Source organism: Talpa occidentalis, unplaced genomic scaffold (assembly GCF_014898055.3).
Source record: "Talpa occidentalis isolate TD23 unplaced genomic scaffold, MPIMG_talOcc4v2.1 talOcc4.7, whole genome shotgun sequence".
In the NCBI taxonomy this organism is placed as follows: Eukaryota; Metazoa; Chordata; class Mammalia; order Eulipotyphla; family Talpidae; genus Talpa; species Talpa occidentalis.
This window is the reverse complement of record NW_023605083.1, coordinates 99783445-99844497: the sequence shown is the minus strand read 5'-3', so window position 1 is coordinate 99844497 and position 61053 is coordinate 99783445. Positions and strand designations below refer to the sequence as shown.

General features: G+C 53.7%; 2 protein-coding genes across 2 annotated transcripts in view; both read left to right on the top strand.

Annotated features, from left to right (window-relative positions):
• Positions 1-4243: 4243 nt before the first annotated feature.
• Positions 4244-52570, top strand: MYO15A (myosin XVA). Its single transcript, XM_037492299.1, has 65 exons — positions 4244-7831; positions 9877-9959; positions 10561-10624; positions 11353-11462; positions 11809-11883; positions 12124-12214; positions 13711-13716; positions 14048-14151; positions 14302-14365; positions 15278-15391; positions 16186-16347; positions 17197-17310; positions 17938-17996; positions 18080-18203; positions 19183-19278; positions 19705-19836; positions 20388-20513; positions 21222-21299; positions 22176-22324; positions 22426-22471; positions 22648-22772; positions 23693-23810; positions 23923-24098; positions 24587-24671; positions 25390-25443; positions 25543-25624; positions 25707-25837; positions 26324-26419; positions 27333-27568; positions 29241-29422; positions 29731-29803; positions 29998-30189; positions 30440-30600; positions 30715-30809; positions 31449-31563; positions 31720-31787; positions 31863-31940; positions 32093-32273; positions 32374-32506; positions 32799-32904; positions 33038-33110; positions 34208-34326; positions 34535-34594; positions 35058-35133; positions 35480-35595; positions 35684-35802; positions 36706-36847; positions 37534-37645; positions 37736-37810; positions 38221-38399; positions 38989-39104; positions 39377-39449; positions 39723-39795; positions 40011-40084; positions 40285-40367; positions 41766-41896; positions 43131-43225; positions 43436-43513; positions 45543-45639; positions 47019-47179; positions 48184-48317; positions 50190-50323; positions 50694-50827; positions 52100-52240; positions 52416-52570. Exons 1-65 carry the CDS (start codon positions 4244-4246, stop codon positions 52515-52517), a joined length of 10569 nt encoding a protein of 3522 aa, XP_037348196.1. The 3' UTR covers positions 52518-52570.
• A 5126-nt stretch (positions 52571-57696) lies between these two features.
• ALKBH5 (alkB homolog 5, RNA demethylase) overlaps positions 57697-61053 on the top strand; it is a 22956-nt gene continuing 19599 nt past the window's right edge. The window contains exon 1 of the mRNA XM_037491665.2: positions 57697-58881. Within this exon, the coding sequence (XP_037347562.1) occupies positions 58112-58881 (770 nt within the window). The 5' untranslated portion in view covers positions 57697-58111. The remainder of the gene's footprint in view (positions 58882-61053) is intronic.

Genomic DNA, 61053 nt, shown 5'->3' with positions numbered 1-61053 from the left:
TTCCTTCTCCCACTGTGCATCCCCTCCCCATCCTTCTCCACATGATGGCCCCAGAGCTCTCCAGACCCCTTTCCAAGAAGCAGCGTGAGGCAGTGGTTGAGAGCATGGACACTCGAACCAGACTGCCTGGGCTCGAACCCAGTTTCAAATTGTGTGGCCTCAGGCAACTTAGGAGACCTCTCTGGGCCTGTCTTTCCATCTGTGAAGTAGGAAGAATAACCGCACCTACTACCTGAGGTTGCAGTGAAGCTTGAGCAAGTCCTATGTGGCCTATTCTCAGCACAGTCCCCAGCACTTCCCTGCCGAGTGATCTGACCTAAGACCCAGTGCTTCATCTATGTGATGGGAATGGCCGTTCTCTTCTCACCTGAGAATCTAGTGAGAGTAGAGGAAGGCATTCAGCACCCACCTGGCATAGAGTAACACTTAGCGCTGTTGGTTATTTTTATTATTTTCAAAGTGCAAAACTGGTCACAGCACTCCTGACAGCCCTGCATGTCTCCTCACTACTTTAGGGGTGGAGACCAAAGCCCACGCCCAGCCCACATGACCTCATAGGATGACCTCATGACCTCATACCATGAGGGCTGGCCTGGGAGTGGGGTGAATGAAGCTATGTGTTACCAGGAGGTCCGATGGACAGTGGCCAGGCACGGTAACTGTAGGCTAAGGCGGGTGTTGCCCACCTAAAGGGCCATCTGTCAGGTCTGTTATTTGGGCAAAGTGGGTATCTCCCTCTCATCCTTCACTTCTTGACTAACTCAGGAGAACCTTCCTGGCCGTGCCATGTGGGTCAGCTTGGCTAAGTCCCTGCTTCCACCCAGTGTCCAAATCTGGTCCCCTCCCATATGATAGCCTAAGTACCCAGGAGCCCAGCAGGCAGGAAGACCTAGCGAAGAAGGTGACTCTCAGCCATCCAGGCCCAGTTCTACCCTCCTAAGCTAGGTGAACTTCAACAGGTCTCTTCAGGTCTGAGAATCTGTTTTTTTTTTTTTTTAGAGACTGTTCTATTTTTTTCTTTTATTTTTTTTAATTCATTTTTTTAATATTTTATTTTATATAATTCTTACATCATTTTTTCATTTTTGCACAATGTATGCATTTTCATTTTGTTTATATTCCCCATACAATTGCACCCCCCTTATTTTGACCATAATCCTTCCTCTCCCCGCCACCCCCCACCCCGTAGTGTGTCTTTGGTTTATAGCTGGTTGTTGATTTTGATTTTTACTTTGTATTAATTTGTCTTTTTCTTGGTCCCTTATTTAGGTTTTCTAAATTCCTGCTATTCCTGCTGTCCGGTATTTTCCTTTTTCTTTCTGACTTATTTCGCTGAGCATGATCCCTTCTAGCTCCATCCATGTTGCTGCAAACTGTATGTTGTTTATCTTTTTGATGGCTGAGGAATATTCCATGGTGTATATGTACCACATCTTCTTGATCCAGTCATCTATTTTTGGGCATTTGGGTTGTTTCCAAAGCTTAGCTATTGTAAATAGAGCTGCTATAAACATAGGGGTGCAGGTGCCCTTTGGAATTGATGTTTCTGTGTCCTTTGGGTAAATACCTAGGAGTGGAATTGCTGGATCATATGGAAGTTCTATCTTTAGTAGGTCCAGAAATCTCCACAACAGCTCTCCATAGTGGTTGGACCAGTTTGTACTCCCACCAACAGTGCAGAAGAGTTCCTTTTTCTTTTTTTTTTTTTTTTTTTTTTTTTTAGAGGCATGTTTTATTTATTTATTTGTTTGTTTTTTTGTTTATACATGCACTGGGCACAGTCAGAAGTGCGGGAGGGTGAGAGAATTCACCAGAGCCAGAGCCGGGAGCAGAGCAGGCAGAAGGACCGAAGTACACTGCTGAGGGGAGCAGCGGGCGGCAGGAGAGGTCTGCGCGCCATGTGGGACCCTCCTCCGGTGGCCGGGGAGCAGCCGGGGATCGAACCGGCGCCTCCGAGGCCGCGGGCAGCTTCGCAACCCAGCGCTCAACCGCTGCGCCACCAGGGAGGCCCAGGAAAGTTCCTTTTTCTCCACACCCTCGCCAACATTTGTTGTTGCTAGTTTTTTTAATATGTGCCATTCTCACTGGTGTAAGATGGTATCTCATGGTAGTTTTGATTTGCATTTCCCTGATGACAAGTGTGAATCTGTTTCTTCACCCAGAGAATGGAGATGATAGTTCTTACCCCAAGACCTGTTGTGAGGATCCCATGAGATAAGAGATGCTGAGGCCTTAAATTGGAAACCAACTCCCAGAAAGGCGGGGTAGCTATCAGCATTTCAGGGCCCAGAAAGAATGCTACCCTTTGTTTTCCCTCAAGCAGCCACAGCCCAGAAAGAAAGGGGAGAGTGAGCAGCATGGAAGGGAGGGGTGGGGAGATTGATGCCCCCTCAAAACTCTGCTGGAGACCATTCCTCCTTGCCTACCTCCCTTGCCCCAGGAAGCTTGCCTGATTGCTCAGGTGTCCACTGAGTGCCCATCAAGCCTCCTGGGGGTCACCCGCAGCAGTACCTAGCATAACTGCCCCTGAATTGCTGAGCACCAGACTGATTCTTGATGAATCTTGGAAGAGGAAGAACAGAGACAAGAGGAAGAAAATGGAGGCAGAGAAAGTGAGGAGAGGAGAGACGGACCCTGCTTGCATATTCACCCTCAGCTCTTTGCTACCTGTCTGGGAATGGTCCTTCCATGTCCCCATTTCATAGCTAGCAAGCTGAGGCTCTGAAGCCACCCGAGGGCATGTCGTCAGCAAGCGACAGACCAGAGCCAGAAACTCTCTGCTGAGGAGTCGCCTGTGCAAAACCTTAAATTACCAAAGAATTGACTGCACGACCTAAAGATTAGACAAAAGTTCAGTGAGTAGAGAGCCTGACATTACTTAGAGTCTGTTTCATCCTGGGCTTCCTAGCTAGGTCATCCTGGGCTCTTGTATGTCCTGATTCTTGATCCTTGGACAGAAAGGAAGAGAAAGAGTAGGAGGGGGAAAAGGGAGAGGAGGAATAGCTTTGAGGTCTTGAGTCCCAGAGATGCTAGCCCTGAGTTCTCCCTGTCCCCTTCACCTAACTGGGCACAGTCCTTTTAGTGCACGGTCTCAAAAGTTGTTCGGACTGGTTGCTGAGCAGGCAGTGGGCACATGACCTTGGGTCAAGTGTCCACTCTAGTGTGATCAGCTGTACCCAGAGGGGGCAGGGGCCACACAGCCTCCACCTTCTCACCTAGGATAGAAACTGGGAGAAGAGGCTAGAGTCTGGCAGGGACCTAAAGTACATGGCACACATCAGGCACTTATGCTACTTAGCATCTCCATCAGCTCTTGCTTCTTCCTTGTGAAAGTGACAAGGCATGGCTTATTACCCATCCTACAGATGAGGAAACAGACCCATAAAGGGCAAGAACTTTCCTGAGTCCACACAGCCGGTCAGTAGCAAGACTGGCGATCAGAGCCAAGCCTGACACCCTCTTCATCTGTTTCTGCTACTCTGATCCCCTGCATGGGGTCTCACAAGGCCTACTGGAGTTCCACTAGACACATCCACATTGCCCTGCCTTCTGAACCAGCAGCCTAGTTCTCCCCAATGCATTATTCACAGTCCAGAGAGCTGGTCGGCTCCTGTTACACTCACTGCAGCCATGCGTGCCTGCCTTGCCCACTCCCCTCTTCCCTCACCCAGGACCTCAAGGGTCTAAAGTTCTTCTCTAGCCAGGAGACTTGGTGGGCTTTGAACATCCACCCCGGCTCAGGAGACGCACTCCACTTCCAGCCTTGCACTGGGTGGTTTAAGGCAGGCAGATTCCCCCTCTGGGGCTCAGTGTCTTCCTCTCTGAAGTGGCAGTGACCCAAGCACTCATCTTGGTGGACTGGGCTAGCTGGAACACAGGAAGGGCTTGACCCTTGTCGGCAAGGATGCCCTCAGGGCAACTCTAAGGTCATTATAGTCCTCCCAGCACAGACCTCCTCTGCTTCCAGTAAACAACACCCACACACTTTCCACCATTGCTTGCGGGTGAAACCTAAGGCGGCGCCGGGAGGAGATGAATTATGGATCCACCGTCTCCGAATGCGGGTCCGGCCAGAGCAGCCTGGCCGTCCCTCCCCAGGCCACCTGGGCCAGTCGCGGCGGCTCCAAGCTCGAGGAGGCCGCGTGTCCAGCCACAGGCAGGAGACCCAGCAGGTTGCTGCCTCTCCAAGGTTCTCAGCTTCTGACACCGGCCGCAGCCCGGTGGGGAGAAAGCAGGGGCCACCATGGCCAAGGAGGATGAGGAAGAAAAGAAAGCCAAGAAAGGGAAGAAAGCGAAGAAGGCTCCAGAGCCGGAGAAGCCCAAACGGAGCCTGAAAGGAACATCGCGCCTGTTCATGGGCTTCCGTGACCGCACGCCCAAGATCTCCAAGAAGGGGCAGTTCCGCAGCGCGTCGGCCTTCTTCTGGGGTCTCCGCGCGGGCCCGCAAAAGACCAAACGCAAGCGCAAGGCGCGCACCGCGCTCAAGTCCACCTCGAAGCTCATGACCCAGATGCGCGTGGGCAAGAAGAAGCGGGTGATGAAGGGCAAGAAGCCATCCTTCATGGTCATCCGCTTCCCTGGCCGGCGCGGCTACGGCCGCCTGCGCCCACGCGCGCGCTCGCTCAGCAAGGCGTCCACGGCCATCAACTGGCTCACCAAGAAGTTCCTCCTCAAGAAGGCCGAGGAGTCCGGCAGCGAGCAGGCCACGCTGGACGCCTGGTTCAGCCGCTCTGGCTCCCGCGTGGGCTCCAGCAAGCTGCCCTTCCCCTCGGGCGCCGAGATCTTGCGCCACGGAGGCCGCCTGCGGAGGTTTCCCCGCAGCCGCAGCATCTACGAGTCGGGCGAGCCGGTGGGCTTCCTGCCCTTCGAGGACGAGGCCCCGTTCGGGCAATCCGGCTCCCGCAGGTCGCTGTACGGGCTCGAGGGCTTCCAAGACCTGGGCGAGTACTACGACTACCACCGCGAGGGCGACGACTACTATGACCGGCGGTCGCTCTACCAGTACGAGGAGGAGCAGGCCCCCTACCTGGTCGGCGACCCCTACGACCCGTGGCTGCCCCGTGGGTACCCGCCCGAGGACCCCTACGACTACTACTACCACCCGGACTATTATGGCGGCTTCTTCTACCCCGCCTACACCTACGGCTACAGCTACGGCTACTACGATTATGAGCCCCCCTATGCGCCCCCGTCGGGGTATGCGTCTCCCTACAGCCGCTATGATGGATACGAGAGTGAGGCCTATCCTCACGGCTACTACCTGGATCCTTACGCACCCTACTATCCCTATGACCCCTCGTACGACCTCCCCTATGATATACCCTACTTGGATCCCTATGGGGCGCCCTACGGTGCCCCTTACCCGGACGGCAGGTATGGTGGAGGGCACGAGGCCATCCACGCCCCGCAAGTGCCGTATCTTTCCCCGGAGGAGTCCTCCTTCGCGTACCCGTGGGCTCCACCGCCCCTCTGGTCGCCCCACAACCCATACGCCCACCCCATGGACGACATCGCGGAGCTGGAGGAGCAGGAGGAGCCGGAGGAGGCGGCGGGGCAGCAGCCGAGCACGTCCTTCCGCCTGCCCAGCGCCGCCTTCTTCGAGCAGCAAGGCATGGACAAGCCGGCCAGGTCCAAGCTGTCCCTCATCCGGAGGTTTCGCCTTTTCCCGCGGCCCCAGGTGAAACTGTTCGGGAAGGAGAAGTTGGAGGTGCCCCTGCCCCCCTCACTGGACATCCCTCTGCCCTTGGGGGATGCAGACGACGACGAGGAAGAGGAGGACTTGCCGCCGGTGCCCGCCGTGCCCTATGCCCACCCCTTCTGGGGCGTCCTCGCGCCGCGCCAGCGTAATCTCCAGCGCGCCCTGTCAGCCTTCGGGGCGCACCGCGGCCTGGGCTTCAGCCCTGCGTCTGGCCAGCCTGCGCCCCGCCCGCCCACCTCACTGGCCCGGTTCCTCAAAAAGACTCTGTCTGAAAAGAAGCCCATCCCGCGGCTCAGGGGCAGCCAGAAGGCCCGGCTGGGAGGCCCAGCGGTTAGGGAGGCAGCCTATAAGCGCTTCGGCTACAAACTGGCCGGCATGGACCCCGACCGGCCCAGCACACCCATCATGCTGAGGAGGACCCAGGCGCGGGCTCGCAACAACAACAACTCCCACCGCCCGCCCTCCCCCGCAGCCTCTCCCGCGCCCAGGCCCGCGCGGGTGCCCAGGGCACCCTCCCACTGGAGCACGCTCATCAACCCTCCTGCGGACCGGCGGCCCCCCAGCCCTGGCCCTCCCCCGGCCCCACCCTTCTCCCCGGTCCTCTCCGGCCAGCCGCGGAGGCCAGCCTCGCCCTATGGCTCCCTCCGCTGGCATCCGCCATCCTGGGCCGCACCTGCCCACGTGCCCCTTACACCTCAGACGAGTTGGTGGGCTTTCATGGAGCACCCTCCTTTGAGGCCTGAGGTGCCCCCTGACCTGCTGGCCTTTCCAGGACCCCGACCCTCCTTCAGAGGCTCCCGCCACCGGGCTCCCTTTGGCTTTCCTGGGCCTTCCCCACAGGCATCTCGGAGGCCCAACTGGACCCCCCGGCCCTCACCCCAGCCCTCACTGAGGAGCCTGCAGGGCCTGGGTTACCGCTCACCAATGGGTCCTGCGTCCCCTCAGCCATCCATCCGCGCTGGTCCCTTCCAACCACCTTTCTCACCCCCACCCCGCCGACCCCACTCTCTGAGGGAGACCCGGTCCCTGCACAGAGCCTCTCGGCGCTTGGGCCCACCCCTCTCCCCTGTGATGGGGTCCCCTCGGCCACCGTCGCCACCCCCTCTGCTGGGCCCCAGTGCTAGGCGCCGCTCGCTCAACCTGCCCTCTCGCCTTCCTCACACGTGGCGCCGCCTCAGTGAGCCACCCACAAGGGCAGTGAAGCCGCGGGTTCGCCAGCCTTTCCACAGGCCTCCAGGGCCTGGATCCTGGCCCACAGGTGTCCCAGAGCACTTGGAAAGCCAGCAGGAGCCAGAGGACTCGGAGACACCCTGGACTCTGCCCCCACTGGCTCCCAGCTGGGATGTGGACATGCCTCCCACTCAGCGCCCACCATCACCCTGGCCAGCAGGCCCAGGCAGCCGCAGAGGCTTTTCCAGACCTCCCACTGTGCCAGAAAACCCCTTTCTCCAGCACGTGGGCCCTGTTCCACCCCCTGCTCCCCAGTCTGAGGAACTTGCCTCAGATTCTACCAGAGTCTTCCTGGATAGACATCATGACCTGGGTCCTGGACAGCTGGCTGAATCTGCCTGCCCCATCCCTGAGAAGCCTAAAGAGGAGACTGCCTCAGTGGATCCCCAGCTATCGGCAGAACACGATTCTCTAATCCCGACCTCCCCCAAGAAGCCCTCCCCAGAGCAGAAGACACTAAAGCTTAGCTTCTCGCACCCACTGGCTGAATGTGACAAAACAAGGGCCATGTGGCCACCATGGCGCCGCTGGGGGACTCTACCCAGCTCCCCAGCCCCTTTGGCACCTACTGGGGCCTCAGGGCCTCTGCCCAAGAGGGGTGAGCAGTGTCAGGCAGGCCTTGGACGTTTTGCTGTGGTCCTGCCACAGGTGCAAAAGCTGAGCTCTTTCCAGAGAGCTGGTCCTGCTGCCCTGCAGCCCCCTACCCAGCCGCCCCAGCACCCAGAGCCCAGCACCAAACCAAGAGCCTGGAATCTGCTCTGTTCCTGCCTCTGGCTACAGATGAAGGCCCACCGACCCTGGCTACACACCCATCCCTCATCCTGCCACCTAGGCCCCAGAGATGACTGCCTGCCCCATGGGGACTCTTGGGAAGAGGTTGGCCCCAAAAGCTGGTGGAACAAGGTATGGGGTTACAGATCAGAGGGAGGGCATGAGGATTCTGACCTGGGAAACAGTAGGAGATAGCCTCAGGGCCTTGGTGAGCTATTGACCACTTGGGCCTCAGTCTTCTCATCCTTAACCTAAGGGAGAGTAACCTCCCAGAGTGTCTAAAGAATTAAACAAGGAGATGGGCAAGGCACAGGACAAAGATGCCAGAAACTGCTCCCAGGTCACTTTAGGGGAAGGGATCTTGTTCCAGCTTGGGCTGTAGGAGCCCTATTCTGCTCTAGTTTGGATGGTACATCCTTCCTAACTGCCCCTCAGAGACTTTTGGCAAAATACAAGATTGCAGGCCTTGGCTGTCCACCTTGTCCCATCTCCATATCCATGTCCTCACTGTTTCTCCTGCTTCTTGCTGACCTTCTCCCAAATTGACGTTTTCTTTCTCTCTGTGGTTCCTATTTAAAGTGTGCAGGATTCTAGACACTAATGAGGGTGAGGGGCTCAAGAATCAAACTCCCAGCCTCCTCCTTGCTTGGTGAGGAAACTGAGGCCCCAAAGGTCACTTAGTGGATCTGAAGCTGAGCCAGGAGTCTCTCTGGGCCCTGTGTGGGGTGTGGGGCAGGTAGCTGAGGGGTGCCAAGCTTGCTCCTGGCTGCTATAGTCATGGTGGAAAGCGAGCCCGATGCTGGGTAGCCCTCAGCAGAGGGGGCTGGTCACCGGAGCCTCCCCCGGGACGCCTGGGGTAGGCGGGGCATTCGGGGGCAGCGGGTGTTTCTCAGCCTCTGCAGACAGTGCCCCGTGGAGCGGGCAACCAGCCGGCCCAGCAATGGCAACAGGGGCAGCGTGGCTGCTGGGGGGGCCCTGGCCCCGGCGGCGGGTACCCCGTGCTGTGTGGGCTGCAGCATTGCGGGAACGGGGCGCAGGGCGCCCGGGGGTAAGGGGCAAGGATGCCTGGGCCCTCCTCACCCTGGAATACGTGAGTGGCTGAATTATTTAGGGTTTGCGGCCACTGGTGCACATGGGCAGATGGGTGGGCCGGAGGCCAGGCCTCAGGGGTGATACTGTGCCCTACTTAGCAGCCCGGGGACAGGCATTGCAAAACGCAGGACTTCCTCTTGGTGTCGCCTTTCCTTGCCCGCTCAGAGAGGGGTGTGGGCTGATTATGAGAGGCTGAAAAGGCAGGGTGCACACATGTCCTCACAGCCATGCGGGTCAGATGCAGACCTGTGTCCCCACGGCTAAACAGTGAAAGTGTGTGTGCATGCCAAAGTGTGTGCACAGTGCCAAGGTCTGAGCACACATTGCGTCAGTAGAGTCCAATGTCTGCACATAGATGTATGCAGCGGAGTCCTGCAGCCCGAAGGTGGCATCAGGACTTTTTTCTGAAGACGCCAGCTATCCACATGCAAGAGAACGTAACAAGTGGAGTTGAGAGTGTGTGCCTGCACAAGTGTGCCTCCGGCCAGTCCCCCAGGCACACATGCATGAATATAGCCACCTTGCTCTTGGGGAGTCTAATGAGCTTAACTGTTATTGCATATGGTGGGGGGTGGGGGCAGTGGTCTACATGTTTGCCCCAGGCTGGATGCAAGGTATAGTGCTGAATGAGACAGTTTCAGCTCTCCCAGAGGCCCCATGAATTCAAGATACAGATACTTATTTACCAAGTTGTCACATAAGCAGAGATTTGTAGTACCCTGGAGGAAAGGATTCATGTGGTTGGGAGGACTTCTGGGCAGTCAGAGGGAACAGTTTGTGTGCATGTGCTCACCCGAAACCACATCCTCTCTCCCCCATCTCCATCAACCCTGTCAGGACACTTGTGAGCACATGGAAGCATCTGCTGCAGGAAGACACAGGCAGAGGCAGACATGTGTCCCTGCGAGCAAGGGTTGACTACAGGCTCTGCTGGCCATGGTGTTCCATAACCAGGAGGCCCAGGGGACCCACCTGGCCTGGCCTTGGGTTTCCTGTCTGACATTGGGAGCAGATGCCAGTCATGTCCAAGCCAGGTCGCCGGTAGGCAGCCTCCATCTGGGCTGACCACAGCCTCTCTCTCACAGATGCACTCCATCCGAAACCTGCCATCTGCACAGTCCCGCGAGCAGCGAAGGGAGGATGGTGTGGAGGACATGACACAGCTGGAGTGAGTGGGCAAGGCAGTGGGGTTGGGGGGCTGCCAGGCTCCCAACAGAGTGCCTGCTCCCACCAGGGATGCCTCTTACCTCAGAAACGTTTTCAGACCCTCACTTTCTTCATCTGCAAGTTGGAGGTGGTAAAGTGTCCAAAAGAAAATTTGTGCATGTCAAAGCTCTGTGAATCAGACGGGCCTGTGTTCCAATTCAGACCTGCCTCTAACCAGCTGGGGACCTTGGGAAAATCACTTGCCTCTCTGCACCTCAGTTTTCCTTTGATGAGATGGAGGTGGGTGTCTATTTTAAGGGTGCTGCCACATTGGAGGTGCCCAAAATGTGAGGACTCTGGCCGTCAACATTATTGTCCAGTCATGGTGACTCAGCCCTTATGTCTGCTACCTGAGAGCATCCCCAGCCCAGAGATGTGGGGACAATGATCATCATACTTGTTGGACAGATGAGGAAACTGGGGTACGGAGAGTTTGAGTAACTTGCCTGTCAGAGACAGGACTTGACCTCGGGCCTTTCTGACCAATGTCCTGCACTGAGGGGAAAGTGGATCCATACCAGCTGACACCAGGGCCCTCACTGTCCCTCTCCATGCCCTCACAGAGACCTTCAGGAGACCACCGTGCTGTCCAACCTCAAGACCAGATTTGAACGGAACCTCATCTATGTAAGTCCTGGCGTTGGCGCTACCCTGGCCTCCTAGGGCTGCAATGGAAGTACAGATTTCTCCTGTTGGGCCCAAGACCTCATTTGTGGCTTCTTGTTTGAACTCTAGGACTTCTGTCATTTGAGCATAGAATGCTAAATCCTGGCACTATAAAATCCAAAGTCCTGAAACATAGTTTGAGAATGGTGGGCGCCAGGGTCAGAGACCTGGAGAGAGGGAACCCAGAAGTATTTCCCACTCCCACTCCTGAGTCCTAGAATCCACCTGGATTCTGGGAGGAGGCTGGGCAGGGTGGGTTGGAGAGGAGCCACTGACCTCAGAATGATAGAGTGGAGGTCCAGAGTCCCAGAACCACAGGCTGAGAGGCACGGCCACCCAGAAGGGCTTTGGCCACCTCAGCAGCCCAGAGCTCCCAGCTCTCACCCTCGAGGTTTGACTCTGGGGGCAGAAGCCTAACTATAAATAAATGAAGTAGATAGCACCTAACACAGACAGAATCATGGCTATGCAGCTATGCTCACTCCAAACTCTTGCAGCCTCAGCCCAGTACAGTGCCCCAAAATTCCACTACAGAACAGATGACCCCCAAAACTGTTAGAGGGCCCTGGGTACACACACTGAGACCAGGCACCGTGGAAATGGCTCCAGACTTCAGGAGCAGGGGAAGGAGGAAGGGCCACAGAGAGCCTCGAGGAGCCATGGGCCATGGTCTATTGTCCGCCCAGCAGACATACATTGGCAGCATTCTGGTGTCGGTGAACCCGTACCGCATGTTTGGAATCTATGGGCCGGAACAGGTGCAGCAGTACAGCGGGAAAGCCCTGGGAGAGAATCCCCCGTGAGTGTCTCTGGGGTTGGGGAAGGGAGCTGCCCTGGGCTTTCTTCAGCCCCTGTCTGAGCTTGGCAGGTCCCTGGATGCCTCTCAGCCACCAATAGGAGCTAATGGTGGCAGGCAGCCCACCTGCTCAGCTCAGCAGTCTCTCCCTAGTGAGAGCGTGGCCATGGCCCTCTCTGCATCAGAGCTCTTATGACTCAGACATGGATGGGGGCAGGGAGCACTTCCCCTAAGGGTTGAGGGGTGGAGCAAGATAGGCTACTTGACTGGACAGACATGGTCCCTTGCCCACCCCCTGAGAGGTTTGGGAGGCAGAGGCCAGCCCCAGTGATGCCTGGCATCTCTTCAGGCACCTCTTTGCAATTGCAAATCTTGCCTTCGCCAAAATGCTTGATGCCAAACAGAACCAGTGCATAATCATCAGGTAAGCAGATTTCAATCAATGAGTGTGACTGGGGACCTTCGTGGGTATGCATGGGGGCATATAGAGAGAACCCCAGGCAGCCTGTCTGTATCAGGCCACCTCTGCTATGGGTCTAGGGGTAATCACTGGCATCTTTAGGTTGACCCACCCGCCTGCATCCTCCTGCTCTATGATGGGGCTGGGGGGGCCCAAGAGAGGCAGTGAATAAGGTGAAGTCATTCTGCCCCTTTGTCTGGTCAGTGGAGAGAGCGGTTCTGGAAAAACTGAGTCTACAAAGCTGATTCTGCGCTACCTGGCCGCCATGAACCAGAAACGGGGCATCATGCAACAGGTGAGTCTGTTGCATGGTCTGTCTCCCCAAGACCCTTATCTGAGTGTCCCTTATGCTCCCCAAGAGGCAAAACTTCTTGGCCCCACTTAGAGGATGAGGAGGCTGTGTCCAGGGTTGCACAGAGAGGGCCCATATGACAGTACCTGTGTGTGTGTGGGGGGGGGGGTCCCCTCCGGTCTGTTTCCCATGTCGCTCCCTGTTCCGGCCATCCTAGGCTCAGCCAAAGTAGAGGCCATGTAGGCAAGGGGAGTCACTCCCCTTCTCTTGCCAGACCTCACCCTCCTGCTTGTTCTGGGTAGTAGAAGAGACAGGACAGGCCTAGGTATGGGGAAGATGTTGGGGTCTGGGAAGTAGATGCTGGGGTGGGTGCACTGAAGATGATGGGCCAGTGTCTGCAAGACTGGAGACTTCCTGAAGAGCAGAGTGCTAACTCCTCCGAACCTGAGAATGTTAGAACCTCAATAAAGGATTCCTGGGAAGTACCTGTGGGGAAGTCTCCATTTACCGCTGGGGACACTTTAGCCTGGGAGGGGAGATGACTTGCACAAAATTCCAAATGAGTAGAGGAGAGAGGGTCCTGAGTTAACAACAGAGAGCTGCCTTGGCAGGGGTCAGGGAAGATGGTCGTCGGGACCATGGGGTGTGTATGGGTTGGAAGAGTTTCTGTGCAGGCACACAGTAGATATGGGCACAGGTCTGCAGCTGGAATGACCGTGAGCTCCCATGGGCTCATGTGTATGGCATCATCTTCAGCCTGTCTGCTCTTAGTCAGCAGGATGGTGCCACACGTTTCCACAGCCCACATCCTCCCAACATGCTGGAAAAAAATCTCAGGGTTTCCTCTCATTGAACTAGTTTTAGTCCCATGTCCTTGTTGGACCCAGTCATGCCAGTGGGTCACAGATTCCACCTCTGAGCCGGGAATTTATCAAGGGTTCCCTAGGATGGAGGAACATACAACTGGATGTCATACAACCCAAACCATAGGTACCACCCCACCTGGGGCCTGTTTTCCACTCATCCACCTCACAAGGACCTGGCCTGGCCCCTGGCGGCATGTCCTCTCCCAAGGAGATGAATGAGACCAGCCGGGGCTGTGCTGTACAGGACCTTTGAGGTCATGACAAGGACTTGGCTCTGGGCTCCAGTGAGGGGTGGGGTGGGGGGGACTATGTCCTAACCAAAGTTTTCAAATGTCCTGGAGGGAACAAGACCAGGATCAGGGTGGTGTCTCCTCTGGGAGCCCAAGTGAATAGTGGCTGGTAGGACATCTCCAGAACCTTTTGGCAGGCAGGCTCAGCAGCCTTCCGCACCCTGGGGCCACACAAAGTCTGGAGCCCTGGGGTCTCTGAGGCTCATGGGTTTGCTGTCACCTGGAAGCTTTAGGTCGGCCAGTCCCTCCATGGCCTGCTGGGGGGTGGGGAGATGGGCCGTACTTTGGGTGACCTGCTCTGTTCTTGTCCCCTTCTCTTTCTTCCTCCTGGGCGCCCCTGAAGATAAAGGTACTTGGAGTACGTGTGTGCGCTCGTGTCCTCGTACATGGCAAAATATGTGGGTGGGTGTGCATGTGTAATGGCTGGAAGAGGCATCCAAAGTCCTCTCCTGGCCAGAGGCTGGGAGGGGTAGCTGGGATCTATGGGAGGGGCTTGGGCAGCATGAGGTGGGGGTATTGGGGAACACTAGGAAGACTCTAGGGGGCCATAGAGAACCCACTCTGGTCACCCTTCATAAAAGGGGTCCTTGAGGAGGTCTGTGTCTGAGGAAACTAGGGGTGGCCCTAGCCTTGCTCCCCACCCCAGACCCCAGAACAATTCCCACATCTTCTGGGGCCAGATCCTGGAGGCTACACCCCTCCTGGAGTCCTTCGGTAACGCCAAAACCGTCAGGAATGACAACTCCAGCCGCTTCGGGAAGTTCGTGGAGATCTTTCTGGAAGGGTGAGTGGAACCGTGGAGGGGCTCCCAAAGGCTGTGCTGTAAACTCCATGTCTAGGGAAATCCCCCCAGAGCCACCATTGACACCCCCTTCCACCTGCCCCCCCCCGACCCCCCAGCATGAGCTAACTATTTCCTCTCTTCCCCCTTCAGGGGCATGATCTCTGGTGCCATAACCTCCCAGTACTTGCTCGAGAAATCCAGGATTGTGTTCCAAGTGAGTCAGGGGCTCCCAGGCCCTCCTGTGGGGACAGGGTGGGGTATGCAGAGACAAGAACCTGACAGGTGGCAGGGCTGGGTAAAGGGTAGATTTTTGAACAAATACATATGTGTGTCTGTGTGAGATGTGACCTCACCACCCTCCCCTGGCCAACACACAGTGTCACATTGGTTCTCCCTTGTCCCTGAAGCACACCAGGCACTGTCCTACCTCAGGGCCTTTGCACCTACAATTCCATCTACCTGGAGCTCTCTTTCTTCACACACCGGACGGCCAAACTCCTTCCCTCTACCAAGTCATCCCTGAACTATCACTGGCTCAGAAAAACAGCTCCATTTATACATGTAAATCCTTTCCACCCACCAGAACTTTCCACCCCCTTCACTGCTTTATTTCTCTCCAGACCACTTCTTACCATTTGACATATTTTATGCTTTGCTGAGTGCCTGTCTCCCCAGCTAGCAGGTGGGGCTTCATGAGATCAGGGGCTTCTGTCTGCCTTATTCCCCATTGTGTCCCAAGGATCTAGAACAGGGCCTGCACACCGTAAAGTGCTCAGCCACCCTGCTGAGGGAACCATCGGGAAGCCTGGTGTGTGCACCAGTGTGGACACTCTTGGACAGAAGCATGTGGGGCAATGTACATGCATGTGGGGCACACACACTTAATTCTGCAAATAAAGTAAAATCCTGCCCAGAGTCCCCTCCATACCACCATATGGACTTCTCCATCCCTGCTGCTAACCCTAGCCAGTGCTGGACTGGGGGCCCACTCTCCACTGAAGTGTCTGGTCTCACCTGCTGGCCCTTCTGTGAGTTTGAGTTTATGAGCACACCTGGACCTGTATGTGTATCTGGGAGTCACCTGGTGGGCAGCTCCCTTCTGTGCACCCTGCCCCTCACCCTACAGGCCAAAAATGAGAGGAACTACCACATCTTCTATGAGCTGCTGGCTGGGCTACCTGCCCAGCTCCGACAGGCCTTCAGCCTACAAGAGGCTGAAACCTACTACTACCTGAACCAGGTGAGAACCCGCAGGACCCCATGGCCCCCAGCTCCCCCCACCACCACCGCTGCCCCCATCACCCTGGGTGGACTGAGAGAACCAAGTTGTGGTGTCCTAATGGCCAATAAAGGTGATAGAAGCTTGGGAGGACAAGTTTGGACTCAGAGTGTCTCACTACAACAAGGGAAACAGCTGTCTGTCTTTGGGGTACAAATCAAGGGAAGAGGAGATATACTTAACTCATTTCTCTGGAGCCTAGACCAGAACTAAGCAGCCTAGAGCTACTACGCTCTCCTGATGTGCCTCAGTTTCTTCCTCTTTTACAACATGTGACACTTTTCCGGGAGGTGATGAGGATTAGGTGGACATGCATGTAAAGTGCTTAGCATAGTACCTGCTCAAATCTCCCAGACCATTGGAGTGGAGCAAAAGCTGAAGCAGGGCCTCCCCGGTGGCACAGCGAGTTGAGCGCTGCACTGTGAAGCTGTCCACAGCTTCTGCAGCACGGGTTCGATTCCCAGCTGGCCAGGGAGATTCCCACATGGTGCAGCAGACCTCTCCTATCTCACCCACTGCTCCCCTTAGCAGTGCCTTCGGTTTGTCTGCATCTTCTGCTCCCTGCTCTGTCTGTGGTGAATTCTCTCACCCTGTACTCCAGCTCTTGTATAAAAATAAATAAATCTTAAAAAAAAAAAAAAAAAGCTGAAGCAACCAACTCAAGCCACGCTGCTGGTGTGGCAGAGCAGGGACCTTGAGGGCTCCCAGCCACCACCAAAGTCCTTGACCCCCCCCCAACCCTTGTCCTCACCCAGGGTGGTAACTGTGAGATCTCAGGGAAGAGTGACAGCGATGACTTCCGCCGGCTCCTGGCCGCCATGGAGGTGCTGGGCTTCAGTGGGGAGGACCAGGACAGCATCTTCCGCATCCTAGCCTCCATTCTGCACCTGGGAAATGTTTACTTTGAGAAGTATGAGGTGAGAGAGCCCCACAGCTTGCCCTGGGGTCCTGGCACCCTCAGGACACAAGTGTCTGCTCAGAGGGCTAGGAGCCAACTTGGTTCCCTTTTGGCTTCTGGGACACACAGATCATTTGCATTCAGCCCCCACCCCCCCCACCCCCCCCACCCCCGCACCCCCCGCCTCCGCCCATGTCATTCATCTTTTTCTTATTTATATGTGAGAACTTTTAATTTATGTTAAGAAAATCAGCCCTTTGTCTCTGATATGAATCCAGATATATTTTCTGGTAGATCATTCATATTTTAACTATGTTTACAGGTTTTTGTTTATTTGCCATGCAGGTTTTTTAAAAAATTTTCAAGCATTTTATTTATCAATCTTTTAATGTATAAATTTTAGACTTCTTATTTTTAGAGAGACCTATTTCTCTAAAATTATTGCAGCCTTTTCCCTTAATATATGTAAGACCTTTAATGGTGTTTGTTTATTCTTATTTAACATTTAAATATTTATCAGGAATTTATCCTATTAAGGTTTTTTCCCCAGATGTTTACTCAATTATACTATCCCCAATTTGAGAAATACGTATTTGTCATGTTACTAAAGTCCTACATTCATTTTTTCCTAATTCTGGGCTTTCTATTGCTCATCTATGCATTATGTGTCTCTCATGCATTATCTATGTATTATGTGTCTATTGCCATACTGTTGTAATTATCATGACTTTATAATGTTTCACCATCTCATAGAGCCCCTTGCACACCTTTTCTATTTCAGAATTTTCCTGGTTACTCTAGCTCATTTATAGTTTTTATAAAAAACTTTTAATTCAGCTAATGTAGTTCCTGTTGGTATTTTACATAGACGGGTGCACAAGAGGTGGCTTCGGTGGTGAGTGCCAGGGAGATCCAGGCTGTGGCGGAGCTGCTGCAGATCTCCCCTGAGGGCCTGCAGAAGGCCATCACCTTCAAAGTGACTGTGAGTCCCTGGGCACCTGGAATTCTAGCAAAGCCTCCAGCCAGCACCCAAAGAGACCAGCTTAGTGCCCCTTCCTGTGCAGACCCCTTCTCTCCCTTTTTCCTTTCTCTCTCCTCCTGGTCCAGGTTCATCTTCTAGGTCTGGCCCAGATTGGAGTAACCTCAGACTCCAAAGGCATCAGGCTTCCAATCTCCAGAACTTTGCATAGGCAATTCTCTCTGCCTGGAATGCTCTTTCCTTTTTATACCTATTAATTCTTCAAAACCCAGCATAGGTATCTCCCCTTCCAGGGAGCCATTCTTCACTCTTGGCTGGGTTAGTACCTCTTCTGGCCTCCCACAATCCCTGGCCCTTCCTGCCTTCCCAAGGTGGATTTCACTGTGTCTGTCTTCTTATGCTTCTGTCTCCCTTATTAGATCATAGCCTCAACCCCTGCCAGCACAGCCAGGCAGCAGGAGGGACCAGCCTGTCCTATTCCACCCTTGAATGACTGTATGCCTGAAGGCAATCATACTGTCGCTCCCACCTCCCTTTCTTGTGCTCTGCCCCCTCCCGATCCCCTAAGGGCTTCCTGGGTGTGGTGGCCTTGCCAGGCTGCTGTCACTCAAATGCCATCTCCTTTCCCAGGAGACAATGAGAGAGAAAATCTTCACCCCCTTGACTGTGGAGAGTGCTGTGGATGCCAGGTGAGGCTACTCCCCTCCCTGCCTGAGCCCCCAGATTCCCAGGCCCCCACTGTGCTCCACAAACTCCACACCATCTGCTCCAGGGATGCCATCGCCAAGGTCTTATATGCACTACTGTTCAGCTGGCTCATTGCCAGAGTAAACGCTCTGGTGTCCCCACGTCAGGACACATTGTCCATCGCCATCCTGGACATCTATGGCTTTGAGGTAGGGCTGCGTGGGTGAGCGGGGGCAGCGGACATAGGCCGCATCTCCTTCGTGTCTCTATTCCTCTAATATGAAATATCTGTTCCTTACTCCCTTACTGTTATCATCTTGTCTCCTACCATTTCCTTCACCTATCCACACACTCTCCCAGAGGGTACCAGTCTCTGTGCTGGGGAATGCTAGGGTCCCTGGAAAGGACCAGACCTGGGACCTGACCTCAAGGAGCATCCACGTGGGCCTGAGTGGAAGTGGGGGACAAACTCTGGCAAGCACATGTTGTCAGAGCCACAACAGAGGCAGCCTGTTGCTTGGAGAGCCTAGAGGAGACCCTTAGCCAGGCAGGAGTGAGAGAAAACTTCCCGGAAGGGATGGGGACATCTCTGGTTCTTAAGGACAAGGTCATTACTGATCCTTAAGAACTGGTAAAGGCATTTGAGCTGGAGGGAACGCATATGCAAAGGCTGGGGAACTGAAAGTCATTTGCAGGGGAATTGCTGTACTGAGGGAAAAATTGCACACTGAGGGAAATGTTGAGAAACAAGGCAAATCGTCATAAGAATAGTGACAGCTAATACCCAGATGGCACGTATTATGTGCCAGATACGTTCTTGGCACTTTGTTTATTATTTGAATCAACTAATCTATGAGGAAGGTAATGCCACTCTCCCCATTACAGATGGGGAAACTGAGGCAGAAAGGGGTTGCCCAAGGTCCTATAGTCAAAAAGTAGCAGAGTCACTTTCTTGGAACTCAGGCAGAAGCTTCCACAGCCTGAGCCTTAACTATTAACTTTATTGCCTCTTGTGGGGACCTGCCTGGACTCTTCTCTGCACAGTGGGAGCCAAAGACGCTCCAGAGCAGGGGGTGTGTGGGCTTCAGCTTTCTGATGCTGTGGAGGGCAGTGGGCCTGAGCCTGGGCAGAGACAGATGGGCTGCTGTGTAAGGAGGGGCCAGGCCTACTCTTATACCCCATCTGCAGGACCTGAGCTTCAACAGCTTCGAGCAACTGTGCATCAACTATGCAAATGAGAACCTTCAATACCTTTTCAACAAGATCGTCTTCCAGGAAGAGCAGGTGTGCAAGGCCTCCATCAGCACCCCATTCCCATCCTAACTGGCCAGTGGGCCTCCTTGGGGACAGACACCGGTTTATTGGCTCTTTAAGGGCAAATCTGAGGTTGTCACTCCCAAATGCCAGTTCACAAAAGGCATTCTAACCAGCATACTTAACACTTGTGATCTGGAGAAAGTGCTAGGGTGCTGAACCCAGAGGTAACCCTTTCGGGAAGGTTCTCCTCACCCTCTGCAGGACTGCCCCAGGTGGAGTGAGAAACAGGGCCCAGAGTTGTTCATGTTACCCTGCTAGGGAGTAAGGTCCATCTGCTAGGAGATGTGAGCACAGAGGTGGCCTGGGTAGGCCCCCTCTGATGGATTCATTCAGCCTAGGAGGTAGGGTGGGTGGGACATGGAAAGGGCTAGGAGGCTGAGCCCCTGCCTGCAGGAGGAGTACATTCGAGAACAGATAGACTGGCGTGAGATCACCTTTGCTGACAACCAGCCTTGCATCAACCTCATCTCGCTGAAGCCCTATGGCATCCTGCGTGTCCTCGACGACCAGTGTTGCTTTCCCCAGGTAAGCCTCAGGCACTGTGAGGGCCTGATCAGTGACTCAACATCTCTGCACCTCATGAACTTATCAGAACTGAGCGCTGCATTCCTCTCTGCTCTGGCTTGGGGATTGGGTTTCAGGACCGCCCAACCTGCCATTCACAATCTGGGGTGGTTGAGACTGGATGAGGGGCTACTAGTATCCAGAGGAGGAACTGCACCAGCCTAGGAAATACAGAAGACTTCCTAGAGTAGATGATCTTGGATTTGAGTCTCAAATTCTGATTGGAAAATACAGGGGTGGGATGGGTGTTTGGGGTGGTGGGACTAGAGAGTATAAAGGCCACTGGACTGGGTGCCACTGGGCTGGAGGCCACTGGGCCATTAGCTGGGAGCTAATCATATACACCAGTCTGTAGCAGGTTCCACTTAGGCCTAAGAGCTGGGCAGCCAAGGGGAGTTCTGACTTGTTCCTCCGTGGTGCTCACTGGGAATCAGTCAGGGCTGGAGAATTTGCCACTATATCAGGAGCAGTTGCTCGGCCCCTGCTCACCCAGTGATCCTTGCCTCCCCAAGGCCACAGACCACACATTTCTGCAGAAGTGCCATTACCACCATGGCGCCAACCCACTCTACTCCAAACCTAAGATGCCACTGCCCGAGTTCACCATCAAGCACTATGCAGGGAAAGTCACCTACCAGGTGAGACCCAAGACAGCCCACATATGTCTGGTGCCACAGTTGCCCGCTGTTGGAGGCATAGAAGCAAAGTGCTTAGAAGCAAAGCCAGACACTCACACCTGGCTCCAATTCTGGTCCTGCTGATCCTTAGCTGTGTGACCTCCAGCAAATCACTCTAAGCCTCAGTTTCCTCATCTGGAAAATGGGGATAATAATAGTGCCTATCTTGTTGCTGGGGGGAGGTTGTGTGAAAAATCTGGTGTGAAGCTGGGTTTGATAAAAAATAGTGATATCGCTGTGGTTACTCTCATCACTGCTATCTGAGGTTCATTCTTGCCCTGGTAGTGCCTAAGCCTTGGTCCCCATCTGGGCCTCATGTTTCTCATCTGAAGAATGGGTACAGGACTGTGTACCCCACTGAAGCTGGACTAGTCATATGAAGCTGTGGTTAATGTATCCCTCGCCCCAGGAGTGGGGAGGAGAAAAGGGGCAGGAGGAGAGGGGACACTAGCAGGGGCAGGCCCAGATTCTCCTAGGACAGACAGAAAGACAGAGGCCTGGGGGAGCAGTGCTAAGGTCACCCAGGAACCATGAGCCCCTGTCCCACGCAAGGGAAGGAAGGAGGAGGAGAGAGCAGGCTGGCTGATGTACACTGGGGTGGATTACCCCTCTACCCTGTGGGGTGGGGTGGGCTCCAGCCTGAGCTTCCCCACTGTCCCCACTTTGCAGGTGCACAAATTCTTGGACAAGAACCATGACCAGGTGCGGCAGGATGTGCTAGACTTGTTCGTGCGGAGCCGAACACCGGTGAATAAGCCTCACCTCCTGCTGCTCTGGCTTCACCCTAAAGCATCCAGCCCACAGTCAGGCCGCGCTCCCAGTCCAGGAAATGGGGAGGCATCCCAGCCCTGGTCCTGCCTCTCACCTGCCAGTCAGGCCCTAAGCCTGCTCCTAACCTCAAACCTGACCCTGTCCCCACTCAACCCTTCTTTGCTCTATGCTCTCTCTCATCTTTGGCCTTACCCCCGATGGGCCACAATTCCAGTTACTCCCACCCTTCCCCAGCCACTCCTATCAGCCCTATCCCACTCCTCTTCCCCCCAACCACTGAGTTCTGTTTGCCCAGACTCCTCTCCAGGGCTGCCATGAGGTCCTAGGGAAGGTTTGGGGGACCAGATTTAGGTTCTCAGCCCTGCTACTGGCCAGCAAATCATCTATAACAGAGCACAGGCCTGGACCCATCACCTCCTACCTCCTCTCTCTGTTCCTCTTCCTCCTCTGCCTAATGGGCAACCTCATTCTGAGGTCGTTGCAAGAGTTCATAACCAAGACTTACATACCAGTACCTGGTATGTTCCTGGGTGTTCCCCAGACTGAAGGAAAAAAGTCAGCCAACCATGGTATGGTCCATTGGAAGATGCTGAGCCCCTGACTTGGGAGATATGCAAGCCAGGAGGATGGTGATCCCCCAGAGAGGACGGGGCTCCTGCAGAGAGGACGGGGCTCCTGCAGAGAGGACGGGGCTCCTGCAGAGAGGACAGGGTTCCAGTGGCTTCCTTTTCTGATCCCCTTAGTTCAGAGACTTGACTACTTTTGTTTACTCCCTTTCCCTCTTCCTGTTTCTCTCTGCTCTCTCTCTCTGTGCTTGACCACTGCCCCCCCCTACTCCCTGACCCTGCCCAGGTGGTGGCACACCTCTTTTCCAGCCATGCCCCACAGGCTGCCCCTCAGCGCCTGGGCAAGAGCAGCTCTATCACCCGACTCTACAAGGCGCACACAGTGGCTGCCAAGTTCCAGCAGTCGCTCCTGGATCTGGTAGAAAAGATGGAGAGGTGGGTGCCCAGCCTCCCCCCTGACCCACCCCATGACCATCAGCCGATGAGCATCTCCCTTCTCTGGGGCCTCACACTGCTCTCCTTCTGCCCCTGGCCAGGTGTAACCCCTTGTTCGTGCGTTGCCTGAAGCCCAACCACAAGAAGGTATGTGATAGCTAAAGTTCCTGGGAGAGCCAAATTTGCCCCATGTTGTAACCTTGGACAAGTGGCTTTTCCTCTAGGGACCTCCATCTGTCAGCCCACTGTGGGGACTTTTCACCATGATAGTGCCGTTTGCATGTGGGTCATGTCTAGACTCCCTGTCTGGGCATTCCTCACAGGAACCAGGTCTCTTTGAGCCAGACGTGGTAATGGCGCAGTTACGCTACTCAGGGGTGCTGGAGACTGTGCGGATCCGTAAAGAGGGATTTCCAGTGCGACTGCCCTTCCAGATGTTCATCGACAGGTATCTTAGAATGTTGTTGAGCTCCCTAGTCAGCCTCCTGTAGCCTGGGGATTTACAACCCAGGCAGAATAGGGCTTGCTATATACAATTGCTGAGCCTGTGCACTATACAGGGCCACCACATGCTAATTATCATATGGCAGATATATTTATTGTTTTATAATATTTCATAGTTGTATTATATAGGGAGGGTTGATTGCAGAGTTACTATGACAAGTTTCCAATAGATGGCAGTAGAGTGACTTATTCCACTGAAATCAACTATTTTTAATTTTTTTTTAATTTTCAGACATCATTGCTTATTTTTGTACAGTAATTGGTTTTTCCCCTCAGATGTAGTTCTCCCCCAACCATATTACTGTCACCCATGAACCATCACCATATTCCCTTGTATTCTTCCCTCTCCTATTATGACCCCCTTCTCTCCCCCCTCCTGCTGTATATGTCAGATCTATGGTCAACTTGCTAATTTTGTCTTTTTCTTGACCTTTTATTTGATTTCTCTATATTCCATATGTAAGTGAGACCATCCGATATTTATCGTCTTCCTTCTGACTTATTTCAGTTAGCATAATCCCTTCCAGTTCCATCCATGTTGCCACAAATGGCATGAGTTTGTCTTTTTTTATTGCTAAGTAGTAGTCCACTGTGTAGATATACCACAACTTTTTGATCCATTCATCTATTTGGGAGCACCTTGGGTTGTTTTCATATCTTGGTTATTGTAAATAGTGCTACTATAAACAGAGTTCTGACCGCCAGAAGAATCATGAGAATGGAGTGCCTTTTTCTGATTAAAAAACACTATAAGCAAAACCACTGCTGGGACCTGGACCTCCTGGAGATAAGGGGTTGGGAGTCATAAACTAGTGGGCAATTGGGGTAGATTCCTAGCCCCAGACTGAGTTTGGACCCCTACAGGTACCGCTGTCTAGTGGCCCTCAAGCACAACCTGCCAGCCAATGGGGACATGTGTGTATCAGTGCTGAGCCGCCTGTGCATGGTCATGCCAAATATGTATCGTGTCGGCATCAGCAAGGTGAGTCTCTCCCCACGCTTAGTCCCAGGAGGCTCCAAGTTCAGGGGCTCAGAGCCCATGAAACCAGAAAGCCATGCATTTACCTGCCTCAGTATCTGCCTTCTGTCCTCAGCTGTTTCTTAAGGAACACCTACACCAGCTGCTGGAGAGCATGCGGGAGCACGTCCTGAACCTGGCCGCCCTCACTCTGCAGCGCTGCCTCCGGGGCTTTTTCATCAAGCGGCGCTTCCGCTCTCTGCGCCGAAAGATCATCCTGCTGCAAAGCCGGGCCCGTGGCTACCTGGCCAGGTGTGGTGCAGAGAGGGCAGGGCTCCCTGGGGCATGTGGCTAGTTGTGAGAGGCCATGCCTGAGCTTGGATAGTGAGCCCCTTGTTTCTGGAGGCATTCAAGCTGAAAGTAGAGGCCTCTATGGCAAGGATCACCGAGTCTCTGTGTCTCTGCTTTGGGATATCCTTCCCACTTGCTCCCTGGATCTTGGAACTGGTGGGTGGGAATCCATCTAGTCAAGAAAGGTCCTACCTTGCATCTCTGGGATCCTGGACTCCACCCCAATGGGAAGTATATAGTCCAGGCAGTTCAGTCCAGGCCCTGTCATTTAATTTGCTGTGTGTCTTTAGCTAAGTCACTGCCCCTCTCTGAGTTCCCTTTGTGTCAAAAGACCCTGGAACAAAGTGTGGGCACCCACATGAGGCTGGTGTAAGCATCTCTGCTTCTTAGTTACCCTGTGACCCAAATTCCTGATCCTCCTCAAGACACTCCTTTCCTCCCACCTCAAGGCAGCGGTATCAACAGATGAGGAGGAACCTGGTGAAGTTCCAGTCCCTGGTGCACACATACATGAACCACCGGCGTTACCTTAAGGTGCAAACCTGCCCCTTATCCTCTCCAGGAGCCAGGCCCTGGCACGTTGGGCCCAAGGAGCAGCAGGGAGGGGGGAGGAGGCACATGGCACCCAGGAGGAGACTGTTGGCCTCAAAGGGTTTAGATTTGAATCCCCGTTCTGCCCATCACTAGCTATGTGACCTCGGTTCCTCTCTAACCTCGCTTTCCCCATGCACCCCTTAGGTCAAGGAGAAGGCCAAATGAGGTGTTGTGAGTGAAAGGGTTGGCCTGGTGCAGGGTTCACAATGAGGCTTCAGTAATTAGGCACAATTCTAATGTGGCCCCCTGAACAACACCAAATATGGTTTTGCTCTTACCTTGATGCTAGTCATGGCCCCTTGTATAAACCAACCTCCAGAAAGACAAATGAAGTCTCCAAAGCATTGAACAACTGTGTGGCTTTATGGGGCAACTCGAAGGATGGGGAGGTTCTAGCTACATCTCTTGGTTTCTTCCCAGAAACCCTGCTGTATGCCTCTCTCTTTCTCCAAAGTATTACTTCCTCCGCCCTCTGCCTCTGCTTCTTGCTCTTCTCCCTTCCCCTCTCTGTCTCTCCAGCCACTCCTCTGCCACTTCCTTCCCATCTCTGAGTTGAGATAGTAGCCTCCAGACCACAGGCAAGTTGACCCCTTTGCTTCTCTGGCCTGTTATCACCTCTGTCCACCATTCCCCTCCTTCACCATCTGCTCTCCTGCAGCTGAGGGCAGAGCGGAGGCTCCGGGTGGAGGAGGCACGGCTGCGGGAGCAGGAGGTGGGTGTGGGGCCTGGGAGGCAGGAAGGGCACAGGAAGGGAGGCTAACAGGTGGGGGTTGTCGCAGGCCTGCCCCTTCACCAGGCCTTACCCTTCCAGGAGCTGAGCAAGCGGGAGGTGATGGCTGTGGGGCACCTAGAGGTACCTGCTGAGCTGGCTGGGCTCTTGAGAGCAGCAGCAGGTATGTCAGCACTGGATAGTATCATAAGCATGGCCACGGGGGGCAAGGGAACCAGATATTGTATGCTCTCCTTTCTCCACAGGCCACAGACTGACCTGTGGGTCTCGAGTGTCCCCTGTGCGGACTCCCCGGCTCCAGGCTGAGTCCCATGTCACACTTCCCCTAGATATCAACAACTACCCCATGGCCAAGTTTATTCGATGCCACTTCAAGGTAAAGGCTGACAAGGTCTAAGTGGTCCTGGCCCATGGGCACTGACCAATTAGAATTGACACTGTTTTTAGTCTGGGACAGGCTCCTGACCATGCCCTGTGGGCATCTGCCTTGCTGGAACATGGGAAATCTGGGGGCTCTGAGGGACCTGGAGAGCAGGATAGAGTCTGTTTGTAGCCCAAGCAGTAGAGCACCCTTGGGCTTAGGAAGTGACTTTTTGCCAACCAATCTGGAAATATTTCAGAAATGTAGTAACCAGTGGAGCCTCAGCGCATCTCCTCTGCTCCAATTTCTTGCCCATGGAAAATCCCAGGTAGGGCTGAGGCCATCTCTACTAGTGACAGGCTGAGGGCCAGTATCGGTCCTAAGTCTGCTTCCCTCTCTACACATAGGGGACAGAGCCCTCGCCTCATAGGCAGAGAGCATGGATCCACATAGGCCTGTCAGTCCAGGCCCTAACCCCATGTACCTGCCCTGTGCCTCTAGGAGCCTGCCTTTGGGATGCTGACAGTGCCCCTGAGGTCACCCCTCACACAACTGCCAGTTGAGTGCCACTCGGAAGCCATGAGCATCTTCAAGCTGGTATGATTCACCTTATGATTCATGGTCACTGCCCCTGAGACCAGGGCTTGAGGCCCTTCACTCTGCCCTTCTGGACCCTCCACTAGCCCAAGCCATAAGTCCAAGCTTCCTCCTTGGAGGAGCTGCTCCTGTCAGTGGATTATGGCATCATTTCTATGCTGGGGTCTGGGGATTGGACACCTTTCTTTTTCCAGCCATCATCTTGGAGGAAAACCTGCTCAGAACCTCTCTGGTGCTTCCCAAGGACACCAAGAATAGATTCAGGTCCTATCCTTGAGGACATCCTGGTCTGAGGGTGGAGGCAGAGCAGACCTGACCAGTGACTACCAGCATGGACAGAGGGAGGCACAGAGGCTGGGAGGCCAGACGGGGCTTCTAACCCAGCTCTGATCAGGGATAGAAAAGGCTTCCTGGAGGAGGGGGCATTTGGACTAGAGTGGAAGGAGTAAGGATCTGCCAGGCAGGGAGAACAGAGAAGGCACAGAGAGGAAAGGAAGTTGATGTGGTCAGAACAGAGAAGAGAAAAAGCAAAAGGGCCCCAAGACTTGATTGACAGACCCAGGTTTGATTTCATCACAAGGGCCCTAGGGAGCCAAGGAAAGTCAAGCTTCCATGGGAGGGATGTGGTCAGAAAGAACCATTTGGGATCTGGATGGAGCAGGTGAGGGGCCAGCTGGAGACCAGAGATGTGGGGAAGAGCTAGGGCTGTGTGGGGAGGTATAGTTCATGGGCAGTGCAGATCTTTGGATTGTGACTTTTTTCCATAGTTGGGGTGAACTGGAGGGTCACTTAGGGCAAGATATGGCAATTATATTGTAATGTGACTTTCGTATGGGCAGGGGTATGTGTTGGGGGCAGGGGCCCAGCAGGAACAACTTTCTGGAAAGCCCAGGAGAGTCTGTTTGTGGCCTAGATCCTGCGGTTCATGGGTGACCCCCACCTGTATGGTGCCCAGGAGAACATCTTCGGGAACTACATTGTGCAGAAGGGGCTGGCGGTGCCCGAACTACGGGATGAGATCTTGGCACAGCTGGCCAACCAGGTGTGGCGCAACCCCAGTGCCCACAATGCTGAGAGGGGGTGGCTCTTGCTGGCCGCCTGCCTCAGTGGCTTTGCACCTTCCTCTCGCCTCAACAAATACCTGCTCAAGTGAGTGAACCAGTGGGGTGGGGGCATGATAACTCTGACACAGGGACAAGGCTTGGGGCAGAATGTTAAAAGCAGGCCCAGAAAGGGGTGGCTGTGCTTGAAGGCTCAGGTGTGGAGGCTGGCCAGGGGCTGCCCTCCATTTCTGCTGGGCTCAGAGTAGGAAAGAGGGGCAGGCCTTCACTGCAGAGAGTGGGAGTGAGGTGAAACTGCATAAAGAGCTTCCAGAACTCAGAGGGTGGCAAGCCCAGGATGTAGTAAATTTGGGAAAGAGGCTTTGACCTTCTATGTAACAGAGGTAGAGCGAGGTGATTAGGAGCTTAGGTTCTGGACTCAGACAACTTGGATTCAAATCCCAGCTCAGTAACAGTATAACCTTGGACAAGTTACTTAACCTCTTTGAACCTGCTTCTTCACCTATCAAACGAGGATAAAAGAGTATCTACTCATAGGCCGGTGTGAAAATTAAGTGCTTGGAACAGAGACTGGCATGCGGTAAGTGCTATGTGAGTACAGTCATCGTCAGCATCTTGATGATGGTGATGGTGGTGATGTCACCCTCCTGGGTGAGAAGGAAGATTTTCAAGGGAAAAAACTCAAGCAGGCCCTGGGTTTGAATCCTGGTTTGATGCCACCCCTGGGCCAGGTCTCTTCAGTTCTTTGAACCTCTTTTTCCCACCTATAAATTAGAAATGGTAACAGGACCACATTGCAGGGTGGCTCTGAGCTACTCAGAGCTACAGTGTACAAAGCTCACTGCCACCCAGTAGGTGGGCAGTTCGCTTGGCCAGTCTTGTGAATCTGGGACAGCAGCTCAGGGCCATTGCTGGCCTGTGGGCATGGCTCCAGCTGCCCTCTTGTCGCCGCTGTGGACCTGCTCCACTGCTGCTCTTTATCTGGCCAGCAGCAGATGGAAGAGGCACAGGGAGCCCCTGGCAGGCATCAAGCTTGCTGGTCCTGGGTCAAGTGGAACCCTCACAGCTACCTCTTATACAGATGAAAACTTGGAGGCAAGCTCAGAGGGCAGATAACCATGCAGGCTTGCCTGAAAGAAGGAAAGGCAGAATCCTCCAGAGTCGAGTTCTTGCCCACAGCCTGCTATATATTCCTCCCTATCAATAACATGTTGCTCCAACCGGTCTAGGTGGGCCAACCGAGAACCTCTTTGGCCTGCTCTTGGCTTGAGAAACCCTGGGGCCCTTTCAACTTAGCCCTGAAACTCTGGGCTTTCTGTGACCCCGTTAGTGTCATGCCAGAGGACCTTTTCAGCCTTGCCTTAGAGATCTGGGCTAGCTAACTTCAGCTGCCCTCAGACTAGCCTTAGAACCCCCACCCTGGACTAGCCTCAGATCCCTCTTTTTTTTTTTTTTTTTTTTTAAAGATTTATTTATTTATTTATACAAGCACTGGGTACAGTCAGAAGTGCGGGAGGGTGAGAGAATTCACCCGCTAGAGCGGGGAACAGAACAGGCAGAACAAGGAAATACACTGCTGAGGGGAGCAGCAGGTGGCAGGAGAGGTCTGTCGCGCCATGTGGGACCCTCGCTGGTGGCCGGGGATCCAACCGTGCTGCAGAGGCTGCGGGCAGCTTCACAGCCCAGCGCTTAACCGCTGCACCACCAGGGGAGGCCCAGGTCCCTCTTTATTCAAGCTCAGTTCCTCAATTCCTCATCAGGTTTGTGTCTGACTATGGGCAGAATGGGTTCCAGGCTGTGTGTCAGCACCGCCTCATGCAGGCCATGGGCCGAGCCCACCAGCAGGGCTCTGGAGCTGCCCGCACCTTCCCCCCAACACAACTCGAGTGGGTAGCAACCCAGGAGAAGGCCGGCATGGCACTGGACGTGGGCTGCTTCAATGGTGAGCTGCCTTCTCCTCTCCTTGTCCTGTCTTCCCTCCCTCCCTCCCTCAAGCACGGGCAGCTGGAGTCCCCAGGCCACAGTACACTCAGGGTCAGGAGCAGCCAGGGGAGGTTCTGGTGCTGGGGAGGAGCGCACTGGGTATGCCCTGGAAAGACATCAGCATGTGATGTTGGGGCTGGACCTGGGATGGGCCTGAGATCGGGCCAGTGAGGATGCGGGATGAGACTGGGGAAGCCGAAAAGCATGAAGCAGCAAGCCTGGACCATGAACACACTCAGGCTAAGCCAGCCTCTTCTGCCACCCCAGGTGACCAGTTCTCCTGCCCGGTGCACTCCTGGAGTACAGGGGAAGAGGTGGCTGGAGACATTTTGAGGCACAGGTTGGCTCCTGGAATGTCCCACTGAGCATACCCCCATCTACCTGGGAAACAGGGAGGGAGAGACGGGAGGCCAGATCCCCCTAAAGGTCCCATGGGCCCCCTCTGGTTGTGATAAGGGACTGACTCACATCCCAGGGCTTCCTAGGTGTCACCTGTTGGCTCCCTCATTTCATCCCTCTGCATGCTGTCACCAGGGGGCTGATAGATGGCTGGCGTGGCTGGACAGTGGCCATGAAGAACGGGATGCAGTGGGCAGAGCTGGCAGGCCATGACTACGTGCTAGACCTGGTGTCAGACCTAGAGCTGCTCAGGGACTTCCCGCGACAGAAGTCCTACTTCATTGTGGGTTCAGAAGGGCCCATGGCTGGCAGGGGAGGCCCTAAAGCGTAGGTGGCTACCTGGGCTCCCTCATACCAATTGCCTCTCCCAGTCAGACATCTCCCCCTCCCAGCTGCTGGGAGATGCTGAGTTCTGAACTTAATCTTCAAGTTCTCAAAGAGATAGAGCTCACCATAGGGCCCTACCTTTAAAAGGGGTCGCCCAATTCCAGGGCACAAAGGTGAATGGGGGGAGTGTTTCTAGGGGACATGTGGGTCTTTTTGGGGGTCAGTTGCTCCATATTCTCTTTCCCCACAGGGTGTTTGGGAACAGCTGGGACTCAGATGAGGACATGCCCACTAGGTCCCAGCCCCAGGGGCATGGGCCCAAAGTGCCTGACTCCGATGGGTACTGCAGCCACAATGAGGATGGTACAAATTTGGAGACTGAGGCCCAGAGAGGGACAGCTACCCACCAAGGTCAAACAGCAGTGGCCACTGTCTCTGGTGGGGAGGGATCTTGGGGCCCATGTGGGGCGGAGATCACTAGGAGAAAAGAACTTCACTTTTGTGTTCCCCACATTCCCCCACCAGACTTGGACAGCCTTGGAGAGCCTGCTGTGCCCCAGAAAGGACTGGACTGCTACCTGGACAGCCTCTTTGACCCTGTGCTGTCCTATGGGGATGCGGTAGGAATGGGGTGGGGCAGTAGCAGACACAGAACATCAAGTCACACCCATAGGATGATGCGGGAGCCTCTCACAGCCAGCACTGTAGGGTGGCTTGTCTCATTTGGGTCTCTGCTGGAGGCAGGGCGAAGGATGAGGGTGTCCTTATGGCTAAAGATGCTCCTGCTTAATCCCATAAGGACCCACAGCTAGATGCCTAAGAGTCCTTCCCCCACCTCTGGTGGAACCAATGCCTGTGGCCACCAAGATCCTCTATCAGGGGTGGGGGTGAGTGACACTGCCCCTAGATTTTAAAAGACCCCCTCAGGTGGCCTGTATATATCCTGGGAATTCCCGGGAGTTCCTTGATGGCATAATGAGTTAGTCCCGAGCAGGTCATTGTCCCTCTGTTTGAACCTCTGTTTATTTCTCTGTGAGAAGGGGGAGAAGGTGGGAACTCTCAACCATAACCTTGAGAGCTGATGGAGATGCTGTGAGGGCAGAGGCTGTGCATACAGCAGACACTTAGCAAGCAGGAGCCACCCCTCGCCCCCCACCGCCAGGTGGAGGAAGAGGAGGAGGCAGGTGTCAGGTACCCGTTACCTTGGAACTTGGGGAATACAGCATTGAGGCGGTCACTTGAGCCACCTGCTGCCCCAGGACTTGGAGAAGCCAACAGCCATTGCCTACCGCATGAAAGGGGGAGGCCAACCTGGTGGAGGTGGCAGTAGCAGCACTGAAGACACCCCCAAGAGACCCCCAGAGCCAAAGCCAAGTCAGTGCCTGCCCTGGGTGCAGGGATAGGGAGGGTGGTCTTCCAGGGTTGGGTGGCTGGCATGCCCCTCTGCCCCCACCCCCCAGGGGAAGAGGAAGGATTTCCCCATCTCCCATTCCTCTGGATCCGAGCCCTCTAACCCCAATTCTCCTCCAGTTCCAGGCCTGGATGCCTCCACATTGGCACTGCAGCAAGCCTTTATCCACAAACAGGCTGTGCTGCTGGTAAGTGTGGGAGGGACTGTGGGGGAGGGAGGCTTAGCATGGGCCCGCCTGGTCATCACCACCACCTCTCCCCAGGCCCGGGAGATGACCCTGCAGGCCATGGCACTCCAGCAGCAGCCTCTGAGTCCCACCCCAAGGCCCTTGCCCCCAGAGGTGAGCCCGGCCCACCCTGTGAACGCTTGCTGCTCGAGGGCATTGTTGCACCTCTCTGAGCCAGGAGCCTCATGGCCCATCTGGGCAGATGTGGTCCCTGAGAGCAGGCTGGCATGTGCCAGGAAACCCACCTTACACCCTGCTCTCCACAGAAACCTCTAGCACCAGAAGCACGACCGAAGTTTGTAGGCACTGGACCCCCAGCCAAACCTGTGCTCTTGCGCTCTACCCCAAGGCCCCTGGCCCCAGCCCCTCTGGCCAAGGCCCCAAAACCCCCCACCAAGCCCGTGGCTGCCCCCATTCTCACTCAGAGCAGGACTTCTCCAGAAATCAGTGAGTGTTCTATCCAAGCCTAGGGGGCTTCCCAGGATGGGACTAGGAGTGTGTTCATGTCCACTATGGCCTGACCCTGTCCCCACCCCACTGCCTACAGCTTCACCCTCCCCAGAGCTGGTCCGGTACTCCACACTCAACTCAGAGCACTTCCCACAGCCTACGCAGCAGATCAAGAACATTGTGAAGCAGTGTCAGCAGCCACTTCGGGGAGGCCGGCCTGAGGCCTTCAGGTCAGCTCTGCCCCCAGGCAGCCTTCCCTCCCCATGGACAAGTGTGAACAGTACCCTGCCTGGCATCCTTAGGGAGAGAGTCTTTTATGTAGGCGCTTGAGATGAGCCCCTCAGGCAGATGGGGGCCCAGACTGCCGCTCTCTAGTTTATGCTGTGTGACCTCAGGCCAGTCTCTGATCCACTCCAGGTCCTCTCATTTATAAAGATGGCGGGAGGGGGCAAGGGAGGGGGGAGGAAGAAATTCACAATTGTATCAGTTTGTGAAGAAGAGATTCAGTATCCTACCCACCAGGAAGGATGGCGGGCGGGTGTTTGTGAAACCACCAGACCCCCACGAGGAGGCCCTGATGATCCTGAAGGGGCAGATGAGCCATCTGGCAGCAGCACCTGGGACACAGGTGAGGGGCAGGGTGGGGCTGGGCCCAGGCAGAATGGAAGACAAAGTGGGACCTCTGGGAACCTTAGAAACAGGCTGCCCCCTCCATAGCACCCACTGCAACCCCCTAAGCATTCTCTTTTGGGTGCGAACAGGTGCCCCGAGAGGCTGTGGCCCTGGTGAAGCCAGTGACCAGTGCATCGAGGCCATCCATGGGGCCCACTCCAGGTGAGGGAATAGGAGGGAGGTAGGGGCAAAAAGGACAGGTGTCCAATAAGTTTGTGCAAACACAGATGAGTTTTATTCTGTGCATGGATGGCATGTATATGCATCCCTGAGCCCTGTGGACACACTGTGTGACATTTGTAATTTTATCAGCACTTAAATTAACACTGATTTCAGGCCAGGCCCACCCTGTCATCACTAAAACCCCACTAAAACCCTTCAAGGTAGTACCATTTGTGCTTTCATGATACAGAGGGGGAAACAGATACAGAGATATTAAGTGACTTGCTGAGGATCACACAACTTGAAAGCGTCAGGTCAGGAATATAAACCCAAGCCTCCCGGCATCATAAGTGGAACCATAACCTCTGTACCCTCAGCCTCACAGCAACCACAATGATCTTAAAAATTGGTTGCTATCATGTCCCTGACAAAAACTCTGCAATGGCTCTTAGAATAGACTCCAGTCTCCTCACTATGGCCTGTGAGACCCTGAATGATCTGTTTCCTCATCTCCTGTTTTTCTTCCCCGACACACTCTATTCCTCACTGTCCCTGGGACACACCGGGCCCACTCCTGCCTCCGGCCCTTTATACCTGCCACTTCCTTGGCCTAGAATGCTCTTCCTAAGAAGATCCTTGCATACCTGATCCCCTCCGGCCATTCAGGATTCAGCTGAGATGTCAGCCCTCGGAGAGTCCTCCCAGATTGAAGGACCCTCACACACCACCCCCCAGACTGTCTAAATCACATGATTTTATTTCCAGCCATACATCTAGCTCTAAGAACTTTGTGGTTTCTAAACTGTCTTCCATGTGACTTTAAATTCAAGGGGAGTGCCTGGTGCTGTCCACAGCGGCAGCCCCAGCCCCAGGACAGGCCTGCAGATGCCAGGTGCTCTGTATATGTTTCAAATGAAAGGAAGGACCGTGTGAGTGAGTGTGTGTGCCTGCATAGCCAGGTGTCTGCAGCCAAATGTGTGGGATACCACTGTGCCCAGCCCCTTCCCTGACAAAAGGGTACGGTCCCCTCCCTCACTAGCCCTATCTCTCCCCCATTTCTCCCACTGCCACCTCCCCCTACCCACTGTGCTCCCAAGAGCTGCCTTCGAGGTCACTGGAGCCCACAGAGGAACCCGTGCAGACACGGCTACACCGCCTCAACCCCAACTTCTACGGCTACCAGGATGCCCCCTGGCGGATCTTCCTGCGCAAAGAGGTGCCTGGAGCCAGAGGAGGGGCTCAAAGGGCGCAGAGGGATTCCAGACGTGGGTGGAGAGGCCAGGAGAGCCCTGTCAGGGCAGAGCTAAACTGGGTTTCAGAGACAGGACAGGCAAAGAGAGGAACTACATCTAGGGAGTGTGACTGGGTGTGAAGCAACATGAGGGGGCTGTCTGAAGGTCCTCACAGAAGCCCCAACCCCACAGGTGTTTTACCCCAAAGACAGCTACAGCCACCCTGTGCAGCTGGACCTCCTGTTCCGGCAGGTAAGGTCCTCTCTTCCCTTTTTACCTCAGTGTACTCAGCAGGGCAATGGGCACATAGACTTGTGGTCTGCAGATTCTGCTTCTACGTGCTTAGATGTGGGGTCCTTGACCACAATGAGGATGGGAAGCTCTATTCCTGAATCCCCTACTCCCAGGGATAGAGTCAGCAAGTCCACAATTTGATCTAACCAGACTCACATTTTGTCTGAGCTAGACAGAATCCAGAGGGCAGACCCACGCCCCACCTTGTAGATGAGGAAACTGAGGCATGGGAAGGGCAGCACAAATTGCAGGGGTGCGGAGAAAGGAGAGGATTTTATAAGTGGGGACTGAGTCACACAGATGACCCCACTACTGCATCAATGGGAACCCCCACATTCCCACTTACCCTAGAGCAGTCTAGCCTGGATTCCTGGTTGGGGAGTCCCAAGACTGCCACCCCCATCCTGTCCCATCCCCACAGATTCTACATGACACGCTGTCTGAGGCCTGCCTGCGCATCTCTGACGAAGAGAGGCTTAAGATGAAGGCTCTGTTTGGTACTGCAAGGGGAGGGTGATCGGGCACCCTGGGACACCCACTGTCATGGGGCAGCCAGCTAAGGCCACGTTCAGCTCTTTCCCAGAGGGATCTGGAGGGGCTGATGAGCCCAGCCCCATTTACCTCCCAGGCACCTCCCAGCCTTGATGTGCTTCTGGCCTCCCCCACTGTCAGGCTTCAGGTCTGAGTTTGACATATTGTGGCCCTGGTCATCCTATCTCTGGATATCAGTTTCTTGGTATGGACCCTGCTAGCACACCAGACACAGGGCCCAGCCCCCCTCCCTGCAATGGAGGCTAACAGGCGAGGGGAAGAAGGTCATGACCCGGCCCTGGCATTTCTTAGCTCAGAACCAGGTGGACACACAGCGCCCCCTGGTGACGGAAAGTGTGAAGCGAGCTGTGGTCAGCACTGCACGTGACAGCTGGGAGGTCTACTTTTCCCGACTCTTCCCTGCCACGGTGAGAGCCCCCTACCTAGCCCCTGCCCAGTTTGGGGCTTCAGGGATGAGGCGGGAAGACCCTCACATGTCCTTTATCCTTGGCCCAGGGCAGCGTGGGCACTGGCGTGCAGATCCTCGCTGTGTCCCACACAGGCATCAAACTCCTGCAGATGGTCAAGGGCAGCCGGGAGGCCAGCGGGCAGCTGCGGGTACTTCGTGCATACAGGTGACCGGCAGTCAGGGGGCAGTGGGGATGGCTGGTGGGCTGGAGAACAGACTGGCATCAGCATTTCCTCACTGGCTCCACAGTCAGTTCCCAGGTACCCACGATGTGCAGATTCTACTTAGTCCTTTAATCAAGCCTGTTTTAGAGAGAAGGAAACTGAGGCTCAGGGGGAGAAGTTGCTTTTCTCAGGTCACACAGCCAGGGTGCACATTACCGAGGTGTCCTCTATCCATCCTGCCATGCAAACCTCACCCCAGCCCTGCCCTCATTTGTGGTGGGGACAATAGAACCTCAATCACTGGTTAGGTGAAAGCTCCTTGCTTTAAAAGATAGAGCATTTGGGGCCTCCCTCGTGGTGCAAGAGGTTAGGACACAGCACTGTGAAGCTATCCGCAGCCTCTGCAGCACAAGTTTGATCCCTGGCCAGAGAGGTGACCCACATGGCTCAGCAGACCTCTCCTGACTTGCCCACTGCTCCCCTCAGCAGTGTATTTCAGTCAATCTGCCTGTTCTGTTTCCCACTCTGTCTCTGGTAAATCCTCTCACCCCCTGCAACTCTGGCCTGTACCCCAGTTCTTGTATGCATAAATAAATCAATCTTTAAAAAAATAAAAATAAAAGATAGAGAATTTGATCAATAAGTGAAAGAGATATTTGTGTGAGCAAAATCCAGGGTGCAAAATAAATAAAGAGGTGAAAGGGAAGAACTAGGGTGTCAGTTAAATAGGCAGGTTTGAAGAGGAGAGGCCTGGAAGTCCATGGGATCCACAGGGCCTGGTGTAATGGCGCTGAAGTGGGGCTTCAGAGGAGAGACAGAACACAGTGGAAAGAGCAGGATAGGTGGGGGAAGGCATCCCTCTGACCACAGAGTCCTTGCCTTCATGCTGCCTTCTCATCCTCCAGCTTTGCCGATATCCTGTTTGTGACTATCCCCTCCCAGAATATGCTGGAGTTCAACTTGGTCAATGAGAAAGTCATCCTCTTCTCAGCCCGAGCTCACCAGGTCAAGACCCTGGTGGATGACTTCATCTTGGAGCTGAAGAAGGTTAAGGGTCCTCTCAGAGATACCCCATCCAGCAACCAAGATCCCAAGATCAGGCCTCTCCTGACCCAGATATACCCCAGCCATGCCTGCATGGGAAGTGTGGATGCATGTTTGTGTCTGTCACTGGGTCCAGAGACTTCTATGCCCTCGGCCCTTTGCTGTGCCTTAAACCGGATGCCCTTTCTCTCTTTGCCTGAGGGGGAGAAAGAGAGGGAAGGGTGAAAACGGTGTATCAGGAGAGAGCACAAGGGACTATGGTGATGGAGGATGGGTACTGTGGTGATGGGAGAACTATGGTGACCACACCTGAGAGGGGAAATCATATATTGTCCAAAAATTAATAAGTCTGTAGGAACCTTTACTAATGCCCTCAGTGGGGAGCCACAGCACCTCCCCTGGGCACCACAGTAGTGGCTCCCTTCGCCTTCCTGCAGTGACCACACTGCCAGCCACTGTCCACTGCAGTGCCCACCTCCCACCCTCCAGAGTGGGCAGCCCTCAGGTTGATAGCAAGTCCTCTCTGCCTTCTACCTGGAATATCCTTCCCTCTTTCGCCCAAGGCCCCTCTCCCAATGAGCAATGACGTGGGGCGGAATGCCTGTAGAAGTGATGGGCAGGGGGTGACTCCAGACCCTGGGAGGCGGGGGATGGGCCTGCAGCCCTCACCCTGCCCCTGACTGACCCAGGACTCAGACTATGTGGTCGCTGTGAGGAACTTCTTGCCCGAGGACCCAGCACTGCTGGCCTTCCACAAGGGTGACATCATCCACCTGCAGCCCCTGGAGCCACCTCGAATGGGTCAGCACCACAGAGTGGGTGGGGACAGGAGGGGAAGGCTGGGCACAGCAGGTGCTGACAGGTGCTGCCATAATCCTGGCCCACCCACAGGCTACAGTGCCGGCTGTGTTGTCCGAAAGAAGGTTGTGTACCTGGAGGAGCTTCGGTGTAGAGGCCCTGACTTCGGTGGGTGCCCCCAGATGCCCCCGTCAAGCCTCCAATGCTCCAAAACCTAGAAACTCCAATGTGGTTTGTCCTTGTTTCTTGTACTCACACGGAGATGCACCTGCCCAAAAGCGTCCACAGTGGCCATCCGGCCCAGGCCTCTGCCTGCATATCTGATAGAGTGTGGACATTAGTGTTTCCATGTGTGTGGTCCAAGTTTCTCTCTGAGTCCACAACCTGTTTTCTGCTCTACCTCCTGTAGAGTAAAAGCCTTCCCTCCCCTGAGTCTCTGTTTCCTCATCTATAAATAGTCTCCATGGCATGCCTTACATATAGAGCTCCAGGGAGGAGTCAAGAAGACACTGAAGGGCCACCCCCTTAGTCTCAAGACGATATCCTCCTGTTTGCCTGACCCCTCACCTGTCCCCCAGGCTGGAGGTTTGGGACCATCCACGGACGCGTGGGACGCTTCCCTTCAGACCTGGTGCAGCCTGCAGCTGCCCCTGACTTTCTCCAGCTGCCAGCAGAGCCAGGCCGGGGTCGGGCAGCTGCGGTGGCCGCTGCTGTGGCCTCCACCGCTGCTGCACGGGAGGTGGGCCGCAGGAGGGAGGTGAGACAGGCAAGGATGGGGCTGGGCTGGGCTGGGGCAGGGCTAGACCCATGATGCAGAGACAGCAGGGAGGGTCAGCCTGACTGTGGAGGTGAATGGGAGCAAGGTCAGCCAAGGATGTGGCCAGGTCTGGAACTCCTGGAAGAACAGATGGGGAAGGCTAGCCACATGTGTCACCCATAAGATCTGGCCAAAGATGAGAGATGTGGCAAATGGGGCAGGAAGGTTAAGGGTCAGGTTGTAACCCAGCAAAAGGAGCAGGACTTCCAGTGAATGAAGTTATCCTGGGATAGGGTGGGGCAGGGGTGAGGTTGTAGAATGAAGCCAGACCAGACCAAATCAAGGGGCAGGTCAGCAGGGGCAAGATAGCTGGGGAGGCAGACCCCTGGCAGAACAGGGTCTTTGGTGGGGCGTGACCAATGGTCAGGGGCAGGGTCATGCGGCAAGTGGTAGATGTGGCCAGCAGAGTGGGCAGATCCAGATGGTGAGAGGCACAACCCCTAACAGGGGTTGCTTTAAGTCAACTTGGACAGGGATGGGATGTGGCAAAGTGGATGTGGGGGGCTCTCTAACTCTGACCCTCCTGCAGGGTCCCCCTGTCAGGGCTGGCTCAGCTGACCATGGGGAGGATGGCCTGGCTCTCCCACCATACACAATGCTTGAGTTTGCCCAGAAGTATTTCCGAGACCCTCAGAGGAGAACCCAGTGAGTGGCGGCACCACCTTTCATTCCCATCCTGAGGAGGGTTTTAGGCTTGTTTGCAGCTGCCCAAGCGCAGGCTGTTGGGCTGGGAGGCCCACTTTGGGGTGGTGGAGGTGGGGGCATGAGGAACCACCCATGCATAAGGTCCACCTGCAGCCTCAGCTTTTGGGAACCTTCCTCCTTGGTTGAGTGACATTGGATCAAGACTGTTCCTGTGTGGGAAAAGGTTGTAGCCAAAGGTTTAGAGTCTTAGTAACACCCACCTTCTGTTGCAGGGATGGCCTCAGACTGAAACCCAAGGAGGGCCGGGAGTCCAGAACCTTGGAGGACATGCTTTGCTTCACCAAGGTATCCAAGCCCAGGCCTCAGTTTCCACATTTATAAAATGATGACGCAAGAGTCCTGACAGGCCCCTGGGGCAAATAGCCTGATCTCTAGTGAAACCCTGAAACCCTGAGGGGTCTGGGTTTCTCCCAGACAGAACATCTGTCCTTAGCATTGGGCCTGCCTCCCTTTATGTGATGTGACCTTCCTGTTACAAGACAGGAAGCACAATGTGGCCCTCCTCTGCTCTGCTCTGTCTCTCTGTCATCGTGACACAGCCCCTCCCTCCTCTCATAGACCCCGCTACAGGAATCGCTCATCGAACTCAGTGACAGCAGCCTCAACAAGATGGCCACGGACATGTTCCTAGGTTTGGGGGTGGGGCTGCAGCCAGGGCCCTGAGCCATGTGGGACCCAGCACTATGTGAGCCCTAGTCAGCACTCCTCTGGTCCTCCAATTCTTCCCCTCCCTCCAATTCAGGCCTTGGCCACACGTTCCCAGAGAAGGGCCCAACTCTGGGGTGCCCTGGAGTGGGTGGGCAGCTGGGGACCTGGGGGCCCGAGTGGGACAAGTTTTTCCTACAGCTGTGATGAGGTTCATGGGAGACGCCCCACTGAAGGGCCAGAGCGAACTGGATGTGCTTTGTGCCCTGCTAAAGGTCAGTCCGGCTGGCCTTGCCAGATGACCTGGTCCCCATCTGTTCTAGGACATTGGGTGGGAAGCCCAGAGAGGAGTATATTCCACTGGTGGGGAGGGGGCTGGGAAAGGGACATCATGTGTCCCTTGTGTGTGTATGCCTGGTGTGTGGCATGGGCCCTGGCATGGCCTTGGCATGTGACCTGGCCTGCCCTCCTCCAGCTGTGTGAGGACCACGAGGTCATGCGGGATGAGTGTTACTGTCAAGTTGTGAAGCAGATCACAGACAACACCAGCACCAAGCAGTGAGTGGGCTGGGTCTTTACCTCTGCTCCCCTCCTCTCTGCCCCCCACCCCCCACTGTGCTTGTTCCAGGACAAACCAGCTGTCTCCCACCTCCCCAGGCCTACCCCCTTCCGGATTCCCTCCCCCAAGCCTCTTCCTCTCTCAGTGACCGAGCACATGTAATTGGAATTGTTTAGTGTGGGACAAGCCATTTCTGCTCTCTGAGCTCTGGTTTCCTCATTTGTAAAATGGCAATGATCATGTGTAAGATTCTTGGTTGCATCTGACAGAAACCCAATGCAAGCTGGTTTAAGCAAGAGAGACTTTAGGGAACTGTAAAATCCAAGTCATAGCCAGGTGTCACTAGAAAACGGGGTGTCTTCATGCCTGGCTCTGCTTTCCTTTGTGTAGCTAGCATTCTGAAGCAACATCCCCCGTAGACCGGCAAGACAGCAGCTCTGGGGAAACATCACCCAGCTCAGCAATCCCAGGGAAAGCCAGATTGACCCAATATTTCCTGCAAAAACTGCTGAATCCAGTCTTATTGACCTGACTTGGTCACGTGCCCATCCCTGATCCTACAGACCCAGACCTGAACCAACCACAATGGCTGGAGGATACAGAGCTCTGATTGGCTAGGCCTGGGTCACATTCTTACCTTCAAACCTCGGCGAAGCCAGAGGGAGGCTGAACTCTGTAATTGACCTGCATCATCTACCCACCTCTAAACCAATCACTGTGGTTAGGGGCTGCAGTGTTCTACTTGGCCAGATCTGGCTCCCCTGCCTATTTCCAAACCGCAGAGACCTAGGGAAGGGTGAGTGGTTTCCCAAAGGAAGCCCAAGTGCTGTCTCCAGACACCAGAGGTCCCACAAATGCAACCCTCACACCTAGTACAAAGTGAAGATGAATGACTGTTTTGCATAGGATCAGACACAGGGTGCGGCTCTTGTCAACACCAGGCCCTGACCCATCTGTTCTCCCTCCTCCACTTGCTTTCCACGCCTCCAGGGATTTTAGAACCATTTGGTCCTTCTGCCCGCTGCTCCCACTCCCAGTCCTTACCTGTTACTTTCTCTGCCCAGCCCTAGCAGGTTCCCCCTTGGCCTCCTTCAAGGACCTCCGCCCAGAAGCCTCCCTGGAGAGATGACCCAGAGACTTGTTTCTCTGTGCATGCTGGGCATGTCAGGGGTGTCATCCCCTCCCTTCCCTACCTCCCGCCTGGCTTCCCAAGGAGAGCATATCTTCTGCATGGCTTTCAGCCACCTGCCCTGCTCTCATTGGGCAGGGAGGAGAATCCTCAGAAGGCGGAAACTGCCTGAGAGCCGAGAGACCTCCAACCTGACCCCAGGAGACTCCCGGCATGGCACTCCGGTGCAGTGGTCACCTGTAATGTGGCCCTGTGTGTGTCCTCACAGGGACAGCTGCCAGCGAGGCTGGAGGCTGCTGTACATCGTGGCTGCCTATCATAGCTGCTCGGAGGTCCTCCAGCCATACCTTACTCGCTTCCTCCGAGATGTGAGCAGGACTCCAGGGCTGCCCTTCCAGGGTGAGGGGCCAGTGAGTGGGGACCCAGGGCTGAGGGCCCATCTGCATGGGGGCTGGTTGGGTGGTCAGCAAAGGAGGTCTCAGACAATGTTTACTAATAATAATTCACCCCCAAATATGCCGATGTGGGCTGTGTGATCTAATGGGGCAGACAACACATCAGAGAAACTTCCTGGAAGAGGTGGTGAGCATGTGGGAGGGATTTCTGGTAGGGCAGAGTGGTAGGAGCAAAGGCCCAGAGATGGGAATATGTGGCATGTGAGGAAAGAGGAGAAGGAGGTGGGCAAGGGCCAGGTAGGGTGAGCCTCTGCTTCTTTGGTCTTTGGGAATCAACAAGGGTCATGAGTGGGTCTGGGCAGGGGTGGGCCCAAAGTTGGGGCAGGATCTTGGCCTTTACTCTCTTGGAAAATGGAGAAAAGGGGTCACTTATCAATCACACCCTTAGCCTTGTTTCCATAGCAACCCCTAAGTCCCCCAAGAAAGAGGCTAAGGCCCTGTGGTCACCATGAAGAAGAGAGGGAGCCTCACTCTCTGCTTCTGAAAGCTTCTCTTTGATTCCATTAACAAACATTCCTGGACACAGGTGAACAGACCCGGCACCCCAGAAATGAGATCCCAGCTCCATGAATGCAGCAGAATGTACCCTAAATCTCTTGACTCTACCCTATCTCCAGGGCAGGGTGAGGGCACTGCTTATCCAGAGAAGTGGAGAATTAAATGCCTTGACCTGTGCCAGGGACATAGTTTCTTCTCCATAAACATCAGTAATCGGGACCCTGTTGTTGCTGCTGTCCCCTCCACCAGGGTCTTGGCTGGACTTGGCCAGTGATCTGCACTAGGACTAGTCAGCTGCAGTCCTCGTGAGGGAGGGAGGGTGGTTGGCAAGGGGTCCCAGCTGCCTGAAGCAGAGCTGCCTCACTCTGCTACTGCCTCAGTCAGAAGTTCAAGGTCACAGCTATTTCCAGGACTCGTAAGTAGCCAAGGGACTGTGGATAAGACAAAAGTCCTTAGCCACAGGGGATATGGGTTTGAATGCAGCTCATATATTCCAGTTCTTGACCGTGGGCAAATTACTACCCCTCTCTGAACTCAGCTTCCTCAGTTACTCAGTGGCAGAGTAAATGCTTGCCCCACAAGTTATGGACAGAAGCCAGTGGACTCATGGCTGGTGGCAAGAGGAGCCCCATCTTCCCACTGCCTACCCTGAGCAAGGCCATGTCTCCCTGTCTCTGCAGGGATCGCCAAGGCCTGTGAGCAGAATCTGCAGAAAACCTTCCGCTTCGGCGGCCGCCTGGAACTCCCCAGCAGCATGGAGCTTCGGGCCATGTTGGTGAGTATGGGGAGCAGCGGGGGTGAGAGGGAGACATGAGCCCTTCCCGGAGACGCTCTCACGTGCACTCACTGCTCAGAGACCTGCCGCGGATCAGGTCCAGATGGGCAAGTGTTGCTGCAAGCGCCTATCTGGCACCTTGGGGACTCCATGGCTGGGGACGATGGTGGGCCTAGATCCCAGGACCCTCTCTCATCTCCCCACCCTTAGGCGGGCCGCAGTTCCAAGAGACAGCTCTTTCTTCTTCCTGGAGGTCTGGAGCGCCACCTTAAAATCAGAACATGCACCGTAAGTGAGGGACCATCTCTGGCAGGCAGGGACAGGGAGACCCCAGACTCAGGGGTGGGCTCCGCAGGGGCTTAAGCCCTTCCCAGGCTCTCACACAACCCCTTGTGATAGGACTTATTTTTTTTTTTTAAAGATTTATTTATTTATGCATACAAGAGCTGGGGTACAGGCCAGAGATGCAGAGGGGTAAGAGGATTCACCAGAGACAGAGTGGGGAACAGAACAGGCAGACTGACTGAAATACACTGCTGGGCCTCCCCGGTGGTGCAGCAGGTTGAGTGCAGCACTGTGAAGCTGCCCGCAGCCTCTGCAGCGCAGGTTCAATTCCCAACTGGCCAGGGAGATTCCCACATGGCGTGGCAGACCTTACCTGTCATGCCTGCTGCTCCCCTCAGCAGTGTATTTCTTTTTTTTTTTTAAGATTTATTTATTTATGCATACAAGAACTGGGGCCAGAGGCGTGGGGGGTGGGAGGATCCACCAGAAACAGAGTGGAGAACAGAACAGGCGGATTGACTGAAATACACAGCTGAGGGGAGCAGCGGGCAAGACAGGAGAGGTCTGCTACACCACTCAGGCTGCTCCCTGGCTGGGGATTGAACTCATGTTGCAATGGCTGCAGATAGCTTCATAGGTTGCGCCTTCACCCCTTGCACCACCAGGGAGGTCCAGCAGTGTATTTTGGTCCTTCTGCCTGTTCTGTTCCCTGCTCTGTCTCTGGTGGATTCTCTCACCCTCCTGCTCCTCTGGCCTGTACCCCAGCTCTTGCATACATACATAAATAAATCTTTAAAAAGAAAGGAAAAGAAATACACTGCTGAGGGGAGCAGCGGGCAAGACAGGAGAGGCCTGCTTTGCCATGTGGGTTGCTCTCTGGCCGGCCAGGGATCAAACTTGTGCTGCAGTGTCTATGGATTGCTTCATAGTGTGGTGCTTAACCCCTTGCACCACCAGGGAGGCCCGGTAGGACTTTCTTTTTTTTCTTTGTGCTCCCCATACTCCTCTCCCTCCCTTTAACTTGCATGGCACACTGCTGTAAGAAAGAATTCATGTTGTATTAAGTCAAAATAATCTGGAACTGTTTGTTATAACAGTTAGCCATTATAACTAATCTAATACTATAATTTATTATTGTCAACAAAACTATAAAAATTAGGGGTAAGTGGAGAGAGGTGTCTCAAAATTCCAGTCAATCACCACTATGAAAGGCAGTGGATAGTACTGATAGTGGAATAGGTGTCTGTTTACTAATTTTTCATTCCCTCCCTCTGTTTTATTTTGTTTATTTTTTAAATTTCATTTTTATATTCCCCATACAATTGCAACCCCCTTATTTTGACCCCAATCCCTCCTTTCCCTGCCCCCCACCTCCCATAGTGTGTCTCTGGTTCATAGTTGTTTGTTGATTTTGATTTTTTCTTTCCTATAGTTATTCTTTTTCCTGGTCCCTTATTTAGGTTTTCTAGATTCCTGCTATGAGTGAGACCATCCGGTATTTTTCTTTTTCTTTCTGGCTTATTTCGCTGAGCATGATCCCTTCCAGCGCCATCCATGTTGCTGCAAATTATATGTGTTTATCTTTTTTGAATGCTGAGTAATATTCCATGGTGTATATGTACCACATCTTCTTAATCCAGTCATCTATTTTTGGGCATTTGGGTTGTTTCCAAAGCTTAGCTATTGTAAACAGTGCTGCTATAAACATAGAGGTGTAGGTGCTCTTTGGAATTGATGTTTCTGTGCCTCTAGGACTTATTTTTAAGAAGGCCAGGCTGAGCCTTGGAGAGGTGACACTTCCTGCCCAGGGTGATACTACAAGTGAGGGACAAAGACAGAATCTGAACCTGAGTGTTTTGGATGGCAGAAGCTGTGCTCCTTGCCTAAGCTGATCTTCAGAAACCCCAGAGGATCCTTCACCTCTGGGCTGAAGGCCTGAGGAACTCTCCGCTCAGCCTCCTGGGCATGGAGGGCTTGGAGGACAGGGCTTGGAGGGAAGAGCCAGCTCACACTTACTCTTCCTTCCCCCCAGGTGGCCCTGGACGTGGTGGAGGAGATTTGTGCTGAGATGGCTCTGACACGCCCCGAAGCCTTCAATGAGTACGTCATCTTTGTGGTCACCAATCGAGGTAAGTGACCAGGAAGACCCAGCATACTAGGTTCATGTCCACCACCCAGCCTTTAAGCCAGGTCAGATGCTACTCCCTCCAGGAAGCCCTTGGACCCCTGGGTGGAAGGACCTCTTTGTGTACAGAGCACTGCCCAGCCCTTAGTCCACCTGTCTCTGCCAGGTCTCACCAGGCCCTTCCTTCATGGGCTTCTGGAACCCTGTGGGATCTTCACATAGCCAAAGCCCCTTTGTTGTTCGCCTTCCCACTCTAAACCATGGTCTTGTCTCCTCCTGCTAGCTTGTCAACTCCCTGACCTGCCACTAGCTCTCCCCACTGCTGCCTCAGCCCTGGACTTGGACTGCAGTCCAGGTCCTCAGCTATTTCCCCCAAGTCCAGGCCCTGGGGGTGGAGGGGACAGCAATAACAAAAGGGTCTGAATAACTGACATTTATGAGCAGCTACTATGTCCCTGGCACTGGTCAAAGCATTTAGTCCTTTAATCCCTACAATTACCCTATGAAGTGGAGAACCTGGACATCACATTAGGCCCACCTGGATAATCCAGGCTAATCTCCCCATTTTGAGACTCTTAGCTTAAACACATTTTCTGAGTCCCTTTTATCATAAAGGAACATAGTCTTGGTTTCTGGGAATTAGGACTTGCACATCTTTGGGGAAGAGACCATTATTCAGCCTGCCACAAAGGTTAAGGGACTTACCTAAGGTCATGTAGTTGGGATTTGAACCCAAGCAATGTGGCCTTAAGATTCTAAATTAGATCATCATAAAGTCTCTCTTTGGTAAAATTTTACTGAAGGTAAGGGATGAGGAGCAGAAGTGTTAGTGAAAGAAGGGAAACCTTAAACCTCTCTCATGGGTTCAGACCCACTCACTGCCACTCCTGAGTCCTGCCATGCCCTACCTGTCCAGGAGCCCGGCAAAGCCTCTCCTGAAGGAGTTCTGCAGAAGGTACCTACTAGTCTCATGACATGAGGTCCATTGTTTTTCTCCTTGTCCCAACCTTCTCTGTAAGGGAGCTGGTCTTTCTCTGAGCACAACCCAGGACACTTTCCAAGACCTAGGTGTGCTGCCCTCTAGGGCATTCTCAGGCCTCTCCCTTTGGAGAATTACCATGTTACCTGCTTCTTCCATGAGACTTCCCTTGACTTCCCTTTTTCTCCTGATTTCCTCCTCCTCAGATCGCCTTTATGGTGATCAACATTGTGGTAAAAATACAGGGCACAACTGTTACGTAGACACGTTCTCCTATCCCAAGGATACTGAGTCTCAGAGGCAGGAGGAGGGCTTGCCCGAGGCGGTGCTTCACCCAGGTGTCTGCATAGGTGTACATGTTGCCCTCATGTACCCCTACCCAGCTGCACCCTGGCTCTCTGCAGGCCAGCATGTGTGCCCACTCAGCCGCCGTGCCTACATCCTGGACGTGGCCTCAGAGATGGAGCAGGTGGATGGTGGTTACATGCTCTGGTTTCGGCGTGTGCTGTGGGATCAGCCTCTCAAGTTCGAGAATGAGCTGTATGTGACCATGCACTACAACCAGGTCAGCACAAGCAGACAACTCTGTTGCTCTGGAACCTTCCAGGCGCCCCTGGGGACTGTGAGATCAGACTCCATGGCCTTGGTGTTTGAGACCTTCATGATTCACACCCCACTGACATTTTTAGCCCTGATGCCTCTACTTCCTTTTCATGGTCTCCTCAGAGCAGTCAAATAATGTCACGCTGTGACCCTACCGGGTTGGCCCTTCCTGCTTCTCTGCTTATCTAAGTTCTTTTTGCAAGGCCACCCTAACAAAGTGCTTCTTCCATGAGTCTACCTTTGACTTCCTCTTTTCTCCTGATTCCCTCCTCCTCAGAGCACTTGGCTTGCTCCTCACTCAAAGGTTGGAGCAGGCTTTGGCTGTCATTGTTATTTTTGTCTTTGTGTTATTCCCCTTTGAGACTTTGACATTTTCTAAATCAGGACCCTGGAGTTTGCAAAATCTCATCCTGCCTGCCTGTGCTAATATTTGTGGAAGTGCTTGGACAGAGTGCCTGTCTTTGTGGAGCTGGTGCCAAGGCTTCAGCAAGACCCAGTACAAAAGGGGCACTTTACTTTTGTGGCCACATGGTGTCGCTATTGACCTCTAGCCCCCTGCAGGCTGGCACAGTGCTAATCCAGGTGTGACCTGTGGACCAGCAGCATGTCCTGTCCCAGATCTGGTGAAATCAGTCTGGGGTGCAGCCCAGCAGTCTATTAGCGACTCGGGTGTATGCTCAGTTTTCAGAAACCTTGGCCCAGTGGCTACTTCTGCACACTGCAGTTTGGATGCCCTGGTCTTCTCAGGTTACTGTGAGGACTCCCATGTGGGCTTCAAAGTCACTGTCCTCACAGCTCACTCCCACATATCTCTGTCATCATTCCCCAAAGCCCAGGAAAGTGATGGGCCACCCCTGCAGAAGTGAATGGGATTTAAGCCTTTAAAATGATGTGTGCATAACCCCTGTGTTTGAATGCCCAAGTGCATGCCTCACTGCAACCCCCCATGGGAGTGCTTCCCCACAGGTCCTCCCTGACTACTTGAAAGGGCTCTTCAGCAGTCTTCCGGCCCACCGGCCCAGTGAACAGCAGCTACAACAGGTGTCCAAGCTAGCTTCGCTGCAGCACCGGGCCAAGGACCACTTCTACCTGCCTAGTGTGTGAGTACCTGCCCATCTATCAGCCCAGCCCTCCACCCTGGAGCTCCTCAGAACTGGCCATCCCAGGCCCCCATATTCCCCTCTTGCACCAGCAGGACTTTCTGGGAAGGGGCTACTCTGGCCTTGAGGCTGAAGTCCTCTAACTCGCCATGTGAGCTGGGACCCCACCTTCTTCCATGACAGGTTCCTTCTGGCTGGTATTAATAACTCAGAGTAAATTTAATGTAGGGCAAAAAAAAAAAAAGACCTTTAGGGCACACATACCCTGTAGTCTGGGAAATACACGTGGCTATGTGGAAAGATTTGGCCACAGAAACATTCACTGTAGTGTCACCTACAACAGCAGCCTCAGTATCCATCAACAGGGGATTCTTCAAATAAATTCTGAGATGTTAGGCAGCTTTTAAACTGATGTTCTCAAAGAAGTGATATTCATTCTCAGTCTTTTGATCTTAGGGCCTTTTTACTGCTTAAATCTAGGACCCCAAAAAGCTTTTGTTTATGTGGGTTGTGTCTACCAGTCGATTTACCCTATTAAAAATTAGAAGCAAGAAACAATTGAAATATTGGTCTTAATTCATTGAAAAATAAAAAAATAAATTCATTACATGTTAACATAAATAACTTATAAAACACTATTTCCTCCCAAACTTTAGTGAGAAGAATCACAATGTTCCACATTTTGTAAATCTCTCTTTACCATCTGGTTTAATAGAAGGCAGGAACATTCTCAGAGCTTCTTCCGCAGCCAGTCTGTTATGATCTCACTTGTCACATAGCCCCTGGGAAAGCTCACTATACACTTGTGGGAGAAGGGGAGGCAAAAAGGAAAATGTTTGGATTTCAGCCTGGAAGTGGCTTTGACCTCCCTCACTCTCGGTCACATTTTGAGAACCCCTAGTGTAAATAATAATAGTAAGATGATGTATGTACAGTGTATATGCTGGTTCCCATAATGCAGTAGGGGCTCAATATGTAAAGTTCTTTTTATTTCATAATTTTAAGTGAGAAGTATAGAAAGCACATAAAGGTAAACCTCACATTTGCACAAAAGTAATCATTGAGTTTTGCAAGGCTCTCTGCACACATTATCTCAGCTAATCTTCCCAGCCACATTCATTTCCCTCTTTTACAGAAGAGGAAATGCAATTATTTGGCTTACCCAGCTAACAGCTGGAAGATGTAGGGCCCAAACCTGGGGAAGTGGGTCCAGAGGCCAGATTCTTACACCAGCAGTGTAAAGAAGGAAAGATATTGCCTGGAAGTGTCATGGCAGCAGTGGTTTCCCCCTGACTTTCTCTCAACCCTTCCCCAATCTTGCAGTCCAGGGCTGCCAGGGGTTTGGACTGTTGTTAATATGATTCAGATGTTCTAAAATACAAAGGGCCTGACCAGAGGAAGCCAGCATCTGGCAGAAAGAAGGGACTGGAAGGGGAGTGTTGATGGCCCTGGAGGGTGTGTTCACCCTAGAGCCCAACACTCCTCTGCCTGCCATGTTTCCACCAACTGCTGGTGGTTGCTTCCTCCACCTGAGTGTTTCTCCTCCCTCTGGCCTGGCTTCTGCTGGGGGCAGGACAAAGGACAAACACCTAAGGCTCAAGTCTTGCTTTCTCTGTGTGACCTTGGTGAACTTCTCAGAGCTTTGGTTCGCACACCTTCAAACAGGGAGCCTGATGGTACAGGCCAGCATTTACTAAGCACCTGCTGTGTCCCAAGGTACCATGTGAGCACTTTACACCCAACCTCAACTTGTCTGCCCTCCCCAGCACTAAGTCTTCCAGGGAGCCGTGGAGGTCATGTCTGTTTTGTTTAGCACCCACCATGCAGACCCAGAGCACTTTTGCTCAGCATCGCTCTCCCCTCCACACATAGGCGGGAGGTCCAGGAATACATTCCAGCCCAGGTCTACTATACCACAGCTGGCTCGGCCTGGCTCAACCTGGTCAGCCAGCACCGGCAGCAGACGCAGGCACTCAGCCCCCACCAGGCCCGTGCACAATTTCTAGGTAAGAGATGGGGACTGGAGCCCTTGGAGATAATCTCCGGGACTATACTAAGTTCTGGAGGTTGGAAATGGAGGTGTTTTTGTTTGCATAAAGGTATTTTTGGTGCTAGCCAAGATGAGCGCCTACCTAGAGAAAACACCTTTTTAAAATTTTCACTAAGGCACCACCTAGACTTTGGGTAGCCCTGAGCAGAGAGAACTGGAAGTGAGGGGAAGAGCTGGGAGCAGGGATGGATGAGGAGACTCAGAGGGAGGACTTGGATGCAGTCTAGGGAAGACACCATGGGCTGCCGCTAGCAGTGTAGCCTACGACCGTGGCTCTCAGGCATCGGCATGCTCCTCTCCTGACTGCGCCCCTCTCCCTATCCCAGGCCTCCTCAGTGCCTTCCCCATGTTTGGCTCCTCCTTCTTCTTCGTCCAGAGCTGCAGCAACGTGACGGTGCCAGCCCCTTGTATCCTTGCTGTTAACCTTAATGGCCTCAACTTCCTCAGCACCGAGACCCATGTAAGTGGGTTCAGCCTGCCCCATCCACTCTCTTCAGTTGCCACCCCCACTCTGAGGGCCAAGGTCTCCAGGTGTGGAGACCCCGCACCACTACTTATCACCTGTGTGACCTTGAGTAAGTCTCCCTACTCTGAGCCTCCCTGCCTCACCTGGAAACTGGGGGAAATTAGAGAATCTTACCATAGAACTCTTGTGAGGGTGAAAAGTGTATCCCATACTAAGCACTCAATGTATTAGTCAGTCAGCTTGGGCTACTTTAACAAAATGCCACAGACTGGAGGGCTTCAGCAAGGAAATGTATTTCTCACATTCTGGAGGCCACAGTCTGAGATCAAGGTAGCTGCAGGGGTGGTTTCCTCTGAGGCCTGGCACCTTGGCTCATAGATGGACACCTTTTGTGTCCTCATATTACCTTTTATTTTTGTGCACATTCTGTCCAAATTTCCACTTATAAGACACCAGTGAGATGCAATGAGACCTAATGGTATCATTTTAACTTTATCAATTCTTTGAAGGCGTGTCTTCCATTCTAAAGGTTAGTGATTCAACATATGAAGTTAGGGGAACACAATTCAGTTCATAACACACAGGACCTGTTACCCCCTTACTTAGTTTTTGCCCCTAGAAATGGACCTTAAGATGAGGACCCCAGAGCAAATAGTTTATTTGGAGGCAGTTCTAGGAAATACTGGATTAAGACGTGAGACCCAGAAGAGATGTCTCCCACATCTTGGGGACACACCTTGGGAAGGGTGTTTTATCAAGCAAGTCCCTGCTGGGGGAACTGGGAAGCCCGGGAGGCAGCAGGGAGCACACCCCTCAGGGACACCTGTCCTGGGATAAGGGAGCATGTTCCATTCCATCAACCCGAGGCATCACTCATTGCTCTGGCTGTTCCTGCATGTGGTCCAAGTTTGCTCCTAGACTAGAAAAAAAGCCCCTGTACAAAGGTACAGTGCTCACAAGAAGCAGCTTTGATGTGAAGGTCAGGGCACCACTAGCATCTATTGCACCCCTACATCCCAAGCACTTAGAACAGTGCCTGGCACCCTGTGGATATATGTGTCAGTGTTTGTTGAATCAATTTCACAAATAAAGATACTGAGGTCCAGAGATGTAAAGCAACCACTCCAGGTCACATAACAAGTTGCTGGGAAACTGGTACTCAAACCAGGTTGTCCTGTCTCCAACTGATCTGATTTGCAGGGGAGGGGTAAGGGTGCATGAGATTATCCCACCCACAAGCCTCTCTGCCCCTCTTTCCACCCACAGGAGCTAATGGTGAAGTTCCCCCTGAAGGAGATTCAGTCAACGCAAACCCAGCGGCCCACGGCTAGTTCCAGCTACCCCTACGTGGAGATTGCACTGGGGGATGTGGCCACCCAGCGCACCATGCAGCTGCAGCTGGAGCAGGTGGGCCCCGCCTGACACCTAGGCCTTGCCACCCAGCTCTAGAAGTGGGAACAAGGGTGGGGCTTGCTAGTGACTTTGTGGAAGCTGGCCAGACTCCCTCCCAATATGTCTCACCCCAAGATGAGAGCTGGGGAAGTAATGGAATGAGAGTGGACTTGCACTGTCTCTCCTGCAGGGTCTGGAGTTGTGTCGTGTGGTGGCTGTGCACGTGGAGAACCTACTCAGTGCTCGTGAGAAGCGGCTCACGCTGCCCCCCAGTGAGATCACCCTGCTCTGATCCAGTTCCCAGCAATCCAGTTGCCCTCTGTCAGAACTTGCACTGTGCAATCCCAGGGGAGTTAATGGGCTTCTTTGAGCCAGTGACCTCTTTAAGGGGTCAGACCTTGGGGGAGACCAAAAGAAGATTGGAGGAACAACCCAAGTCCCAGAGTACATGCGACAATCAACCCAAAGTTGGATGGAATCAGTGTGCAAACTTGGGTCAGGTGGCAGGAAGAACCTCCACAGGCTGGCCCTTGGGGCCTCCTGCCATGGATCCACTGTAGGCCCTGCTCCTGACTCCTACCTGCAGCAAGGAAGCCTTATACCAGCGGCCTACATAACTGAATTTCACTTTTGGTTTACCCAGGTCTGATGTTCAAATCTGTTCCTACCCACATGGCAGTCTTCCGCATATCCACCTCAGGTGCACCCCCACCCCTACCCCATTCCTCCACACTGCTCTCAGCTTGAATTCATGACTCTTGGTCAATTCTGTGCAAATAAAAGGTGTGCCTGGCAGCCATTCTTCCATGGAGTTGCTGAGTAACTAGAAAACAAACCTGAGGGAAGAGGCAGGAATCGGAAGCCCAGTGGTTCCCCTGACTCACTGCCCATGTACGGAGCTTCCAGCAGAGGTATCTGCCCTTACCTAACCCTGCAAGACCCTGTCCCCACTTCTGCACTTCTTGGGTAGTCCTAACCCCAGGTCCTATCACTGGATGAGTCACCCTAGATTTGAGAGTGTTATAGTAAAAGGAAAGAGAAGTTTCATGTAAGGGAGGGAAAAGTCTGGGAAAGGCTTTCCCGAAGAATGAGACTTTGGAGTTGGTTTTGTTTTTTTCTTTAAAGATTTATTTATGCATACAAGAACTGGGGTATAGGTGAGAGGCGCGGGAGGGTAAGAGGATCTACCAGAGATAAAGCACAGAGCAGAACAGGCAGACTGACCGAAATACACTGCTGAGGGGAGCAGCGGGCGAGACAGGAGAGGTCTGCCGCACTATGTGGGTAGCCGGGAATCGAACGCATGCTGCAGAGGCTGCAGACAGCTTCACAGTGCAGCACTCACCCACTGTGCCACTGGAGAGGCCCTGGAGTTGAGTTTTAAAGAAAAAGCAGGAGTTTGCTAAGAATAGGTAGAGGGAAAGGGAATGAACATCCCAAATAAAGAAAGTATTTTTTCCCTGCTATAGCCTAGGAAAATGCCTAACACTGAACAGGTACTTTAAAATACTGGTTGCATGAATGAAAGAATGTTGATGGAAAGTATAGCTGCTCTGAGGAACTTGGAGAAGGGGGCGCTAGGCTTAGGAGTGGGAGGCTGGATAGGTAGGTGGGGACATAATTGGCGGGCTCCATGGTGTCAGAAGGATTTATTTACTCATTTAATACCTGTTAAGTGCCTACCGTGAACTAGGCAAAAGCTAGGCACTGGAAATTGCTCACAGACAACTACATACCAGGACAAGATCTAAAAGTATAAGTTAGCCAGGTAATGAGGGAAGGGAGCAGCATGTGCAGGGGCTGCTGTCCTGAGATGGACATTATAGAAGGTGGGCATTACTATTAGCAGGACTTGAGACTGAAGAAGACAACAGGGATAGATTGGGTAAGTCTTTGCAGGCTACACTAAGAATTTAGTATTTCATCTCAAGAGCTATTGAAGGAGCCTTCCAGGATTTTTTTGGTGGAGCTTGGGGGTGGGGCAATCTGCTCACATTGTGCTTTGAATAGACGCAGGTAACCCAGAGGAGAAGCATTGGCTGGGAAACTCTGACATGGACACCAATGGTGGTGTCAGAAGTGGGAAATTGGTAACTTGGGAGAGATTTAGGAAGTCCAGCCAAGAGGACTGGGGATCAGACTGTCCTGGGGCCTGGTCCAGAGACGTCAGGAAGGAAGCTTCCAATGGGGTGTCTGGTATAGGAGAAGCTATTGAGACCTAGAGGCAGAAGTGATTCCATTTTTGCCTAGTTGAGCAGAGCTCTGCTCCATAGGGTAGTTGCTGGGAGAACTTTGTGATTACTGAGGGAGTGAGTTCCCTGTCAAGCAGGGGTGTGAATAGCCTGATGCTCCCCTGCTGGGCTTCTGAAGGGATTGAGCCCGCAGAGCCAAGCTGCTCATTATGCAGGTAAGGGGGCATTGCTCAGGTAGCCTTGCCACTGCCAGCATCTGCTTTCCTACCACCACCACCACCTCCAGCACCACACCCTGCTAGGCTGTGTCAGAAAAGGGCAGGAGGGGCCTCCCTGGTGGCACAGCGGGTTGAGCACCGTTCCTGCAACCTCTGCAGCGTGGGTTCGATTCCTGGCCGATCTGGGAGAAACCCACATGGCACTGCAGACCTCTCTTGCCTCCCCCACTACTCGCCTCAGCAGTGCAGTGTCTTCAGTCCGTCTGCCTGTTCTGCTCCCCACTCTGTCTCTGGTGAATCCTCTCATCCTCCCATACCTCTGACTGTACCCCAGTTTTTATATAAATAAATCTTAAAAAAAAAAAGGGCGGGAGTCAAATTTACCATAGACTTTGTACCTGCCCTATTTCTCCCTGGCATTGCCTGCTATTACTTTTTGGGTGACTGGCCCAGGGCCCAGGACAATGGCCAGGGTCTCAGGTGTTCAGGATTCCCCATCCCATAGGCCCTGCTTGCCTGATTTGCCAAGCCATTACCTAACACCCACTTCCAATGGAGGCTGGTAGATCACCCTTCAGTTTACAGATGTGGAAACTGAGGTCCAGACTTCAGCAATATCCTCTGCTTAACATACATGACTTTATTTTATCCTCACAACCATAATATGAGGTGGGTACTATTCCCATTTTATAGACCAGAAGACTTGTTATGGGTCAAACCCTGGGGCAAGGAGATAACCCAGTTTGTGGGCCTTCACCTGTGCACTTAACACCAGACAAGGGGCCTCCCTGGTAGCCTAGGAGTTAAATCTCAGCACTACCACCACGGAGCCTGAGTTCATCCCTGGCCAGAGAGCTAACCTACATGGCACAGCAGACTCTCCTGTTTCACCTGCTGCTCCCATAGCAGTGTATTTCAGTAGATCTGCCTGTTCTGCTCCCCACTCTGTCTCTGGTGATTCCTCTCACCCCCACTTCTGGCCTACACCCCAGTTCTTCTACACAAAATAAATGAAAATCTTACAATAAAGTAATAATTCTTTAAAAAAAGAATACCAGACAAGATCCAAAAGCAGATACACTATGAGAAACCAGAAAAAAGATTTAAAAGGATTTGTTTACATATGGTGTGAAGAGTTAAGAGAGAGGTGATTTGTTGCCCAGCATGTGGCTAGATGCCATCTTTCCTAACCTGTAGAGTTTCCAATGACTAGGCCTGATAGGAAGTCAGCTAAATGAGAGAGCATCAGCAGCCTGTGTTACCTCTTTTAAAGTCCACATGGCAGCTTTGCCCTGCCCCTAGTTCCCAACTGCAGTCCCCATTCTCCCCTCCTGCCCCTTTCAGGAAATCAGAGGGTGGAGTTCCCTGAGTCAGGAAAGCGCCACCTTTCATCATCTAGTTGGCTATGTTGGACACCTACTAGCTTGAGGATTGTTTCTCATTGTTCCTCTCACAACTGAAGTCCAGAGAAGGGAAATCATTTGCCCAGAGTCCTACAGCCTGTCATGCATGATGTCAAGATTCAAGCCCTAGTCTGTCAGATTTCAAAGCTCTGTGCTTATGCCCTGACAAGGTAAGGAAGGGGGTAGTTGGGGGAAGGCACAGAGAGACACTGGCTAGGAGCCAAGGTGAAGCAGAAGCAGAAAGTGGGCAGAGAAAGGCCAAATCATGAAGACTAAATCGCATTTCACTTCAGTGAGAATTTGGGAAGGCTGCTACAAAGAGGAGAGCTGGGCCTCAAAAAAAATAAAAATGAAGGCGATGGGTGGAAGTTTGTGGCAGTTCCCTGGTGATTGCGCGCTGGGAGATGAGGTGTTTGCGGGCCTTCGCACGATGCCGTGATGCAGCATTGCAAGGGGAAGAAACAGCTCGCGTAAAGCCCAGGTGTGACCTTGTGTTTGCAGAGCAGACAGTGTCAGGGTGCGGCCGGGGCTCAATGTTCGCAGAGAGCATAAAGGAGACAAAAGTCAGAGGGTCTTGAACAAAGGTCCCGAAAGTCAAGCAAAGCCATCGATTTTAACCTAGGGAGCCATGGGCTATTTGCCAGCAAAACCGGCTCTATGTGGGCACGCCCCCCGGCGCACAAGCGGCCCCGCCTTTGCTCACGACGTACACTGTGCCCCACCGCATCGCTTCAAACTTTTGAATCGCCTCTAATTAGGCGCGCGCCTACTCTCCACCGTGGGATTGCTTATGTCGTTCCCGAAAGAGGTGCCCCATACCCTTGTCTGGCCCCAAGAGCGAGTCGCCCCGCCTGCGCACGCGCCCGCCCCCACCGGGACGTGACTCGTGGAACGTCCACTCCGTACGGCGGCGGCGGCAGAGGAGACGGGGACTGGGGCGGGGGGGGTATGGGGGCAGGGAGGTGAGCAGATAATGCGTCTGGCTTCTGCGGCCGTCTCCGTTCGGGTTCAGAGCTGGGACCGGTGCTTCTGCATCGACAGTTTGAGAAGTTTCTGCTGGTTTCAGAAGTTCCTTGAGTGTCTGAGAGCTCACTCCGGTGGTCTCGCCATTCAGGCACTTATTTAGCCAGCCATTCACCCTTCAGGGGTCCTCGCCGCCCTCCCCGCCGCTAATTAAGTGACGGACTCTGTAGCCAAGGCGACCACCCGATTGACAGACATGGTTACCAATCAACTTCCGGGAGCTCCAGTTTGGGCTCTCCCGGCGCGTGGCATGTGGTCCAATGAAAAAAGTAGAAACGCCAAAGGGGGCGGTAACGGGGCTGCCTAGGTTGTGGCGGTTCCCTGGTGATTGCGCGCTGGGGGTTGAGGCGTTTGCGGGCCTTCGCACGATGCCGTGACGCAGCATAGCGACAGCGTTGGCAGCGTGAGCGCACTCCTATAGAGGGAGCCCTTCGGTCACCGAGGTGGCGCGGCGTGGAGGCAGGTTGCTGTTTGAGGGTGCTCCCTCCAAGCCCTTCAGTGAGTGGGGGAGGGGCAGCGGACGACGAACGGTTTCTCTGCGCTTGCGCCGGTACCTCAGCCGTCCGGGGCTGCACGCACGCGCATGCCCGTTGCGCGCGGAGCCGCGGTGGCCGACTGCATTACGCGTGCGCGCAGAGGATCCCGCTGAGGAGCGGCGCTGGCGGACCTCTGGAGGGCGGCCCGTGACGTCGTGAGGTGCGCTTTAAAGTGCGGGCCGGGCCGGGCGTCGGAGGGTCTGGCCGGCAGTCGGGCTGAGCCTCCGCAGCGGCCCTCCGCGGCATGAGGTATTGCTGGCTTCCCAGCTCCCCGGGTCGTGGAGAGGGTGGAGGAGGAGAAAATCCTGTTGCCGCCACCGCTGCATGACCCGCCGCCCCTGAGGCCCTACCCCGCGCCCAGCCCCTCGACGTCCCCATCCGGGTCTTCCGGCCTCGCATGGGGGTCTGGCGTTGAGGACCCCCTTCCCTCCGGGGGTCCCGGGGCGCGTCCCCCGAGAGCCATGCCCGGCCGCCCCGCCCGCCCCGAAGGACCCTAAAGCAGCGTCGTGGGGCCATGGCGGCCGCCAGCGGTTACACGGACCTGCGTGAGAAGCTCAAGTCCATGACGTCCCGGGACAACTACAAGGCTGGCAGCCGGGAGGCAGCAGCCGCCGCCGCCGCCGCGGTGGCCGCGGCCGCTGCAGCCGCCGCCGCCGCCGAACCTTACCCGGTGTCCGGCGCTAAGCGCAAGTACCAGGAGGACTCGGACCCCGAGCGCAGCGACTACGAGGAACAGCAGCTGCAAAAGGAGGAGGAGGCGCGCAAGGTGAAGAGCGGTATCCGCCAGATGCGCCTCTTTAGCCAGGACGAGTGCGCCAAGATCGAGGCTCGCATCGACGAGGTGGTGTCCCGCGCCGAGAAAGGCCTGTACAACGAGCACACCGTGGACCGGGCCCCTCTGCGCAACAAGTACTTCTTCGGCGAGGGCTACACGTACGGGGCTCAGCTGCAGAAGCGCGGGCCGGGTCAGGAGCGCCTCTACCCACCGGGCGACGTGGACGAGATTCCCGAATGGGTGCACCAGTTGGTGATCCAGAAGCTGGTGGAACACCGCGTCATCCCAGAGGGCTTCGTCAACAGCGCCGTCATCAATGACTACCAGCCCGGCGGCTGCATCGTGTCTCATGTGGACCCCATCCACATCTTCGAGCGCCCCATCGTGTCCGTGTCCTTCTTTAGCGACTCCGCTCTCTGCTTTGGCTGCAAGTTCCAGTTCAAGCCTATTCGGGTGTCGGAACCTGTGCTTTCCCTGCCGGTGCGCAGAGGGAGCGTGACTGTGCTCAGGTAACCCACCTGGGAGGAGGGGGCAGCCCTGCATCCTGCTATCTTAGCTGCTCCTGATGACCCGAGTCAACAGCCAATAGGAACCTGCGCTTTTTACATCTCCGACCTATTCCGCTTGTAGCAAGGAGGGGTCAGAGCAGAGGAGGGGTCTGCCTTTTAAACCGTGTAATAAGAAAGCAGTGAGGGATCAGGAAGCTATAGAGAAGTCTATGTCCTGAAGGCAGGTTTGATGTGATCACCAGCTGAGAATCTAAAGGCATCTTTGCAGAAAACCAAGATTTTAAGAGCCTCTTTCTCTTTGTGACTTTAGTGAGTTACTTTTCCACTCTGGGTCTCCATTTCCGAATTTTTTATTTAAATAAGTTTTCTAAAAGTCTTCCCAACTCTCTCATTTTGGTTTTTTTAACAGAGGAAATATTCCTGGATTCCTTAACAGAAAATACTTAGAGAGGAAGGCCCTTGAGAGTATTTAATTGATACACAGCTCTCTATTCCCAAGAGGAAGAGGGACTTCCCTGGAGTTGAATAGTGCTTCATAGATTAGTGGCTGGGCTAGGAATACAGTACTGCACACTTAAAATTAAGCCCTCTTTGGCTGCAGAAGTGTTCGTCTTTTGTAAGAATGTGTCGCTTATTATGACAAATTAAATGAAATACAGCTGGTCATTTTACCTGGTATTTGGCTGGTAGTTATGTCAGCAGCAGAACTTAGGCTCTTGGCCTATTTTGGATCCCAGATCCTGCTGAGAATTAGCTCAGTGCTCTGGCCCCCAGAAGTCATTGCTTGCTGGAACACCTTTACAGAGCATTTGGAAGTTGTCTCCTTTGGCCATGAAACAAGTCTAGCAATGTATACCAGTAATCCCCAAAATCTCTTAGGATATCTCGACTGCAAGTGTTCAGAGTGGCTTGGTTGACCACCAGATTCTAGCCTTGGATCAGGATACAAGAGGTTTTGTTGTGAGCACCTTAATCTCTGAACTGTGGTCAGTGCGATAGACCATGGCCATGAAGAGAAGTGCTGTCCCCGGAGCCCTCTGACTCGCATGAGGCAACTCATTTATCTCATTTGAGTTGAACAGCTGAGCCTGCTTTCTTATCAGGATAGCAGCAAAGCCTTGTGATACACAAGGTCTCCTAATGGGAAAGTTTGGGGCTTCAGTGGCAGTAGAAACAGTACTTTGTCTTCCATATGCATCTGAAATTTAAAGGGCCACATATCTGTCAAATATCCCTTTGTTGTTTGGGCTTCTGAGCTTCTCAGATCCTTGTGCTCCCAGATTGATGTCTTAGCAGAGCCATTTAAGATGAAATTTCCAGGGCTTGCTGAATAAGGCAGGTTAGCATCTGACTTCATTAAAGAACACTCAGTGCTAAAAGGACCTCACACTAGTGCCATTTGGTCTCTTAATGGGATATTAATTTTCCTTATAGACACAAGCGCCTAGGCTTGTTGTCAGGAGTTTGACAGTGATTGGATGTGTAATGAGGAGATCACAATGAGGAGATCACAAGTCCTCATGTGTAATGAGGACTTCTGCCCCCCAGCATATGCACATGTCTGTATTGAAGAGCAGTAGTTTAATATCCTTTTTTTTTTTCTTTTTTCCTTTTTTTTTTTTTCCCAAAGATTTATTTATTTATGTGTACAAGAGCTAGGGTACAGGCCAGAGATGAGAGGATTCACCAGAGACAGAGTGGGGAACAGAACAGGCAGACTGAAATACACTGCTGAGGGGAGCAGCGGGCGAGACAGGAAAGGTCTGCTTGGTCATGTGGGTTTCTCTCTGGCCATCCGGGGATGGGATCGAACTCGTGCTGCAGAGGCTGAGGATTGCTTCATAGTGTGGTGTTTAACCCTTTATGCCACAGGGACGCCCAGTTTCATATTCTTAAGATGCAGGTCTGTTAGTGATCAGGCACAAGATTGCATCATCAGGCAAATGTTCTTCATCTTTTCTTTAGAATGGTAAAGTCCTGAAACAGTCCCAAACTTTTCCAGCCCCTCCTAGATTCTGACTTGGTTGTGGAGTTAGTGTGGGAGGCTCAGCCATAACTTAAAAAGTGCTGACCCAGGCTTTGAATCTAGCTCTGTTCTCATTTGCTTTGGGATTTTGTGGGCATTCTCTGAGCTAGCTTTCCCATCTGTAAAGTGGGGTTGATGCCAACTTT

What these genes read in the sequence shown, in the direction of transcription:
- MYO15A (XM_037492299.1), top strand. Translation starts at nt 4,244, where the DNA reads ATGGCCAAGGAGGATGAGGAAGAAAAGAAAGCCAAGAAAGGGAAGAAA. An exon ending in CCTACTACTACCTGAACCAG is followed by an intron (nt 15,392 to 16,185) that starts GTGAGAACCCGC and finishes GTCCTCACCCAG; the next exon opens with GGTGGTAACTGTGAGATCTC. An exon ending in ATCCATGGGGCCCACTCCAG is followed by an intron (nt 33,111 to 34,207) that starts GTGAGGGAATAG and finishes TGTGCTCCCAAG; the next exon opens with AGCTGCCTTCGAGGTCACTG.